Genomic DNA, 72,089 nt, shown 5'->3' with positions numbered 1-72,089 from the left:
GGAGTGGAAAGGTGACTGGAGTAAGCACCTAAAGTTAGTTGAGTTTGCCTACAATAACAGTTATAATTCGAGTATCGGCATGGCTCCATATGAGGCATTGTACGGGCGACCCTGTAGGTCCCCTGTTTGTTGGAGCGAGGTAGGTGATCAAACTGTTGAATCGCCTATAGTTTTGCAGTATTATATGGATCAAGTACATTTGATTCGTAAGAGGCTTTTGACAGCGTAGAGTCGTCAGAAGAGTTATGCAGATCCAAAGAGGCGAGAGGTTTCTTTCGAGGTTGGTAATCATGTGTTTGTCAGAGTATCGCCAACGAAGAAAATATTTTGGTTCGGCAAGAAAGGAAAATTGAGTCTGAGGTATGTAGGACCCTTTCTCATCCTCGAGAGGATAGGAGGCACCGCGTATAGATTGGCACTTCCCCTTCAGTTCTCCAACATCCATGATGTTTTTCACGTGTCGATGTTGAGAAAGTATGTGTTAGATCCCACTCATGTTATTCAGTATGAAGAAGTCGAGGTTCAGAGAGACCTCACGTTTAAGGAACGGTCGGTAGAGATAGTAGATCGACGAGAACAAGTGTTGCGACATAAGTCAATTCCACTTGTTAAAGTACGATGGCAGCACCACAGGCTGGAGGAGTGTTCTTTGGAGCTCGAGGCTGATATGAGAGCTAAATATCCACACTTGTTCGATACGTAATGTTAACTAAATTTCGAGGACGAATTTTTTTTAAGGGGGATTGGATGTAATATCCAAAAAATTTTAAGTTCTTTTTCTATAATATTGTGAAATTTCTTGAAATTCATGCCAATATAAAATCCTAATTTCTTTAAAAATGAATGTTTGAGTATATTCGAAGGATTAAGGGGTTTAATTATATTGAATTGTAGTAAATATAAACCCTACATGGTTTGGATATCTGAGAAAATCCTAAGTGATGCCTAATTGGAAATGTCTCTCTTAAAAAGAAAATGTTGAATTTTATTTAAGTAAAGATAATTAAATAATATAAATTAACAAAAGTAGGGTGTGAACATATACATATTAATATGCTTAATAAGTTGTAATTAGTGGATAATTAATGTCTTTACATTTTATATGATTTGTGGTTGTATAAAACAAAATGATTTTTTTATTGGAATTTTATTGTTATTTAATTATAGTTTAATAAAATAGATTTTTTGTTATAAATTAAACCCATTTTATTAGTTTAGTAGGAGCCAATAGGTTGGTCGTCCCATCCTATGTGGCATCTTACTTCAAAGTTATTTTGAAAATTAAAAGTCTAGTGATTTTTAAGTTTAGTTAAAACTTGAAAAAAATCAAGGTGGAGATCAAGGGCTCCAAAAGGAGTTTCATTAAAGTGATCAGGGGCTGGAATTAATTCCAGCCCATAACCAAATTTAAGAAGGGTTATAAAACCATCCCATAGCCCATGCCCCCCTCATTTGTGCTGGAAAAAAATTGAGAGCTTCTCTCTCCGCCAAAAACCCTCTTCTCTCTCTCCTCTCTTTCCCTTCCCTATTCTCTTCTTTTAGGGTTTCTTTTGGTTCTTGAGTGCAAGATCCAGACCTCAAGGGGTGTGGAGAGGAGATCTAAGGTCCTCGGTGGATCGAGCAAAAAGAGTCGTTCATCCATCAAGAAATACGTTTTTTCAACAAAAGGTAGGGTTTCTATGCTTTTCTTGTAAGAACGAAATTCTTGGCATGGATTTTGATGTTTTTTCATGAGTTTAGATCATGATCAAACCCTCCTAACCGTGGGTTTGACTCAGATCTAATGATCCATGGCAAAAACACGTTTTCCCCTAAAGAAAACCATTTTTGAAATCGGGTTTATCATAAAAATCAGTTTCTTAGAAATAGATTCATAAAATATATTTGTATTTGATTTATTCCATGATTTTTATGCAAATATTAGTTTGGATTGATAGATTATGAAGTGTTCCATATACTGTGACTATTTTACAATTTCCAGAATTTTATTTCATGCGTATTCCCTATTTCTTTTAATTTTTCTTGGGATTCGGGTGACTCGGTTTGATTCACCCAAATGCAAATCTCGGAATTCAAGATTTTCCACTTGACCTCCATTCAGTAAAATGGTCGTTTCTCCCTCGTCCAGAAGAGTTTTGACAAACGGATTGTCGAGTTGGAAATCTAGCTCTATTGTGCATCTACTGTAGAAATTTGGGCTCTATTCATGGAATGAGCACGTCTCTGTGACAGTCAAAACAAAAACTGATAGATCTTATTAAAACATGCATAACTCCCTCATATGGAGAAGTTTTTATGAACGATTTGAGGCTATGGATAGCTGACAACAATTCCTATATACTGTAAAAAATTTAGCTCTTTTCATAAAGCCAAAATTTTTTTGTAAGCACTGTACCAGTCGGAGAGAGTTATGAAATTGGAAAAATTAGGGCAAATTCATAAATCAAGGCTCAAAGGGTGCATAGTATATATGTTTTTTTTCAATTTCTTTATAGAATTAATATGCATTATGTAAATGATTATGCAGGTCTGATTTTATGCAATCTTATATGATTATGGCATGAATTGTAAATGGAAGGTTACACATTAAAGATTTAGGATCAAAAGGTCCAATGAATACAAGTTTATGTTTTAAATTCTAAAAATGTGTTGACTACATGTATGTCCATGATATCGTGATGATATGATTGTTTCATTCATATGGATGTTCATATATATTCTCCTTGTTGCATTGGCCATGTACATGCATATGCATTATGATGTGTGAAAAAGAATAAGATGTTTATGCTACACATGTGCTCAAATGTCTGTTACAAGTTTAATTATATGACTTTGTACAATGCTTTATAAGAATGCATCCATGACCATAAAGTGGTTTAAGTTTGATGTTGCATAAAAAGTATGATTGTAATCAAGTAATCATGTGACATTAAACTCAAGATACTTGCTTGGAGAGTAGCAGGTGATACAAAACTTTGTGGGGCAAGTTCTGTTACGGGCATGAAAGGTTGCTCCTCCCCTCCTACGATTTTAGGGGGAAAACCTCTGATTAGACAACAACGTAGAGGTTATAGTACTCATGAGGAAAAACTGATGCATCGGGTTGAAAGGTATTGGGAATCTCTCTCGTATTAACGTCCCTCACCCCGTCTTAGTGAATGGACCTGGCCAGGCTAAAGTCACCCCTGTATGTAAAACACGTCTTGTGTCATGGTCCTGATCTGAGAATGTTTGCCTGTGTCGTATCAGCAGGGCTAAGAAGTGATAACTTAAATGTTGTGTGCATTAATTTGGCATCGCATGCATCATCTAATTAAGAAAATGTAACTAAAGATAAGAAAATATGCATGCATTGAAAGAGCTTCTGCATATGGTAAGTCATGCATTTTAATGGTTCATGCATTTTGTATTTTGAATGTATGGATTTATGTTTTTCTGTTAAATATGAAAATTCTAAACATGCATGATTTGTTGTATGATTGTTTAAGTTAAATTAAATGTTAAACCATGAAATTTCTATTCAAATCCTTGTCTTGTTATTCTGTCTTACAAGTTTAGCATAATTACTCTATTGAGACATGTTGTCTGACCCTATATGGTTTAAAAAATTTCAGGTAATGAGTAGGTACTTACGTGCGAAGGCGGAAGGTTGCGACGGGGACTGAGCCTACCTTTTCTCTGCTGCATGAATTCTGAACTCTGATTTTACTTTAATTCAATTCATTGACAAATGTGATAAATTTTGGATATTATGGAACTTGATTTTATTTCATGCATGGTTAATTAGTTGTTAAAGTTTAAATTCCATAATTATATGGTTACAAGCATTCATCTGAAGTAGCACGCCGAGTTTTATGCCCAATGTGTTTTTCCGCTGTTAACTGCTAAAAGATTTAAATGTATTTAAAAAAAAAAATGCACCAATTTCGGGTTATAAAAATTGGGGTGTTACATGCCCTCCTTTCCACTCCCGATTGGCAGTCTGTTAGGCTGCTACTGTGCAGCCTGTAGTAGGCAAGTCCCTAGCATTGGGACAACTTCCCAGGCTGCAGCCTCTACCACAGCAGTTCAGCCATGGGCAGCCCCATTCTACAGCCCTGCGGGCTGCGAGTGTGTGATGCCTTAGCGCCCATTTTTCGGTCGTTATGGCAGCGGGTTGCTCGTGTCCTGTGGCAGCCCAATACTGCCCCATTTTCTCAGGTTTTGGCAATGTGTTTGGTGGCTTTCGTTTCACGCACGAGTGTGGCATGTGCGAGGCACTTTTGTTGGGTTTCACTTTTGCGCTTGTTACGTCACAAACCTACTTGTGGAATGCATGTTTCTCACAATTTTTGGCTACGTATTTTTTCAGACACCGTGGTTGTGGCATGTGGTCCCTCACATCAATACTAGCAAGTGTATGATTGAAGCATAATCGCCACTATTCAAATTTTCACAAAGAAAAGCATGCCAATGTAATTCTCGCAAATATATTATGCAAAGTTGACGCACATCACTCGCACATCATGACACATGCATGAGAATCTTTGTTAAAATATGTAAGTGTTGCGATTATGTGAACTGCCCTTGTATTTAATAATGCCAAATAAGATGCAAAAAGTCTTGTGATATAACGCGCAATTGCAAATGCTTAATTTATCGTAACTGCAAATAATATGCGAAAATGTGTAGTTGGCTTACGTATCGAACATCGTTGCCTACTTACACTTTGCACTTGCACATGATTGACACAAATGCGATATGAAATATATGTGACATGCATAGTTAATGTGAATTACATCTTAGCATGTGTGCGAAATTTATCGAAACATGTTTTGATTAAGTTAAAAATTTTACACACTTTGGCACATCATGTCACTGAACTAAAACGTGTTGAATCAAGTTAGTTTGTATATCAAGTGTCTTATTTTGTAAAAAAAGTTTCTATCATGCAATAGATGGTTAATGGAATTACGTACATTTATATTTGACACACGATGCACACATGACCCTTGGTTTGTCCCGAATGACAAAGGGGACATGGACATCATAGTAGGGTTATGACACTTATTTTGTGTAATTGGATGCTTGTTTGAAACTTCGTGGCGAGTTGTGTTGGGATTGGGCTCTTTTTTGTGAGAAAAGCACACTTGTGTTCATCGTGTCATAAACCCATAAATAATGAATGTGTGATGATCGCCTTCACAGGCGAAGAGCTCTTTTGAGGTTGTGTGAGGCTAGAGCACGTGAATGGGCAGGCTAGACCATGAGTGTTGTTCGTGTTGCTCTGCAGAAAACACAAGGCCAGATGGGCCTAACTACCTCAAAATGAGGAAAACTCTACTAATTGAAGCCCTAATAAGATAAACTGCCCTGTTACTGTGATCATGCAAAAATTTTTCTCTCATTCCTCTTTTCCTTTCTCTTCGCCTTTCTAGCCTCTATCCCCCTTTTTGAAGGGGAATAAAAAGACAGAAAGAAAAGAAGAGAGAATGAAAAAAGGAGAAAAGAGAGAGAAACTCTTTTGCAAGGTCTCGTTTGACCAAAATTTTGGAAAAATGTTTTCAAATCACTCGCCCCCGTTTTGAAAATCTGCGGGAAAAATGAAGAGACGGGATTCGCTCGTCGGTACGAGGTTCGACCGTTCCTGGCGCCTTTACCAGAAGTAATCAAACCAAGGATCGAATTTATGCCTTTTGCTTTGCTAAAATATCATCTAAGAATTTATCCTAAGTCTAAATGCACAAAGAGTCATGCTTGTGTGAATGCAAGGATGTATGCTCTTTTGAGAAAATGATTTGAAAATTTCTAAGTGTTTCTGAGATGAACTTAATAATGGAGTGAAGAAATGGTTTTGCAATTTGAATCTAACTTAGAACTTTGAGATAGATCTTGGGAAGATTTTTGGAGTTCTAAGCTTTGAAATAATCAGAGTTGGAGAAGTAAATCTTTGATTTTAATGAAGAAAAGGGGAATTTTTAAAGCTGAGATAGAAAAGGAAAAAATGAAGTTTCAAAGTCAAAGGTTTTGAATTTGAATTTTTAATCTGGAATGCTAGATGGATTTGGATCTGAAATATAAAAATGAAACTTGGATCCGAAGTCTGGAATCCAAGATGGAATTGGATTCGGGATCTAAAATCCTAAATAGAATTGGATCCGAGGTCTGGGATCCGAAAATGGAGTTGAATCCGAAATCTAAATCCTAAATTGAACTGGATCCGAAGTCTGGGATCCGAGATGGGGTTGGATCCAGAATCAGAAATTTTTAAATGAAATTTGGATCCGAAGTCTGAGATCCAAGATTGAGTTGGATTTGAAATCTGGAATCCTAAATGGAATTTGGATTTAAAATCTGGACCCCTAATTGGAATTGGATCTGAATTCAGAGATCCAAGGTGAGATTGATTTTTTTTTAAGATTCGAATTCAAATATGGAATTGGGTTCTAATTTTAGAATCCAAGGGGAAATTTTGGATCTTTTGAAGATCCGAAATGGGACTTTTGAAGAGGGATCTATGTTTTGAAAACCCAAATTTAAAATTTAGGAAAAACTGAAATTTTGAGATTTAAAATCAATCGCAAAACTTTGATTTTGAATTGAAAATCAAGACTCAATCTTTAGATATAACCCTTGAAGATGAAGAATAATTTTGATTTTTGAAGTTTAGAATTTAGAAGATGAATCAGGAATTTCAAAGTTTAAATTGAACTTTGAATTTTGATTTGAATTTGGAAATGGAATATTAAATAAAAATGAATCTGAAATTTCAAAGTCAAATTGGACTTTGAAATTGAATTTTGAATAGAAGAATGAATTTGAAATAGAAATTGAAGATTTGATATTCAAGATCACTTGGAGTTTTGAAAAGGAATTTTGAAAATATGATGCAATTCTATCCTAAATGATGAATGAATTTAAAGAGTTTGAAATTGGATTTGAAAAGCATATTTCATTCCTTAAGTGAATTAAAATAAGATTGAAGATATAATACATCCCTGACTATGGTCATTGAATATATTATATAATAATCATATTTGAATTCAGATGAAGAATAAAATACATTTCAGTGCTTTTATAGAGTTTAAAATGAAATTAGCTCTCAATATACCTTGACTATGGCCATTGATATATATTTTGAGTTACTTTTAGGTTAAGATCTAATAAAAGAAGAAAACATTTAAAAATATGATGATTTTTGAGGAGGGATCCAGTGTGGATCCGGTGTTATTTCATAAAAGATGAAAACCATAAGTTTTGTTCACATCTTGACTATGGCCATTGATGTAAATCGTCAACTTAGGATTTAATCACCTCTTATTAGAATGGTGCACGTGCCATTTGTGTTTCCATCCATGAACTTTATGAAATAAAAGGTAAAATGAGAGGAAACAAGCAATTTCTAAGACATATACATGTTTATACATTCTAAATCTAATGCTTGAAATTAAACTTCTCATTAATACCTAACTATTACAACTTGAATTTACAAGATGTTTCTAATCCAAGAGGGAGGAATTTAACACTCTAGTCTCTCCTGCAAAACAGAATTATCACGGAGCAAGATTTCAAAAATATGAAAGATGATAGAAGATATTAAATCGAATCTAAGATGTTATGCTCATATGGAAAATATATATGGAGATGCCCTCATTCAAATGAGAATGTGATACTTACCTCAACCGAGGGAACATGTTGTGGAAGTCGCCAACATAACGATAATGCATGATGTGCAAGAAATGTGAGGAAGATGTATGATATGCAAGTGGTTGTGAAGGTAAGTTAGGTTGGAGAATATGTTAATGATGCAGAAAAACACAGCACAAGCCTGTGAGGGAGGTGGAGTGCCTAGTTGCAGGGTAGTAAAGGGGTGAGCTGAATGCAGGTTGACTATAAGCATAGGCGATTGCAGCTACCGGAATATATAAAGGCAATGAGAACAGAGATACCAGGGGGTGCAGATGCTGCCATGTGATGCCTAATGGCAGGTAATAGATAATAGTAATTGCAGCAAAAGCAAAGTGGAATGGGCGTTGGGGGTGATAAAAGCAGGGTGCAAGAAATGATGATATGTAATAGGTGGCTGGAACTGGAATGTTGAAATGGCATGTGATGAAGGGTACACAGAACCTCAATAGATTGAGCTCACAGACTTAGCAAAGTGTTGGATCTACACACTGCTGGGCCTATACAGGCCTAGCCGAATGTAATGGACACAGTTGTGGGTTTATATTAACCTCCAGAGGGGATAACAAGTCGTAGGGATGGTGACAATATGGGGTTGTGAAAACAGAAAAATGAGGTGTAATATGGTGGAGGTGACAAATGTGAGAGGGTGTGAAGCTCAAGGTGTTATATACAAGTGAAGTGATGATAGAAGCTGGCAATTATGAACGTTGTATTGCAGATGCAACAGGGTAGTTGAGTGATAACTTGCAGGAAATGTTGTTGGAGTATGCACACAGGGTGTGTGCATACTATGGGAGGCTGATGAATTTTATAACAGCGAAGCATAAGGCATGAAGGGATGAGATGGTGTTGAAGTAATAGGAATGAGATCTGATATGCTCTACATGATGAGTATCCAGAGGTGAGTGCATAAATGTCAATATGATGACTATGCTGTGTGATGAATGTGAGTAATGGCATACTATGAGTGCAATGACAACAGGAAGCTGTGGTATAAACATACAGTGAACAGATGATGGTATGATCTTAAAGAGATATATAACAACTGGACATAAGCACTGCTACAGTGGAGTTTACAGGAAACAGTTATGAATGACTACAATGGGTGATGTACATACCATTGTTTAAAAAGATAGAGAAAGAAAAAGTGCACAGATGGTATGAAAGTGTTGATGTCATTAAGAGCCAATTGGGGTTTAATTCACGAAGTGATCAATTAGCAGATGCATCAACAAAATGCATAGGTGGTGAGTGCATCCGCAGGGATGCTTCATGATCCTACAGTCACAAATCGTCATTTTTTTTTTCGACTGATGCTTTTCCAACCAAATCATATTCTGATGTAATGCAACCAATGACACTCAGAATTCCAATCCAAATTGAAGTTTTGTTTTTCACTAAAAATTTAGTGATGCCGAAGCCACCAAAGTGTGCCAACAAATCGTCATCTGAAATATCTTCCAAAGTTTTTGACAATTAGCTCCATGGACCCTCGATGAAGATGTTCCATTGTGCAAGCCGCGTCCACCATTATGCCAAGCCTCTGAAGTGGTTCTAGAAACCTGTAGCAATGATCGTAACAAGTTTTTTTTTTTATCTGTTTCTACCCCATATTCTACATTCGGTATGGGATGTCTTCTATGCTCTTTGCTCCAATCGGATATCCACGACCGTTACTGTGGCCTGAATAAGGTTTGATATGAACTCATTCTGTGGCCCTTTATCAATATTTCTTCAACATCCAGTGAAACCATAATGTGACGTGAAACAAAGAAAGTCCATAGCTGCTTGCCATAACAATTTCTTAAGCAAGCTTTTAGAGAGGGTATTCTAAGAAGCAATGGAATACTAGCAAACAGAAGTATAACACTTAAGACTTCTGAGAAAAGGAAAACTCTTCAAAGAGAAAAATACCCTGCCCAAAAACCATCATTCAGAAATATGTGATCTATACCCCTTATCACCTCCCAATAAACGAAATATCTCATAACAGCATGGGATCCAAATTTCTCTAAAATCTGGGAAACATATTTTATGATGCAATGAAGAAGATCAATCTCAGGCTCAAACAAACTTACTGGACCTACTCTGCTAGCTTTATCAGCCGATGCAAGGCTGATAACAGGTTGTGAGTATAACCCCTGCTGGACCCACTAAATACAAAGGAGAAGTCGGGCCAAAACAGGAATTCAAAAGATTAAATTCACACAACCCATAAATTGACCTATTTAATGGTTGAATGCTATATTGATGATATTGAATGCTATGCAGGGAATCCAATCAAGAAATGTTATGGGATGCAACAGACAAAATCAGAGGTGCAAATTAAGGGGTGCCAAACAATATATGGTATCGATGTAAATGACAATCATGAATGATGACAATCATGATGATCGAGATACAGCAAATGTAAAAATGGGAGGGAGTGACATTTACTGCAGATGGTAAATCTAAAACATGACAAAACAAACTGCAGAGAATAATGTTGAACACCTGAACATAATAAAATGTAAATGATGTCGTTAAAACTGAAGGCATTCGTCAATCAAATGTGGTATATACCACAACTTTCACAAAATTGCAGGAAGGGTGTATGAATTGTGCTCAATATGCAGTGCGAGAATTGTAATCACACAGAACCTGCGAGCTTACCATTCTGTTTTGATATGGGTACTTACTAAGTCCCCATTCAGACTTATATTACCCGATCTATCATTTATATAAAACAAAAATTGAACCGGACAATGAAATGCAGCAATACAATATGGTAAAAGAAAGAAACATGATATAACAAATGAACTATTAGAAAGGAATGCAACCGACGCTACTACAATCAGCGTTTACTAAATAAAGAAGTGATCAGGAGAGTCTCAGACATGAAACAATATGAAAATGATCACCCGTTCAATGGACGGGATGGGCAACATGACCAAAATCAATGGCTGAGACTATACATTTCTGTTATGACAGTGCACAACACGCATTTAGGGTGGAATCGTATGGACATTATCCAAGGGCATATTGATCGCCCAGATGGACAACCCATTTGAATCACCCTTCTGAAGAAGCATGATCCCAGCAGGTAGAAATTGCAGAAGAGATTCATAACTCCAACTCGTAAATGAGCTAAGTACATTTTCAGAAATTATGAACTGCAAAAATGGATTACGTAGTAAAAGAGAAAAAAAAAGGAATCTAATGGAAAATTTACCATTACAGAAGTAAGATTTTGGAATCTGAGGATTCCATTTGATATTGCACAATGCGCGTGAATCAATAATTGCTATATGCAAAACTGATATCGCGGTAGTGCTCTATTGGGGCGATCAAACAAGAAAGAAAAAAAAAATCAGGAATAGTAAAGAGGGAAGGAATTGAGAGGCGACTCACCGGATAATTGTAGAGATCTGGAAGGAGGAAATCGATTTCCCCTTTGAAGAAAAAAAGAACCGTTGGTTTCCCTTAACTTGCAGAGATTTTAGAAGAAGGGGGAATGGTGCTCCTGCTGTAAGGTCTTTCTCAGAATCGCAATGGAGGAGAAGAAGAGAATGATCCTGAAGATGGGGGGGTCGGAGATCTTTCCGTGGAACTAGAGAAGGAGCTCATTGGTCCCTCTTGCTTGCAGGAACTTTGGAGGAGGGGTTCAGGCTCAAAGAGGGAAGAAACCAGGGGAGCAGGCCGACGACTATAGCCAAAGCGGATGGAAGAGGCCGGGTAAAGGGGTAATGCTTGATGGATCTTTGGAGAATGATCGATGATCCTCCTCTCCTCCTGTGCATGTTCTTATAGAAAAACAGAAGAAGGCTCGAGAAGGGCAAGACAGTTGAGGATCAATGGGTGAGAGAGAGGCAGATGATCAAAGGGTCGAGCCCTTTGGGAAGGATCGAGAAGAGGCCGTTGCGTGACTTGCAATGGGGGTCCCTTTTGTTTTAGAAAAATTTCAAAACGACTGTTATTTTTAGAAAAAGTTTTTCTAAAGGGGGTTTTCAAGCAAAAAGAGACTCTTAAAGGAGATTTCTAAAACTTATTGTTTTCGTATTTTTTTTTCTTATACATTTTTTTCGCTCTTTTTCTTTGCATTTCCTATTTTTTTTAGTGTTTTTGAAATAAAAATTTCTAAAACTAAGGGATTTTTAAACTAAATTTACAAATATTTACAAAAGAAGGGTTTTCTGAGAATTCTGGGTTATTTTTGGAAAAATTTCTTCAGAAAACAGGTTCGGATCCAGGTTTTGAGAAAATATTCGAGTTTTTAACCCCGAACCAAGAGATACAGATCATCGAATCCAAACAGACACTGGATCGACTGTCTGAGCCTTTCAGAAATTCTTTTTGGTATATTTTGCAAATTTAATTTTGAAAATTGGATAATAAGGCTTCATCTTGGATTTTAGCAATGGATCCTGATCTAAAATTGAGTCAGGCATAAAAATTGATTTGACTCCAACAAATCTGAGGAATAAACTGGATTTTTGTTTTAAATTGACTTAATTTTGTCAGAAAATGAGGATCAGGGATAAAAGGGGAAATATTTACTAGATTTTGAAAAATTTGGGGTTGCCCCTTTTTGCTACTAAGCCGGTTGAAAGCTGAGCTTAGTGGCAAAGAAACACTCCAAATTTGAAAAATGACCCAGTCAGCAGCTCTGAACTGGGTGTGGAAGAATTATTTTGAAAAACATGGCTTCTCAGGCTTAAAACCTTATCCTGAATGGTTCTGGGGGGACGAAATCCTCGAAAATGATATGACTGAATAATAGAAATGAGGAAATCGCGATGGGATTTTGGGTAAAGGTCCCAAAATGGTAGAAAATCAGAATTTTGATCAAGTCTCATGGGTGAGACAAAATCAACTTTTGGAATGACTCAGGTTTAGCCCTTAACCTGGATGGGACGAAGATAGATCAAGATAATTTGGATGAGGAAAGGAATATAAGCGGACCTCGATGGGACATTTTTTAGAGAAACGCCTCATGAGATGAAGCTCAAGCATGATCCTTTCTAGATGGATGTACAAAGCATGGATTCCTTTGTGGGAAAACCATGATGGGAATGGGAGGATTGACTTGTCGAAACGAGGCTCAGGTTTGACCCCAACCTGAATGGAAAAATACCTCGTGGAGTGAGGTTCAGGCTTAACCCTTAACCTGAAAGGGACGACCATACGGAATCCTCGGATGAAGAAACTGTGATGGGACAGAAAGAAATACATTGCCAAAGCTAGATTCAGGTTTTTACCCTTGTCCTGAGTGGAGGAATTGCACGAAGTCCTCAAATGAAGAAACCGTGGTGGGACTAGAAAGGATATCTAGTTGAAGCGAGACTCAGGTTTAACCCTAACCTGAATGGAAAGTACCTCATGGAGCGAGGCTCAGGTTTAACCCTTAACCTGAAAGGGACGACCATATGGAATCCTCAAATGAAGAAACCATAATGGGACCTTCGGATTTTGGACGAACAAATCCGGGAGGGGTTTGCGAGAAGAGAAAAACAAGGGGTTCCCTAAAACTTGGAAAAGGGATGATCTAGGGCATCTCATTGCTAAGACTAAATCAGCTTTTAAAAAAAGACGACCTCTCGCAGAAAGTTTGGGGGACACCTCGAGGAGCGAGGTAACAGGTTTAATCCTTAGTCTGAATGTATAGAGAATCCTTTAGAAGCGAGGAAACTGTGATGGAACCTCTAGACTTTGCACAACAAGTCCAAGAGGGGTTTGCAAAAGGATGAAAATGGGGGTCCCCAAAGCTTGAAAAGGGGTTGATCTTGGGCGCCTCATTGCTGAGACTGAAACCATGAAAAGGGGAAAGGACTTTTCAGTCCTAATGAGGGATGACGTCAGGATACGTCAAAACGAACATCAAGTTCTTACTTCATGTTGGGATAACGAGAAAATATTGCCAATAAGATGCCAAAAATTTGTAATTGACTCAGAGTGATTGAATTATGCATATATATATATGTGAAAATATCACCTCTTTCCACCTAGAGTATTAACTCTAATTGGGCTAACTCTGTAGAATCAAGAATAAAATTCAATATTTGTTTGTTGTTGATTTTTTTCAAGGAAGATATCAATTTTCTTGATATGAAAAGAGAGGAAACATTCTTAGCTTCATAAAAGCAATTGAGTGAAAAGATATTGATAAAAGAATTTCACATAGATAAAGATGATTCCTGACAGTTTCAGGCAGTTTGATATCCTGGGTTTTTCCCATTATGATCCTTTTGCACTCTTTTGAATCATAGAGATTTCTTGAGCTTTTACATCATCCTTCATTTTGGAGATGTCCTGACTTTTCTCTCTTTTTTGGGGAAGGGTACGTCACAAACTCCTTCATCTTAGAGATGCTCCAATCCTTCTTTTTCTTTCTCAAGAATTATGCTTGGTGACATTGGTTCATTGGTCAAAATCTTTGAGTGATAGCAGAAATCAAATATCCTTTAGGGTTTGTCGGGAGGTTCATCGCAGTCGCCTTCATCTTGACGGTGATCTGAACATTCTCTGGAAGGATCCATCACAATCTCTTTCATCTCGGAGATGATCCAAATCTTCTTTGGCCTCGGGGGTCTAGCTCGCATATTCGTCTTCATCTCGACGATAATTGAGAGATCCCTTTTGCAGATATTTGATTGCAGCTTAAATGACTGAGGATATATGGATTGGGTAGGTCCTTTTTACTACGCAGGATATTTCCACTGTCTTACTGCTAGAAGAATGATCTTTAAGAATGTGTCATAGTTGTGATCAATATAAATTCACTTATGGCTCTTCAGCATCATCGAATTTTCCTTTGCTGGTCATATCAGAGATTTTTTTTTCATCTTCTTGGTTGACCAACAGAAAAAGTTTGAATTTAGTTCTTATTTCGCAAAAGTCTTTCTCTTTTGGAAATAATACTTAAAGGTAGTTTGAGGAAATTCTTTATGTGATGAAAGCTTTGAGTTCAACAATGACTTTTTATAGCAAATTGGCAAAATATTCTTGAAATCCTTGATGAATGTAATTACTTGATATCGAATTGACACGTCTGTGACAAAATTATCATCTCTTTTTCCCCAAAAAGAGAGACTCAGGCTTAGCCCTTACCTGAATGGGAAGTTGGAAATACTCCTCTCTTCCCCAAAGAGGAGGTGTTTGCAAAACGAAACTTTCGAAGAGAAATTAAGTTTTCGTCAAAACTCCCTATCTCTTATGGAAAGGCGGCCGAAAAAAACAAAGTTGAGAAAGTATCACAGAGGAACGAGTCCATCACACTCTCCCTAGAAGAGGGTCTTCTATGAAGGGGTTGGCCAAAGATGAGAAAAACGGGGGCCACAAAAAGAAACGAGCTTCCGTCGAAGCTCTCTCTGAAAAAAGGGTTCTTTTGTGTAAAGTTAGTTGTTGTTTTGCAAACTGTTCGTGAAGAAAAAAAGTTCCTTCAAACTCTCCCTGGGAGAGGGTTCTTGCGAACGAAAGATGGTTGCATACGAAAGGAACGAGCTCCCTCGAACTCTCCTTGAGGAGGGTCCTTTGCAAGAGAAAAAGATTGATTTTTGAGAAATCGGTAACCCGAAGGTTGAAATTGAGATTTAAAGCTTAAATTGTGATGAACAATTAGTACAAATACTGAACCTGGAGGACTAACTTGATCAGTCGGCCAAACACTAGCACGAGCGCTAGATGTACCAGCACTGGATTTGAAGTTGTACCAGTACGAGCACTAGTTTTTGAAAAACACACCAGTACGAGCACTGGATTTTGAAAATGCCCCAGTACGAGCGCTGGGTTTCGAAAATGCACACCAGTACGAGCACTGGGTTTTTGAAATTGCACACCAGTACGAGCACTAGGTTTCTAAAATGCCCCAGTACAAGCGCTGGGTTTCCGAAACTGCACACCAGTACGAGCACTGGGTTTTCGAAATTGCACATCAGTACGAGCACTGGGTTTCTAAAATGCCCCAGTACGAGCACTGGGTTTCTAAAATGCCCCAGTACGAGCGCTGGGTTTTCGAAAGTGCACACCAGTACGAGCACTGGGTTTCGAAAATACACACCAGTACGAGCACTAGGTTTTTTTAAAAACACACCAGTACGAGCACTGGTATTTGAAAATGTACACCAGTACGAGCACTGAGAAGAGACCGACATTCTAAGATACTTGAGAAATTAAGCGAGAATGATTGTCGGTGTTTCAGGATTATCCCTTATCCTGAAGGGAAAACAACATAAAAAGGGAAATCCCGAGTCGGAACCCGGATCTTCAAAATAATAATAAAAATGGAAAACCTGAGTTTTGAAAAACTCGAATCTTCAAATGAACAATCGGTTCCAACACGAGCGTTGAATCCAATAGGAAGTTTGAGTCGGAACTCGAAACTTCAAACGACATAAAAAGGAAAAACCCGAGTCAGAACCCGGATCTTCAAATTAATAATAAAAATGGAAAACCCGAGTTTTGAAAAACTCGAATCTTCAAAGGAATGATCGGTTCTAACACAAGTGTTGAATCGGATAGAAAGTTCGAGTCGAAACTCGAAACTTCAAACGACATAAAAAGGGAAAACCCGAGTCGGAACCCAGATCTTCAAAATAATAATAAAAATGAAAAACCCGAGTTTTGGAAAAAAACTCGAATCTTCAAAGGAACGATTGGTTCCAACACGAGCGTTGAATCTGATAGGAAGTCTGAGTCGAAACTCCGAAAAAAAGAATATATACAAAAAGAGAAAACCCGAGTTGGAACCCAGTTTTTCAAAACAAAAGAATGAATAAGAAAATTGAGTTTGAGAACTCGAATTCTTGACGTAACAATTGGTCCAATGCGAACATCGGATCCAAAAGGAAGCCCAAGTCGGAACTCACAACTCCGGAAATAAAAATATATACAAAAGGGAAAACCCAAGTCGAAACCCGATTTTTCAAAAGTAAAAGAATGAATGAGAAAATCGAGTTTTGAGAACTCGAATTTTCAAAGGAACGATCGGTTCCAACACGATCGTTGAATCCGATAGGAAGTCCGAGTCGGAACTCGTAACTCCGAAAATAAGAAATATATACAAAAGGGGAAAACCCGAGTCGGAACTCGGTTTTTCAAAACAAAAAAATGAATGAGAAAATCGAGTTTGAGAACTCGAATTCTCAACGTAACAATTGGTCCAATGCAAACATTGGATTCAAAAGGAAGCCCGAGTCGAAACTCACAACTCCAGAAATAAAAATAAATACAAAAGGGAAAACCCGAGTCAGAACCTGGTTTTTCAAAAGTAAAAGAATGAATGAGAAAATCGAGTTTTGAGAACTCAAATTTTCAAAGGAACGATCGGTTCCAACACGAGCATTGAATCCGATAGGAAGTTCGAGTCGAAACTCGTAACTCCGAAAATAAGAAATATATACAAAATGGGAAAACCCGAGTCAGAATCCGGTTTTTCAAAACAAAAAAATGAATCAGAAAATCGAGTTTGAGAACTCGAATTCTCGACGTAACAATTGGTCCAATGCGAACATTGAATCCAAAAGGAAGCCCGAGTCGAAACTCGCAACTCCGGAAATAAAAATATATACAAAAGGGAAAACCCGAGTCAGAACCCGGTTTTTCAAAAGTAAAAGAATGAATGAGAAAATCGAGTTTTGAGAACTTGAATTTTCAAAGGAACGATCGGTTCCAACACGAGCGTTGAATCCGATAGGAAGTCCGAGTCGGAACTCGTAACTCCGAAAATAAGAAATATATACAAAAGGAGAAAACCCGAGTCGGAACTCGGTTTTTCAAAATAAAAGAATGAATGAGAAAATCGAGTCTGAGAACTCGAATTCTCGACGTAACAATTGGTCCAATGCGAACATCGGAACCAAAAGGAAGCCTGAGTCGGAACTCGCAACTCCGGAAATAAGAATATATACAAAAGGGAAAACCCGAGCCGGAACTCAGTTTTTCAAATTAAAAGAATGAATGAGAAAATTGAGTCTGAGAACTCGAATTCTCGACGTAACAATTGGTCCAATGCGAACATCGGAACCAAAAGGAAGCTCGAGTCGGAACTCGCAACTCCGGAAATAAAAATATATGAGACCCGAGTCGGAACCCGGACATTTTAAAAAGAAAAAAAACAAAAAGAAAACAAAAACCTGAGTCAGAACTCAGATGGGAAGGAAATGTTTCTAACCCGAGAGTCGGATTCTAGAAGGATTGACAAAAAGCATGAATAGATTCCGACGATCATGAAGATGAGAGACTTATTCAAGATCCTCGACCCAAGATGGCCCAAGATTTGAATTTTATTTATGATGGTTTCCAGGATTATCCCTTATCCTGAAGAGAATTTGACAAAATTTGAAAAAGATTGGTAGAGATTGATAAATGATAAAGAATTGATAAAATGAAAGAATCAATAAAGTTAGTGAAATTAACAATAAAAAAGGATTGGTAGAAATTTGAGGGAAATTTGATGATAAAGATTTTAGGATTATCCCTTGCTCTGAAAAGAAAAAGGACCTCGCAGGGCGATGTTCAGGTTTATCCCTTAACCTGAAAGGAGAAAAAAGAGAATAAAATTTATAAAAATGGAGAAGAATTAAAGAAATTTATTGAGAATTTATTTTGGAAAAGAATTCTCGTAGGTAGCATTGTTGCTCCCATGAGGGGTCTCAGGATTATCCCTTATCCTGAAGGGGAAACACCTCGAAGGATGAGGGTCAGGTTTATCTCCTAACCTGAGAGGATAGACAAAAAAAAGAATACCTCATTGAAAAGAGGCATCAGGTTTATCCCTTAACCTGAAAGGGTTATAAAGATTGATAAAATTTAGTAAAATAAAAACTTGATAAAACATGACAAAATTGATAAAATTGATAATAAATTGATGAAAAATTGATTAAATTTGAAAAATAAAATGAATGTAATTAATGAGAAAATCAAGATTAACTTAAAAATTGATAAGGCTTTTAGAAAAGAGTTTGTCTGATCCTGCCTGCATATGAAGGAAGACAAGTATAGATCAAAAATAAAATGCCCCAATATCATGGAGAAGAATGTGAGGATTTGATGGAAGATCATTGCTTTATTGCAAAAAGTTCTTTGAAGAGTACAAAGGATAGAATGGACATTGTTATCATCGCAAAATTTTTACTTTTTGTGAGTCAAACTGACCTTTGAAAAAGATTTTCAAAATAACTCGCCTCCGTTTTTAAAATGCGGGATAATTCCGAAGAATGGGACTCGCCTGTCGGTACGAGGTTCAACCGTTCCTGACGCCTTTACCAGGGGTAATTGAACCAAGGATCAGTTGTGTGCTTAGCTTTGCTCAACTTGTCTAAATCATATTCTATTTCCTAAATGCACAAAGAATCAGGCATGTGCTATGAATTTCTGAAAATGCATATTTGAAAACATGATGTTTGTTTTGAATATTGGAAAATATTTGGAAAATAAACTCTTTGAAAATCGTGAATCATGTTGAGATATTGTATTTGAGAAAGTGAAAATCGATTTCTTAAGAAATATAAGGATTTTGTGAAAATAGATTTTGAGAAATGTGAAATAGCTTTGGAAAACTTGATTTCTTTGAATTCAAAGTTTTGAAATTGAAAATATAACTTAGAAAATCGAATTTGGAACTTGGGAAATACTTTGAAATATCCTTTGAAAACTCAATGTTTTGAGAAAATCGATTTTTGAATAAGACTTAGAATTTTTTTTGAGAAAATTGATTTTATGATTTGGAATTTGAACTTGCAAATTGAATGAAATGAATGAATATAGATTTGAAAGACTTGATTTTGAGGAATTGAGAAAATCCTTTTTGTATTTTTGAGAAATGCAGTGCATTTTGAAGTTAGCCTAAGAGTGTAGGCTGAATGTGGCTAATACAAAAATTACAAATCTGGGTATCATTCGTATTCTGACTATGGCCATAAATACAAACTCCACAAAGTTTGTCAACTCCATAAGAGCTAGTGCACGTGCCATTCGTGTAGACCATAGTGAATTTATGAAAATGTGCATGAATGATACATTCATTAGACATTTAATATTTGTAGAATTAAACTATATGCAATGCAATCCTAATCTATGCAGGAATTTAAATTCTTATTCCAAAGTTTACATTTAATTTACATCACTAATTGAATTGAAAATACAGAAATTAAAGTCTTCAATGTACCTGCAAAACTAGAAAACTTGGTTAGTGAATATATGTTGGCTTTTCTAGGTTTATCCAATAACATCTAGAAATTACTGGATTTTGCTAGATATAAGCCTTTTCCGTGATTCCCTTAAATAAAAATGATAAAATATGAAATCAAATTGAATAAATAACAAGGATGATATATGAAATTTCGAAATTGAGGTCAAAATGACCAAAATACTCCTAATAACAAGACTATGGCCTTGAAATTAGGGTTTTCAGAAAGATATTTGGTAAAAATGCAAGTTTTGAAATTTAAATGAAAATAAACTAAGCTAAATATGATATGACATGCTAAAAAATATGAAAACTAGGGTTAGGGATTTTGAAATTGAGGTCAAATGACCAAATTACCCCTAATAACAAGACTGGTTTTGAAATTAGGGTTTTTCAGAAAATATTTTGGTAAAACTTAGGTTTTATGCACTAAATGAAGTCAAATAAGCATCAAATTTAACCTAAAGCATCCTAATATGATTATGAACATGATTAAACCCTAAAAATACATGATTATGCACGAAAATCCAAGAATATCACAAAAACTGTGATTTTGGCAATATTTCAGGATTCTTCGGGTACCCTGTTTTGCAATTTGCTTAATTCAGCCATCAATCGGATTACAAACTTCATCAAATTTGGTACCTAAACTTGTTATAACCCTAATGTCGGATTGTAATTATAAAAATAATTTTTTGACATTGAATTAATCCGAAAATTGCATTAAGTCCTTAAAATATACTATTTTTTACCTAGTTCACCAGTCGGTCTCAGTTTAGGACCCGAATCAGGAGTCAATCCTCCATTGAAATCTCTGAATTTTTACAGAGGAAAATTAGACAAAAAACAGAACTTTTACTTTTTACAGATCTGAAAAAACAGTTCAGATCAGGGAGATCCCTTTCCGACAATTCGGACTTGAATATTGCAAACCAAACATGAGTTAAAACAGACACTGCAGATTAAAAATTCTGGAATAAATATCAGTACTATTCCAAAATATTTGAGATTTTAGCAGTGAACCGAGATTATAAAAATAACAATACTCACCTTTTACAGATCATGAATCGGATCTGTGGTTTGGGATTTATGAATAACACAAGTCTGATTAGGGTTTTGGTAATCCCTAACGAGTTTTAAATTGAAAATCAGATTCTCTGACAGAGGAAAAATATTAAATAGTAATAAAAAAATCTCAAAATTTTACAATAGCTAGATCTAATCAATGTGAATCCATGGCACTTTACAGATCTTAAATTGGACATTGGATGAGAAAACTCACACCATTGCAAGTTACCTTTTTTATTTTAACAACGATTTTCAAGTTTTAAAAACCCGACTTGATGTCTGATTTTTCTGACAGGGTTCCCGAAGTCCAAAATCTCTGATTTTTTTACAGTAATTCAATCACGTATGCATGCATCACATATAAAACAATCAGAAATAAACAGCAGGTATTTCAATCCGAAATAACATTATCTTTACTGTTTTAAGCTTAAAACACACAGAAATCTAAGAAACTTAAGAAATCATGCATTATCTAATGAAAAATGATAAAATAAACCATAAAACAGTAAATAAAAATTATTTCTATGCTGAAAAACGTGAAATAAACATGAATAAACAGAGAAATAAATAAAAATTCGGGAATCAATGGCTAAAATTTAATATTACCTTTAAAAGCATGGATTTAACCCATCAAAAGGGTAAATCGCATGATTTATTGGTTAATAATGTAAAAGAACATGCTAAAATTGATTCTAATGGATTAAAATCCCTGTAAAACACACAAAACAGTGTTATATCACCTTCTTAGACCATTCTTTATGGTTCTTGAGGTGGAACCATGGTTGAATCTTCATAATGAGGGGTGTCCAAGGCTAAATCTAAGTTTAAAGCATTGAAATCATTAAATAAAATAAGAAAAAGAGAAGAAATTAATACCTTGGAGTTGCAGCAATGGAGGAAGGGCTGGAGAGGAGAGAGAAGCTCCAAGATTTGGTAGAGAGTGAATAATGAAAATCGTCCCCCTCTTTTTTTTCTATTTATAAAAATTTTTTAGGTTTAAAACAAGTGTTTTAAAAATTTTGGACTCTCTAAGGGGGGGCGATTTTTTGGTGAAGTTACTTTCCTACCCCTAGCCTAATTTATCTAAATAATCCCTAATTAACCCCTAGTCTATCCTAGAAAACCCTCAAATGTGATGCCACTTGGCATTTTTCACATTTGGGTTTTTAAAACACCTTTAAAAACCTTTAAAAACACTAGTTTTAAAAACTAACTTTCAAAAGGAGTTTTCAAAATGGTTTTTGACTCCTCTAAACCTATAACACTAACCAAGACACTGACTAACCCTAGTCTAGCCCTGACTTACTCGAATATGGCACCACTCCGAGTGGGCCCAACTTGAGTTTTTCAAAAAAGATGATTTTAAAGCTTGAAATTGAAAGCATTTTCAAAAGATTTTTGAAAGAAAATTTGAAATTGAACATTTTGAAATAGCATAGGGTTCTAACTGGGTCAGAACTCCTCTGGATATGGTGCCAACTGAGTGGGCCCACATCGAATTTTGAAAATTTTGGAATAAACACTGAAAATCACTTTAAAAATGGGTTAAAATCAATAGCTGAAATTCAAGATTTTTGAAAATAGGGTCTCAAGCGAACTGGAACTCCGAGGTAGAGTCCTGAACTCTTAGGACTCTGAGATTTTGAAATTTAAAAAGCCAAATGAAATAGTCTTTGAAAGATTTCATCAAAAATTGGTAAAACAAGTTGGAAAATACAGTCAGGGTTAGACTCCTAACTCGACCGAACTCTAAAATAGAGTCCTGAACTAACTGGACTCTGTAAAATGACCTAAATTTCGAAAACAAACGGAAAGGATTGAAAATGGAAGTAAAACAGACTTTAGAACAAACTCCTGACTGGACTAAGACTCTGGGACAGAGTCCTGATCGGACTAAAACTCTAGATTTCTGAGAAATTTGATAAACAAAGGAATTCAGAAGTGACACCACCTAAATGGGTCTCATCTGAGAATTGAAATCAATTGAGATTTGAATTTGAAGTGAATCCAGATTGTTTTCTGAGAAAACATTTCGAAATACAAGGTCCTGGGGTTGGAAAATGACAGAATATTGAATAAAACCCAGGTTTTAAAATTGATTTTTTGAAAGAAGAGCTCTAAAACTCAAATCTGGATTGAATATTTTGAAAACAGGAGTGCTGGATCTCAAAAATGAGATGTAATGACATGCAATGCTATGCAATGCAATGAAATGATATGCTGAATTCATGCAATGAGAAGCAATGACACATGAAAGGGATGAATACTGAATGAGGAGGAAAATTTGGGGTGTTTACAGATGCCCCTCTTTGCTGCTAAGCCGGTTAGAGGCCGAGCTTAGTGGCAAAGAAAAACACACCAAATTCAGACTATAAAAATGCCCCAGTTAGATAAATTTAATTGGGTACGAAAGAATTAGTTCAAATGATGGTGGTAGATATAGCATAAAGAATAAAGAAGAAGATTCACCTCATCGAAATGAGGCTCAGGCTTAGCCCTTAACCTGGATGGGACGACAAATGAGATACCTCATCAGAATGAGGCTCAGGTTTTACCCCTTGACCTGATCGGGGATGATACCTCGTGGAAAAACGAGGTTCAGGCTTAACCCTTAACCTGAAAGGGGACGATACATCGTGGAAACACGAGGTTCAGGCTTAACCCTTAACCTGAAAGGGGACGATACCTCGTGGAAAAATGAGGCTTAGGCTTAACCCTTAACCTGAAATGGGATGATACCTCATGGAAAAACAAGGCTCAGGCTTAACCCTTAACCTAAAAGGGGACGATACCTCGTGGAAAAACGAGGCTTAGGCTTAACCCTTAACCTGAAAGGGGACGATACCTCATGGAAAAACGAGGCTCAGGCTTAACCCTTAACCTGAAAGGGGACGATACCTCATGGAAAAATGAGGCTCAGGCTTAACCCTTAACCTGAAAGGGGATGATAAACGGAATCCTCAAATGAAGAAACCATGATGGGACCTTCGAATTTTGCACAATAAATCCGAGAGGGGTTTGCAAAAGGAAGAAAGGGGGTTTCCCTAAAGCTTGAAAAGGGATTGATCTTGGGCGTCTCATTGCTGAGACTGTATGGATTTTAAGACAGATGACCTTTTGCAAAAAAATTCAGGTTTAACCCTTACCCTGAACGGGGGCTGTCTATGGTGGGACAGTGGGGAACACAGGGAAGTGTGCTAATCTAAGAGCCCAGGCGCTCAAACTAAAACAAGAAGGGAAGGATCTTGGATGACTCCCATCATCCGATTCTAAAAGGGATAACAACAACGCCTGGATACATCAAAATAGACATTAAGCTCTCACTTCATGTCGGGATAACTTGAAAAGATTGCCAATAAGCTAAAAATTGTGGTTAATTAAAAAATGATAAGCATATATATGAAAAATATTCTCTCTTGTCTACCTGAAGTATTACCTCCGACTGGGCTTAACTCCGTAAAATCAAGATTCGAATTCAAATATCATTGCCTTTGACTTTCTCTCAAGGAAGCTATCAATTTCCTTGATATGGGCGGAAAAGAATATATTCTTGATATTGCGAGAACTATTGGTGAAAGGATATTGATAAAAGAATTTCACAAAATTAAAGAAGATTCTTGATAGATTCGGCAGTCTGATATCCTGGGATTCTTTTCTCATGATGATCTTTCTGCACTCTCTTTTTGACAGAATTGGAGCTCTCTTGGATTTTTTGGGAATTACATCATCCTTCATTTTGGAGATGTCCTGCCTTTTTTCTCTTTTGGGGAAGGGTACGTTACAAAATCCTTCATCTCAGAGATGTTCTGATCCTTCTTTTCTCTCAGGGATTATCTTGACGATTGTTGGCTCATTGGTTGGGAATCTCTTGATGATATCATAAATTAAATATCTTTTAGGGTTTGTCGGTAGGTCCATCACACTTGCCTTCATCTCGACAGTGATCTGGACTTTCCTTGGAAGGATCCGTCACAAACTCTGTCATCTTGGAGATGATCCAAATCTTCTTTGGCCTCGGGGGTTGACTCGCATAATTCGTCTTCATCTTGACGACAATTGAGAGATCCCTTTTGCAGATAGTTAATTGCGGCTTAGGTGATTGAGGAGATATGAAGGTTGAGTGGATTTTTCTGACTCACTCAGGATATTTCGATTGCTTATTTTCCAAGAATGATCTTTAAAAATATGCCATTGACTGCGATCAATATCAATCACTTCTGGCTTTGCAACAACATTGAATTTTCTTTGTTGGCCATATCGCAGATTTATTCTTCATCCTCTTGGTTGGCCAATAGAAAGATTTTGAACTTTGAATCCTTTTTGGTGAAAGCTTTGTCCTTTCGGAAGTAATACTGAAGGTATTTCGAGGTATAATTTTATGCAATAAAGATTTTGAGATCAACAACTATTTTTCATGACAAATTGGCAAAATATTCTTGGAATCCTTGGTGAAAGAAATCACTTGAGATCTAAATGACACATCTGTGGCTAGATTCTCCTCTCCTTTCCCCAAAGGAGAGACTCAGGCTTGACCCTTACCTGAACGGGTAATAAAAAGATACTCCTCTCTTCCCTGAAGAGGAGGCGTTTGCAAAACAAACTTTCAAAGAGAAATTAAGCTTTCGTCAAAACTCCCTATTTCTAGACTTCTCTTATAGAAAGGAGGCCACTAACAAAGATTGGAAGGATATCATAGAGGAGTGAGTCCATCACACTCTCCCTGAAAAAAGGGTCCTCGATGACGGGGGTGGCCTAACAAAAGACATTTAAGATTACAAGGAGGATGAGTTTCCGTCGAAACTCTCCCTGGAAAAAGGGTTTCTTGCGTGACAATAAAGATTATTTTGCAAACTGTTCGTGAAGCACGAGTCCCTTCAAACCCTCCCTAGAAAAAGGGGTTCAACGAACGAACAATAAAGACATGCGAAAAGAAACGAGCTCCCTCGAACTCTCCCTGAAAAAAGGGTTCCTCGCAAGAGAAGTACTTGACGATTGATTTTGATAGATTTTGATAACTCAAAGAACTGCTTGATAACACGAATGACTAGAGGTCTGACAAAATTGGCAACCCGAATGTCAAATTAACAGAATGGAACGACCCAAGGGTCTGATACAGATTGTTTGGTTCGCAGGTTTGAAGATTAACATTGAGTCTGAACCCCAATATGAGATTTATGTTGTGACCAGTATGAAGACCAAACTTTGATAGAAATACCAATATGAGCACTGAATTTTAAAGGATTACCAGTACGAACCTTGGATTTTTGAAGGATACCAGTACGAGCACTGGATTTTTTTTTAAAAGACTACCAGTACGAGTACTAGATTTTGAAAGATTACCAGTACGAGCACTGAATTTTAAAAGACTACCAATACGAGCACTGGATTTTAAAAGGTTACCAGTACGAGCACTAGATTGTGAAAGATCATCAATACAAATACAAGATTTGGTAAAGCAATCAAGACAATGTTGGATTTCATAAAAGAACCAATTTGAAAATTGGATTTAACCGGACCAGTGGAAAACTGGGTTCGGTTGGAAGCTTTGAATCGGAATTCAAATTTTCAAGGAAAGACTAGATGAATTAGATTTTGAAAGAGAATTCAAGTCAGAACTCGGATCTTCTAGACCAATTGCCAAATTTGCAGGAAAGTTTGAGTAGAAGTTCGAACTTTTAAAGGAAAGCTAAGCAAATTGGATTTGGAAGAAAATTCAAGTCGAAACTCTAATTTTCTAGACCAACTCTGAAGGAAAAGAAAACTCGGGTCGGAACCCGAATCTTCGAAGGAAAACTAAATCCATTGTGGAAGAAAAAGAAATTCGAGTCGGAACTCGAATTCCAGAGGAAAACTAGATTAACTAGAAGGAAAGAAGATTCGAGTCGGAACTCAAATCTCGAAGAAAAACTAAACCGGTTAGAAAGAAAGGAAATTTGAGTCGGAACTCAGATCCCGGAGGAAAACTAGATCAACTAGAAGGAAAGAAGATTCGAGTCAGAACTCAAATCCTGAAGGAAAACTAAACCGGTTAGAAGGAAAGGAAATTCGAGTCGGAACTCGGATCTCGGAGGAAAACTAGATCAACTAGAAGGAAAGAAGATTCGAGTCGGAACTCAAATCCCAAAGGAAAACTAGATCAATGTGGACACTGAATCTTAAAGTGTACCAGTGCAAACACCGGATTTCGAAAATGTACCAATACAAGCATTATGTTTTGAAAAATTATCAGTACGAATACTGGGTTTTGGAAGATTACTAGTACGAGCGCTGGATTTTGGAAGATTACCAGTACGAGCATTGGATTTTGGAAGATTACTAGTACGAGCGCTAGATTTTGGAAGATTACCAGTATGAGAACTGGATTTTTGAAGATTACCAGTACGAGCACTGGATTTTGAATGGTTACCAGTACGAGCACTGGGTTTTGGGAATTTATCAGCACGAACACTGGATTTTTTGAAAAATTACCAACATGAACACTGGGTTTTTTTTTTGAAAAATTACCAGCACGAACACTGGATTTTGAAGAATTACTAATTGATTTTGATAGAAGATTTTCAGTCTTCACCCGCACGACGACTTGGACAACTGTCGGGGCCTCAGGATTTATCCCTTATCCTGAATGGGTAACTCAATGCAAATTGATGCAGATGAATGCATGCAAATGCAAATGAATGTAAATGGGTGCATATGTGTGCAAAATGAGAGATTTGTTTGATCCTGCCTACACACAGGTTGTTTTGAATAAAAGGCAACTTTATAACAAGAATGCCCCAGTATATTCTGGGGAAGAGAGATATTTCGATAAAAGAATAATTGATCATTTATTGAAGGGAATTTTTGAAGAATACAAAAGATAGAATAGAGATTTTCTAGGTATAGAATTTCTTCAAATGTCGAGCATTAATGGGGTCGGATAGTTCTACCCCGTCTGCATTAATCAGACGATATGAATTACGGGGCAACGCTTCTTTCACCACGTAGGGACCTTCCCAGTTTGGTGACCATTTGCCACGTGTACGATGCTTGAGATGAGTCGTTGATCTAAGGACCAAGTCATTAACTTGGAATCTCCTTTCGATGATTGACTTGGCATATTGCCTTGCTATCCTCTGACGATAAGACTGAGCGTGCTCTGCTGCTTTGAGTCTTTTCTCATCGAGTAAATCCAACTGTACCAATCTCTGTTGCTGATACTGATCGAGTGGTAGCTCTAAAAGAGATGCGAACTTAAGGGCGGGCTTCTGAACATGAAGAGGTAACACCACCTCAGTCCCATAAACAAGTTCTGAAGGAGTTGCATTGGTTGGGGTTCGAATGGTAGTTCGATATGCCCAAAGTGCATCATGGATTTTCTCGTGCCAATCACGACCCGTCTCAACGGTTCTTTCCAAGATGCGAATCAAACTCTTGTTGGTTGCTTCTGCCTGACCATTTCCTTGTGGATAATAAGGAGCTGAAAAATGATGATGAATTCTAAATTTTGAACAAAAGATCTTCATTCTCTCATTCTTGAAATGAGTACCATTATCTGACACGATGTCGTGAGGTATACCGAAATGACAAAGAATGTTCTTATGAATGAACGAGACTACATGTTGACCTTCCACTATACGCAGAGTGATGACTTCAACCCATTTGGTGAAATACTCTATTGCGGCAAGGAAATATTTATGACCATTGGAAGCTGAAGGAGTGATGGGTCCTACGACGTTGAAGGCCCACATAGAAAATGGCCATGGAGACACGACTGATTGCAAGTACGTGGCTGGCGCATGAATGAAAGGTGCGTGCATCTGACACTGAACGCACTTCTTCACAAAACGATAGCAGTCCTGCTGCATGGTTCTTCAATAGTATCCTGCCCGAATGATTTGTTTAACAAGGGTTTGGTAGCCAGCATGACCACCGCAAATACCTTCATGCGCTTCTCGCACGATTTATTTGGCTTCTTCTTCGTCTAAGCACCTGAAATACTCAGAACTGAACCCACGACGATAAAGAACATTGGCAAGGATAAAATAGCGGGCAGACATATGCTGGATTGCTTTTTGCTCCTTCTTTGACAGTTCTGGTGGAAGCTCACCAGTTTCAATAAAGTTTTTAGTATCTTGGTACCAAGGCTTTTTTTTCTATTCCGCCTGGTTGACTTGCATTACCGGAACGAAGGCATGTTGGTCAAGTCTACCGATTTCAAAAGAGCGACAGGACTCTCCATTTCTGAAAGACATAATGGAGCCCAAGCTGACCAAACCATCAGCTATTTGATTAAACTCTCTTTTGATATGGAAAAGTTGAAATTCATCGAAATTGTTGATAAGGGCTAAAACGATCTTTTGGTAAGGGAGCAGCTTCTGATCTTTTACTTGCCATTCAGCTTTGACTTGGCTGACTACGAGCAATGAATCGCCGAAAGCGTGTACCCTCTTAACATTGAAGTCTTGCAAAATTCTCATACCTTGTATTAAAGCTTCATACTCAGCCATATTATGGGTACATTGAAAATCCAGTTTCAGAGAAAAGGGGATCATCTCTTTCTCTGGTGTGATCAGCAAGATTCCGATCCCTATGCCGGCCATGTTCTTGGATCCATCGAAAAATAGATTCCAAACTGGAGATTGTTGGGCATTACAGATCCGTTCATCGGGAAAACTATCCTCGATTTTAACATCTTCTGCCAAAGGAAAATCTGCCAATTGGTCCGCCATTGCTTGACCTTTGATAGATTGCTGAGAAACATACCCCAGATCATACTGCATTAACAGGCTTGCCACTTAGCAATTCGTCCACTGAGAAATGGTTGTTCGAGAATATACTTGAGAGGATTAAGTTTTGAGAGAATCTTGACTTCTGATGCTAACAGGTAATGTTTCAACTTCTAACACATCCATACCAATGCTAGGCATGTCTTCTCTATCTGAGAATATTTCTTCTCGTAATCAATGAAAGTCTTGCTTACATAATAGATGGCATGTTCAATCAAACTGCCTTCCTCATACTGTGCCAAGAATCCGCCACAAGCGGCTTGGTTAACTAAAACATATAGCAAAAGAGGCTTTCCCAATTCTGGTGGCTTCAGAACGGGCGGATTAAGAAGATATTTCTTGATACGTTTAAACGATTGCTGACACTCTAGTCCCTATTCAAATTTCACTTCTTTTTTGAGTAGGTGATTGAAAGGTTCACATCTCATGGCAAGGTTGGATATGAATCTCCGAATTGATTGCATACGTCCCTGAAGACTACGCAATTCCTTAAGAGTAGTTGGAGGTGGCATGTCAATGATGGCCTTTGCTTTAGCGGGATCCATTTCTATCCCCTTTTGCTGACCAAGAAGCCTAGCAATTTGCCTGATTCAACCCCGAAGACACATTTCTAAGGATTGAGTCTCATTTTGTAAAGAATGAGTCGCTTGAAGACTTGACTTAAAGAATCAATATGATCTTCTCCTTCTTTGGATTTGACCAGGATGTCATCAACGTATGCATCCATAGTCTTGTGCATCTGATCATGGAAAATGACAGCCATTGCACGCTGATAGGTTGCCCCAGCATTCTTGAGCCCAAACGGCATAACTGTATAACAGAAAGTGCCCCATGGCGTAGTGAAGGATGTTTTGGATTGGTCACGAGCGGCCAACTTGATCTGATTATATCCATAGTATCCGTCCATGAAGGAGAACATGGCATGCCCAGCCGTGCTATCAACTAGAAGATCAATATTTGGGAGTGGATAGTCATCCTTCGGAGTAGCTTTATTAAGATCGCGAAAGTCAATACAAATTCGCACTTTGCCATTTTTCTTGGGAACTGCAACGATATTCGCCAACCAGTCCGGATAATCTATTGCTCGAATGAATCCTGCTTTAAGCAAGTCCTCAAGTCCTTCCTTGACCTATTGCTCGATTTGAGGATCCATTTTTCTTAACTTCTGCTTAACAGGTTTCGCATCAGGCTTCAGAACGAGTCGATGTTCCACCAATTTAGGATCTAAACCTGGCATATCTTCATAAGTCCATGCGAATACTTCTTGGTACTGCTTAAGAAAGTCGATGAGCCTTTCCTTCTCATCTGTACTTAGGCTGGTGCCGATCTTGAGAATTTTCGGACTATCTTCTGAACCAATATTGATGTCCTCAGTCGAATCCTGGACTAGGGTCGATGGTTCATCTTGTTTCTGAATCGCTGCAAATTCTGGCAACTCTGGAAGCGACGAATCAAATTCTGCCATTTCTTCTGACTGCTTTGTGACCTTACTGTCCTCTGCTCTTACCCAGACCCGATGTATCTTTGCCGGTTTCGATAGGATTGAAGGATTGATGACTAATCTTTTTATCGGTTGAGAAGACATTCTGAAATTTTGAAAAAGAATAGCTTTTAGAAAAAGTTCATTTACTATGACATAAATTGCATGAGAATAAAAAAGATAAGAACAATGAATTTTGAAGACAAATTGCAGAGGAATAAGAGAAGGATGACATCCAGACAGACGAGAAAATTGATAACTTTATTGAAGACTTGAAATGAAATAAAGACATTTAAAATGAACTGAAATGGGACATTGTCCCTGCAAACTGCAGAAATCAAATGAATGAAATAGAAAAGACAGATGGTAGAAAATTTTTAATGGATCCCTTTAATGAAGACAGTATTTTTGTGAGATCTTTTGCCCATGAATCTCAATCCTGTCCTGCGCGGATGATGATCAGGGACCACTGGCTCTAGTCGGCCATCTCCGTTCTTGCCCAATCCTTTGAAAGGCTGATAACCATGCTCCAGTAACAGGTCAAACCCTTTCTTGGTTCTAACAAACTGCGGGAAAAGAGGATGGTCCTTGAAAGTACTGTAATCGAGACGACCTCCGATCTTAAAGAAATGTGGTCCTTGCCATTGGACCATCGCTGTGTGGTTTGTCTCTGATGTTGCTTCTAACTTTAGCATTTCAAGGCTTTCACTGAGAACAACCTCTTCACTTTCCCTAATGCTGGGGATATCAGCAGTATAAGTTGGCCTAGGGATCATAGGCTGAGGTAGCCTCTCTTCAGGATCTTCCCCCAAAATAGTAGTTATCATGCCACCTTTAGACCATTTGATGCACTGATGCAGAGTGGATGGTACGGCGTTGGCATTATGAATCCATGTTCTTCCTAGCAGAAGATTATATGTTGGCGGCACGTTAACGACATGGAAAAGCACTGTATGAACAGAGTAGTTGATAAATATTTCCAAGAAGATCTTTCCCTTTGTTGTCTGTCCATGATTATCGAACCCATAAATGGTGATCGGATCCAGTGTATACTATTCTTCTTTTATACCCAGAGCCTTGGCAGTCATTTCAAGACAAATGTTGAGGCTACTGCCTCCATCTACAAGCACGTGGGGTACAGTCATTCCACGGGTTCGCACTACAATGTACAGGGCATTGTTATGAAATGTGTGAGGTTTTGGCAGATCCTCATCTGAGAAGGTTATGGGAGCATTGGTCATGGCTTGATTAACGATCTGAGCCATGTCTTCAGGTGTGGTGCCTGGCTTGACCTTGATTTTTTGCAGTAAATCGTCCAGGACTTGCTGATGCTTAGGAGAGGCACGTGCCAACTCAAGGATAGGGATATTATAGAGGGCAGTGATTGGTCTTTGCACTGTATCGACTTTTTCTTCTGATGTTCTCCCTTTTTCCGAAGTAGATTTGACAAAGCTCTTGGGTAACCACGACATTCTTTTGGCTACCTCTGGAGATACTCCAGCAGGCTCTCTCAAAACTTTCAGCTTACTGAATGCTGAAACGAGGTCCATCTTTTGAGAACTGGACTGGGCCTTATGCAACACTAATACCTGATGTTGTACCTTGATATCGCTGCTAGGGCATGGCTGGATATGATCTTGTGGCTGAAAGGGATGATCAGATATCATTGTTGTTGAGTGCTGCAAGAAAGGCTGATTTAGAATTCCCATTTTCTCATCTTCAGCCCCTTCTACCAACAGATTTTTGTCAATATAATCTTGCATGATGTTTTTTAGAATGAAACAGTTCTCGGTATCATGTCCCACAGTTCGGTGGAACTTGCAAAGTCTGTCCTTCATTTTTCCCATAACCACTGGCGGGTCAGCTACCCTTGGAAGCTTAATCATATCACTGTCGAGCATATATTCTAATACTGACTTGAGGGACTGGTCTAGAGGAGTAAACTTGCGGTTATAACTCCATCCTTCCCGCTTCGACTTTTCCTGTGGTCTTGATCTCTGTTCGAGGGTCTGCTGTGGCTGCCTATCATATTGAATAATTGACTTGTCTTTCTGATCACTTTTGTTGGGATTTGACCCTCCTGAAGCATAACTGTGATTTTTCCCATTTCTTTTGTTCTAATTCTTGCTGTTACTGGCAGAGTAGGTAAAATGGGTTTTCTTCTTTGATTCTTGTTGACTGTTATTCTTTGTAAACATAAAAACTTCATAAGATCCGTTCTCCATACTCAACTCGAGCCATTCGGCTCGTTCTGTCAGTTCTATGAAGCTCTTTGATGGAGATGTAGAAATCAGTCCCCTCAGGGATTGCGAGAAGTTGCTCAGGATCAAAGATAGTGCGTGTCTTTCTGCTATTGGCTCACGCATCTTATTGCAAGCGGATCTCTATCTATGAATGAAATCTCTAGCCTTCTCATTTTCCTTCTGCCTCAGACTGCAGAGATGACTGAGAGTCGGGAGTGCTTCAGCATTGAATAGAAAATGCTCAATAAATAAATTAACCACTTTGTCGAACTCTTTCAGTTCTATCGGATTAATGTGCTCTGAGTACCACTTTGCTGCGACACCTTCCAAACTGCGAGGAAAGCAGAGAAATAAGGCACGATTGTTCCTCTTGAACCTGGAACATTCTGCGAAGAATAGGGCGAGATGTGCTTTTGGATCACCTGAACCGTCAAACTTGATAAATTTCTTGGGGAGATTATCAAGATCATCATCCCCATCCAGTCCATCATAGAAGTCTTCACTTGTAAAGACTCTTTTGCCCTTGTCACGAGCTTGAAGATCCTTAACCATCTTCATCACATCTATGAGTTGTGACTGCGTAGGGTCGTCAACAGACTGATTCTTGGATTTGTAGGCCGACCCCTACCCCTGAGTCGACCTTTTGAATTATTGCTTGTTTTCATACTCTTTGTCAGTATCATCTGCTGATTCTGGCTCATCAGACATTTCCTCATGACGATTCTGCTTTTTACTGATTTTCACATTCCTGGCCGTGTGGCCCCTATCCTTCTGTTTGATCTGAGTCTGTTCAGCATTGGCTTCAGCTTGCTCTGCCAGCATCTTGGTCATCATTTTCTTGAACATGACGTACATCTGGGGATCCACGTCATCCTCTACTTGTTGACCCTAACTACGGGGCGAGTCCATTTCCTCTTCTGACGCGACTGAGTACGCGATGCCTTCAACTGATGTGGTTTTCTTTCCGGACCTTGTATGAACCATCGAATATCACAAAATGTTCTCTTGAATGTCACTGGTGCTCTCTCTGGAATATTGCTAACGCTCTCTGCAAGGCAGAGCTGATGGTTAGGCTTTTGAAGGAAATTTGGTTTGGAGGAAGATATTTGTTGAGAATTTTGGTAGACAATTAAAAGAATATCCCATTACTAGGGATTGAGTCGTCGCTGGAGTTACGACAATTGCGCTGCTATTCTTTGCAAAATAAACAACTGAAAATATACCTTGTTACCTAGGCGAGGTCGTCAAACCAAGGAGAAATGAAGATTAAAGGAATTTTATTGAAAATATGATTTTAATAATACACTTGACAAAGGGGAGAGGGAGAGACAATTTTTCACCACTCCTGATAATCAAAGAACATTCGAGGACCAGGAAAAATAGTAAGAGTAACAAAGGAATCCCAGCCATGTCTGGCAGAATGGTATGCTCCAGACCACTAATCTGATGTGAGATCGAATTCTGGCAAAATCCCTGATAATAGACGAGTTTCTATGCACTTCTGTCTCTGAGAGAACTGCCTGACACAGCGCTCTGGATGGTAATATGCACAGAAGAATAGACCAAGTAGCCTGAATTGCTTGCCATATGCATAAGTATATCTGGGAGGTGACTCCTGACGATCAAAGTAGTCTCATACGACCTCTTCCTCCAGAAGGTTATCGATCAAGAATCGGTATCGAGCAACTGGAAGAAGCTTTTCACCTTTATATCTGAATGAACTGGCTCGGGCTAGCACATGCCGGAGGAACCAATATTGTAATACGTAGGTGCACCCTTCGACTAGAATGGATTCTCCGAGTGTGAAACGGGTCAACCCCCGGTACAGAAAGGCGAGTGCGGCTATGGCTATGGAGAGGCGGCTGGTCTGTCGACTTCCCCACCTTCGCAGAAGCTGAACTATCCTGATATCCATGTAATTTCGTTCGTCTGGAAAAAGGGCTAATCCCACAGTGCATAAGACCATCGCATGTTGGATTCTCTCTCGAGCTGTTTGAGATAAGGAACTGACTTCCACAAATGCCCCATACTGTCTGTAGATTTCGAGCAGGTCCACATATTCATTTCCATTCTCCTCGATCAAAGGGCAAGACTTGCGTCCTGTCATGCGGGCTAAAGCATCCTTAGGGTCCAGACCCTTGAAATTAATCAGAAACTGCTTCTCCAATGGATCTCTAGGTTGACCGGCTGGCTCGGGCAATTCCATGATTTCTGAAAATTCATCTATCAGTACTGTCATCTCGCCCCATGGGAACCAGAAAGTAGAAGTGCTCGGATTCCACCATTCTGCTAGTGCATGGATCAAATTGTCGTTGATTGTCTGCTTTCCCACTGCGGACGCCAGTTCCAATCCAAAATCGTCCAAATGGTTCGAAAACATACGATAGAAGTTCTTGAGCCATGAATAGTACCACCGGGGAATGAAGGATCCGGTGCTGAGGACTCGATTGTTCAGGAAGACTTTGTCGCACCTCGTAGGAGATGTGACCCTCAGGGAAGACTGAATCAAGCTAACTGGATGCCATCGGACTGGAAAACATGAAAAATTGGAGTAAGACTCAGGAGAATACAAGAAATTTGAGAAAAATGCAGGCAGGATAAAAATAAAGCAGGAAATTCGAGATCCAGAAGAAAGGAAAGATGGGAAATCACCTGGAGTTTTGAGGAAAATGGAGGAATTTTATGAAAATCGTCCAGGGTTTAATGAAATATACGGAAGTACTTTATAAAATGAAGTATTTTGAAAATCGTTCAGGGTTTAAAACATGGACAGTACATGGACATGGATTGAGGATTTTTGGAAAAATCGTCCAGTATTTTTTTTTTTAGAGAATTGGGAAAATATGGAAAATAAAAAGGAAATGACTATAACACATTCTGCACAAACAAGTATGCACATACATCATTCCCTAAAAGTTGACTATAAATGCAAAAGTTTTGAAATAGTTGTAGGACCTTAATCCTAACTCTAAGGTTCAGATCAACTGTATCTAATCTAGTTATGCCTATATACTCGAGCCAAGGCCCGATGTACGTGGCATAAAATCAAATTCTCCGGTTCTAGGTTCAAGTTTTCCAACATCCTTGAGCACCTGTCGATATACGTTGGACTATGGCCCTTGGTACGTGGCAGGGGGTTTTCACCCAAATAAGTGGCCCAGTTATGAGGCTCTGTCCCGAACTATGGTTCTGGAAGAGAGCCCAGCAATGTGAAGACCGGGACAATATAGGTATGGTGGTTTTTGAAAATATGATCACATGCAATCAAATCAGAAGGCTCTAAGTCCTAAAGAGATAGAAATTTTGAAATATTTGAAGAAACAAACATTGTTTTCAATCAAACCTAGATTGAGGAGGGTTGTATTAGACCTAAGTCTATGTGAGCATGAATAATTTTCTCGTCAATATGGTCCTACCAAACCATAATTAGTCTACACGCAGTCCATGTCAGCTGGGTTCAAATCTAGGTTCCTAGGTTCACATGATAATAGAAAGTAAAAGCTGACATTCCATGAAACACGATTTTGACAATTTGAACTAAGTTAAGCACACAATTGATCAGGCGAAGACAGGTCCCATCTCGGTCGCCAAACCTGTTATCATCGCAAAATTTTTACTTTTTGCGAGTCAAACTGACCTTTGAAAAAGATTTTGAAAATAACTCGCCTCCGTTTTTAAAATGCGGGATAATTCCGAAGAATAGGACTCGCCTGTCGGTACGAGGTTCAACCGTTCCTGGCGCCTTTACCAGGGGTAATTGAACCAAGGATCAATTGTGTGCTTAACTTTGCTCAACTTGTCTAAATCATATTCTATTTCCTAAATGCACAAAGAATCAGGCATGTGCTATGAATTTCTGAAAATGCATATTTGAAAACATGATGTTTGCTTTGAATATTGGAAAATATTTGGAAAATAAACTCTTTGAAAATCGTGAATCATGTTGAGATATTGTATTTGAGAAAGTGAAAATCGATTTCTTAAGAAATATAAGGATTTTGTGAAAATCGGTTTTGAGAAATGTGAAATAGCTTTGGAAAACTTGATTTCTTTGAATTCAAAGTTTTGAAATTGAAAATATAACTTAGAAAATCGAATTTGGAACTTGGGAAATACTTTGAAATATCCTTTGAAAACTCAATGTTTTGAGAAAATCGATTTTTGAATAAGACTTAGAAATTTTTTTGAGAAAATTGATTTTATGATTTGGAATTTGAACTTGCAAATTGAATTAAATGAATGAATATAGATTTGAAAGACTTGATTTTGAGGAATTGAGAAAATCCTTTTTGTATTTTTGAGAAATGCAGTGCATTTTGAAGTTAGCCTAAGAGTGTAGGCTGAATGTGGCTAATACGAAGATTACAAATCTGGGTATCATTCGTATTCTGACTATGGCCATAAATACAAATTCCACCAAGTTTGTCAACTCCATAAGAGCTAGTGCACGTGCCATTCGTGTAGACCATAGTGAATTTATGAAAATGTGCATGAATGATACATTCATTAGACATTTAACATTTGCAGAATTAAACTATATGCAATGCAATCCTAATCTATGCAGCAATTTAAATTCTTATTCCAAAGTTTATATTTAATTTACATCACTAATTGAATTGAAAATACAGAAATTAAAGTCTTCAATGTACCTGCAAAACTAGAAAACTTGGTTAGTGAATATATGTTGGCTTTTCTAGGTTTATCCAGTAACATCTAGAAATTACTGGATTTTGCTAGATATAAGCCTTTTCCGTGATTCCCTTAAATAAAAATGATAAAATATGAAATCAAATTGAATAAATAACAAGGATGATATATGAAATTTCCAAATTGAGGTCAAAATGACCAAAATACCCCTAATAACAAGACTATGGCCTTGAAATTAGGGTTTTCAGAAAGATATTTGGTAAAAATGCAAGTTTTGAAATTTAAATGAAAATAAACTAAGCTAAATATGATATGACATGCTAAAAAATATGAAAACTAGGATTAGGGATTTCGAAATTGAGGTCAAATGACCAAATTACCCCTAATAACAAGACTATGGCCTTGAAATTAGGGTTTTTCAGAAAATATTTTGGTAAAACTTAGGTTTTATGCACTAAATGAAGTCAAATAAGCATCAAATTAAACCTAAAGCATCCTAATATGATTATGAACATGATTAAACCCTAAAAATACATGCTTATGCACAAAAATCCAAGAATATCACAAAAACTGTGATTTTGGCAATATTTCAGGATTCTTCGGGTACCCTGTTTTGCAATTTGCTTAATTCAGCCATCAATCGGATTCCAAACTTCATCAAATTTGGTACCTGAACTTGTTATAACCCTAATGTCGGATTGTAATTATAAAAATAATTTTTTGACATTGAATTAATCCGAAAATTGCATTAAGTCCTTAAAATATACTATTTTTGACCTAGTTCACCAACCGGTCTCAGTCTAGGACCCGAATCAGGAGTCAATCCTCCATGGAAATCTCTGAATTTTTACAGAGAAAAATTAGACAGAAAACAGAACTTTTACTTTTTACAGATCTGAAAAAGCAGTTCGGATCAGGGAGATCCCTTTCCGACAATTCGGACTTGAATATTGCAAACCAAACATGAGTTAAAACAGACACTGCAGATTTAAAATTCTGGAATAAATATCAGTACTATTCTAAAATATCTGAGATTTTAGTAGTGAACCGAGATTATAAAAATAACAATACTCACCTTTTACAGATCATGAATCAGATCTGTGGTTTGGGATTTATGAATAACACAAGTCTGATTAGGGTTTTGGTAATCCCTAACGAGTTTTAAATTGAAAATCCGATTCTCTGACAGACGAAAAATATTAAAAAGTAATAAAAAAATCCCAAAATTTTACAGTAGCTAGATCTAATCAATGTGAATCCATGACACTTTACAGATCTTAAATTGTACATCGGATGAGAAAACTCGCACCATTGCAAGTTACCTTCTTGATTTTAACAACGATTTTCAAGTTTTAAGAACCCGACTTGATGTCTGATTTTTCTGACAGAGTTCCCGAAGTCCAAAATCTCTGATTTTTTTACAGTAATTCAATCACGTATACATGCATCACATATAAAAAAATCAAAAATAAACATCAGGTATTTCAATCCTAAATAACATTATCTTCATTGTTTTAAACTTAAAACACACAGAAATCTAAGAAACTTAAGAAATCATGCATTATCTAATGAAAAACGATAAAATAAACCATAAAACAGTAAATAAAAAATATTTCTATGCTGGAAAACGTGAAATAAACATAAATAAACAGAGAAATAAATAAAAATTTGGGAATTAATGGCTGGAATTTAATATTACCTTTAAAAGCATGGATTTAACCCATTAAAAGGGTAAATCGCATGATTTATTGGTTAATAATGTAAAAGAACATGCTAAAATTGATTCTAATGGATTAAAATCCCTGTAAAACATACAAAACAGTGTTAGATCACCTTCTTGGACCGTTCTTGATGGTTCTTGAGGTGGAACCATGGTTGAATCTTCATATTGAGGGGCATCCAAGGCTAAATCTAAGTTTAAAGCATTGAAATCATTAAATAAAATAAGAAAAAGAGAAGAAATTAATACCTTGGAGTTGCAGCAATGGAGGAAGGGCTGGAGAGGAGAGAGAAGCTCCAAGATTTGGTAGAGAGTGAATAATGAAAATCGTCCCCCTCTTTCTTTTCTATTTATAAAAATTTTTTAGGTTTAAAACCAAGTGTTTTAAAAATTTTGGGCTCTCTAAGGGCGGGCGATTTTTTGGTGAAGTTACTTTCCTACCCCTAGCCTAATTTATCTAAATAATCCCTAATTAACCCCTAGCCTATCCTAAAAAACCCTCAAATGTGATTCCACTTGGCATTTTTCACATTTTGGGTTTTTAAAACACCTTTAAAAACCTTTAAAAACACTAGTTTTAAAAACTAATTTTCAAAAGGAGTTTTCAAAATGGTTTTTGACTCCTCTAAACCTCTAACACTAACCAAGACACTGACTAACCCTAGTCTAGCCCTGACTTACTCGAATATGGCACCACTCTAAGTGGGCCCTACTTGAGTTTTTCAAAAAAGATGATTTTAAAGCTTGAAATTGAAAGCATTTTCAAAAGATTTTTGAAAGAAAATTTGAAATTGAAATTTTTGAAATAGCATAGGGTTCTAACTGGGTCAGAACTCCTCTGGATATGGTGCCAACTGAGTGGGCCCACATCAAATTTTGAAAATTTTGGAATAAACACTGAAAATCACTTTAAAAATGGGTTAAAATCAATAGCTGAAATTCAAGATTTTTGAAAATAGGGTCTCAAGCGAACTGGAACTCCGAGGTAGAGTCCTGAACTCTTAGGACTCTGAGGTTTTGAAATTTAAAAAGCCAAATGAAATAGTCTTTGAAAGATTTCATCAAAAATTGGTAAAACAAGTTGAAAAATACAGTCAGGGTTAGACTCCTAACTCGACCGAACTCTAAAATAGAGTCCTGAACTAACTGGACTCTGTAAAATGACCTAAATTTCGAAAACAAACGGAAAGGATTGAAAATGGAAGTAAAACAGACTTTAGAACAAACTCCTGACTGGACTAAGACTCTGGGACAGAGTCCTGATCGGACTAAAACTCTAGATTTCTGAGAAATTTGATAAACAAAGGAATTCAGAAGCGACACCACCTAAATGGGTCTCATCTGAGAATTGAAATCAGTTGAGATTTGAATTTGAAGTGAATTCAGATTGTTTTCTGAGAAAACATTTCGAAATACAAGGTCCTGGGGTTAGAAAATGACAGAATATTGAATAAAACCCAGGTTTTAAAATTGATTTTTTGAAAGAATAGCTCTAAAACTCAAATCTGGATTGAATATTTTGAAAACAGGAGTGCTGGATCTCGAAAATGAGATGTAATGACATGCAATGCTATGCAATGCAATGAAATGAAATGATATGCTGAATTCATGCAATGAGAAGCAATGACACATGAAAGGGATGAATACTGAATAAGGAGAAAAATTTGGGGTGTTTACAAACATTTAAGTGTTATCGTCGCAAAATTTTTCCCCGTCTTCCCTTCCTTGCGGAAGAGAGAGGGAAATGCTTTCGCAATTCAAACTTGACCGGATTTTGGAAATTGTTTTGAAATACTCGCCTCCGTTTTGAAAATTGCGGGAAAATCCATGGGATGGGGCTCGACCTGTCGGTACGACGTTCGACCGTTCCTGCCGCCTTTAACAGGGGTAATCGAACCAAGGACCAAAATTGTGTTTGACTTAGTGAAATTACCGAAATCGTGTTCTATCCTAAATGCACAGAGAATTCAGGCATGTGCTATGAGATTTGGTAAAATATGGGTTAGAAAACTATGATGTATGCTTAGAAAACATTTGGAGTTGAAAAGCATTTCTCAGGAAAATATGGAAATCAATCTCTCAGAAAAACTCAGACGAAGAAGGTTTGAAATCTCGAGAAAGTTTATAAAGAGTTGGAAAATATTGAAGAAGTGAGAATCTCGAGAAAATCTTGAGAAAGTTTATAAGCTTTGAAAAATCATGAAGAAATGGAAATCTCAGGAAAATTTTGAGAAAGTTTAGAAAGATTTGTAAAACCATGAAGAAATGAGAATCTCAGGAAAATTTTGAGTAAGTTTAGAAAGACTTTGAAAACCATGAAGAAATGAGAATCTCAGGAAAACTGAAGGAATTCTTGAGAAAAGATGAACATTTGAAAAGGAAAGCACTTGTTGAGAAAATGCAGACTTTGAGAATTTTCTTAAGAAAAGGATAGGAAATTTATAGGAAAAATTCATTAGAGAAGGAAATTTAGAACTTAAGAAATTGAATTCCTGAGAATCTTGTCTTTGAAATGTCTGCAAATCAACTTTTTATTCTTAAGAAAGATGAGAAACTCCTTTTGAAAAGAATCTTAAGAAAATAACATTTCCAAGGAAAATCATAGGAAAACTTTGATTTGGAAAATCCAACTCCGAATATCATCATAGTTTCTTGAGAAATCGATTCCATGAAGTGAAAATCTTTTGAGAAAATCATGAGAAAAACAAATGATGCAGTTGATGTGAATGAATGAATGCACTTTTGAAAAGATTTCTGAAAATTTTATTGGAAAAATGTGGATTAAGCCAAAGTAAATCCTTCATATATTCTGACTGTGGCCATGAATATATTCAGGGTTTATTTGAGTTAATTCACAATATTTTGAAAACATTGGAAATATGAGGTGCATTTTCAAGATAGCCTAAGAGTGTAGGCTCAATGTGACTGGTAGAGAGATGATGGATCTGGGTCTCGTCCATATTCCGACTAGGGCCGTAAATATGGACTCCATCGAGTTCATCAACTCTCTAAGAGTTGGTACACGTGCCATTCGTGTTCATCCACGGTGAATTTTGAAAATTTGAGATATATGCATCATAGAATCAGGATATTACTGAAATCAAACTATATGAGATGCGGCCTAATCTAAGCAGTAAAAGTAAATCTTATTCCAAGGTTTACATTGGATTGTTACATTGCATAACATAAAAAGAAAATTGAAATGGAGCCAAGGAATCTGCATCTTCTAGATTTTCCTGCAAAATGAGAGTTAGTACAAAATAACCAAGGAAATGGACATATATACTATATACAACAAAGATATATATGTAGATATAGAAGTATTTGAATTTATGCTAAATGATATATGGTAATGAAGATATATTTGCAAAAAAGTAAAAGAAAAGGAAAAATATATGTGATATCCAATGCACATGAAGGTATATATATATATAAGTATATATATATGTATATATATATACATATATACATATATACGTATACATATGGGTAGATATACATACATATCAATATATATATATATACTTATAATAAGAGAATATACATATAAATGAAAATTCCATATAATGGGTAAAATCATAAAATACAGGTATAGACAGTTTCTGTAGGTGATTTCACACAACTATACTTCTCAAATTATAATGCAGTTTCCAGTAAAAATGGGTATAGAGCTTCCCTATATATCCATAATGAAGCACGCCAAAGATGGTTGGGAGATCACGATTGGATATAGAGATATCCGTTCATGAATATGGCCAAATATCAAGACTGCACACTTGCAGCAGAAAATGAATGTGCTGGAAATGGGTTGTGGAAGCATCATGGACTATTTCCAGGATATCATGAAAAGGATATGAAAAGCTTGGTAAAAAGGTGAAAATGTCGTGGAAAATGATGAAACAATATGTATAATTGGTGCTGCAAATGGGGTGATATTATAACAATATAGCAAACAAGAATTTAGCACTAAGCTAAGCAAAATCTCATAAAACCAAGGGTGATGTTCCAGCCATAGCTTCATAAAACAGAGATTTTAACAGCAAGCTAGACAAAATCTCATAAATCAAATGATGGTGTTCCAACATAACTTCATAAAACAGGAATTTGAACATCAAGCTCATAAATCAAATGATGAAGTTCCAGCCATAACTTCATAACACAAGAATTTTGAACATCAAGCTCATAAATCAAATGATGATATTCCAGCCCATAGCTTCATAAAACAGAAATTGTAGCATCAAATGATGAAGTTCCAGCCATAACTTCATAAAACAAGAATTTTACCATCAATCTAAACAAAATTTCATAAATCAAATGATGAAGTTCCAGCCATAACTTCATAAAACAGAATTTTTACCATCAAGCTAAGCAAAATTTCATAAATCAAATGATGATGTTCCAACATATCTTCATAAAACAAGAATTTGAACATCAAGCTCATAAATCAAATGATAATGTATTTACAAGAGTAAGAGAAAAGAAAAATACATGTAATAGCAAATACTCATGAAGGGATATATATATATATATATAACTATATATATACATATATATATCCATATATACATATACACGTATACATATAGATAGATATACAATAGATATATATATACATATAATGAGAAGACATATATGTTTGATGGAAATTCCACATAATGGGTAAAACCAGATAATACAGGTATATACATTTTCTGTAGGCAATTTTACACAGTCATATTTCCCAAATTACAACATATTTTTCAACAAATTCGGGTATGGAGCTTCCCTATATATCAACAATGAAGCATGCAAAAGATGGTTTATAGACAATGAATGGATATAAAAATATCCATCCATGCACATGGCCGATTATCAAGACTGCACATCTGCAGAAAAGTGAATGGGTAAATGCATAACATGCAAAATGTGCAGGAAATATGTTGCAGTCACCCTTGATCCTTCTTCATGTTGCCTCAATATCCATTGGTACAGTTTCTCATGGGAAGATGAATATTTAACAAACATAAGCACAAAGATAAATGAAAATAATAACCGAACAACAACCACATAATAGTGATGTCTCCCCATCGCAGAAATCAACTGACTTAAAAAGCATTTGTTGCATTCCTCAGCTATTGTTCCACTCGCATGGGAAGATGAAGCCTCTTGCCATGAGACAATGTTCTTCTCTACATATGTTCTTCAGTGAAAAAGAATCAGATTTCTTTGTTTACTCGATAACATGTACTCCAGCATGCCTAGTTTGTTGAAAACATAGGCCTGTAAATAAATTTTGCTTCCTGAAACTGACACAGAGTCCTTTATTGATGGGTAAAAAAAAAACTACAGGAACTACGAATAAATAATAATAATAATAAAAAAAAAAACAGACACCATATAGACCTCCTATCTTTTTCTACATAATACAGATTGGTGATGGCAACCAAAGCATCAACTGCATACAGATAAACCAGGCTACATAATCCAGTTTTGCTAGTATTTAGCTCTAGGGCCCTCGACTTTGATCCTTGAACAACTTAAGCTAAGTCGTCTAAGGCTACGCAACACACAAGATTACCATTGATTCCCTTTAAACATACACTCTGAACATAGCAATCAAAATCTAAAATTCAGTTTATAGAAGAGACCCCAATTAAACAAATGATAGTACAGCCATCTCCATTGGCTTCTATCATCAACACACAAAAGGCTTAGAAGAAACCAATCAACATTCTGGAACTCCAAACTACACAGCTCGAGATAAACATAAATCGGGAATTTAAAATGCCCACAATCTACAAACAATAAATCTAGCACAAAACCCAAAAGAATAATAACAAATCCAGACAAACAAGCAAAACAACGTATAATCTCTTCAATAAAAAAAAAATGCACAATATTTCTGTACCAAATGATTGGTAGATAGCAGTAAAAGAGTGATTCTTTGTTGCTGGGCTAAATGAAAATGGAGAAAGGAATCGGCTGGATCTCCTGTAACCAGCGATGAAGAGGCCTGATCCTCTTCTATTGGGCTGAAGGGAATAAACAACTGTTGGAGGGCCTGCGGCTGAAGTGAGGATGGCAATCGTCTGGGGTTCCTGTTGGCTGGAGAAGATGGGAAGCAACAGTTAGGCTGGAGGTCCTGTTGGTGTGGATGGATTGAAGAACAGGGGCAAACGTTGGCTGGGGCTGAAGAATCGAAGTTGGGGATGTAGGAATCGTTGAAATGTCTGCTGGTTGGGCTGAAGGCTGAAGGAAGATCTGGACGGCAACTGGCTGGGCTGAAGAAGATGCAAACTCCTCCCCCTTCAATGGACAAAGGCGCTGGTGATGAAGGCCCTGCCAAACCCAAAACGCCTCCAATTCCTCTCGGCTCCTCCTCCCTTGCCCAAAACTCAAAGAGCAATTTTCCTCCCCTTTCCTTCGTGAGTGCCTCCCTTTTTAAAACTTTCCTTTCCTCCTCAAAAGAAACGCATCCCCTTCCCCCTTAATGAGGTTCCGTTAAATTTTTTTTTGAAAATTTTGTTGGAAATTTTGCAAAGGCGTGAAACCGATGCCTCATTATTTTGAAAACTTGTTGTTTTTAAAAGAGGCGCCTCTTTGGTTTTTCCAAAACCTTGTTTCATTTCCTAAGTTTAGATAGAAATCAAATTTATTATTTTTTTTATTTTTTTTTGGAAGTTCGGCTGTGCCATTTAAGGCTGCCTCCTTCTTAAAACAAAAATTATTTAAACAAATCAAAAAAATAAAATAAAAAAAATAAATATTGAAATAAATGAGAGGCTTTTATGGAAATGCCATCTCAATCCACTTTTAAAATCCTTTTGAAGATAAAGCTTTATTTTGTTTTGTAAAATTTTTTTATTTTCAAATAGGGTGCCACATGTATGTGGGCCCACTAAAAAAATAAATAAATAAATAAGAATTTTAAAAAGAAAATTTTGCAAATTGGTATGACCTCCGAGTGGGTCCCACTTGAGAATAAGATACTTACCTGGGAATCCGAGTATGGTGCTAGTTCAAAGGCGGGTCCTGCTCCATTTATTTGAAAATATGAGATAAGACATTATTTATTTTCAAGAATTTGGAAAAATTGGGTTTTCAGGGCAAAAAAATATGGATAAATGTAATAACAAAATTTGTAAAGAGATTTAAAATCTTTTGCAAAAAGTCTTGAGATAACGTCTTTAAAATCAATTTCCAGATTGTTTTCCTGAGAAAATTTTTTGTAATTCACAGTCCTGGGGGTAAAATGGGAAAATTTGGTAATTTTGAATACCTAGGGTTTTAAAAATCGGTTTTGAAAAGTTTAAAAATCAAATCTGGATTGACAATTTTGAAAATCAGGAGTTCTGGATCTCAAACTGACATGCTATGCAATGAAATGATGCAAAGTGTTCATGCAATGCGATGCAAAGACATGTTTCAGTGAAATGTCACTCTGAGCTCGAACTTGGAAATTCTAACTTTTTGTCCAGAAAAAGGATTTTGAAATTTTGCAATTTAAGATGTCTCTGAACCTAAATATAAAAATTTTGAGGCTCAAGAGTGAAATTTAGGACTTTCTGCCAGGTTCAATCTTTAAAAATGACTATTTTGCCCTTCATTGCTTCTGGAGAACTGAAATGTGCCGATTAAGGGCAATGTTAAGAAGGTGAGTGAAAATTTGGGGTGTTTACAGATGCCCCTCTTTGCTACTAAGACGGCTTATGGTCGAGCTTAGTGGCAAAGAAAACACACCAAATTTGGGCTATATAAAAATGCCCCAGTTAGAAGGATCTGCCTGGGTATGAAGAAAATTAGCCCGAGGAAGATGGTAGATATGAAATGGAGAAATGAAGAGGAAAGACTCACTCTGTGAGAGTGAAATTCAGGTTTATGCCCTTAACCTGGATGGGACAGGAAATGCTCCGTATGGATCGAAGCTCGGGCTTTGACCCTTAACCTGATCGGGCTGAAAATGGAATACCTCATTGAAGGAGGCTCAGGTTTATACCCTTATCCTGATTGGGTGGAAAATGAATTGGTATGATGGAACCTTCGGATTTTGCACAATAAATCCAACAGGGGTTTTGCAAAAGGAAGGAAAATGGGGTCCCTAAAGCTTGAAAAGGGGTTGATCTTGGACGTCTCATTGCTGAGACTAAAATCAGCTTTTGAAATTGCCTCTTGCGGGAAATGATTGTTGGTTCGACCTCGAACCGAAATGGGATTGTCTATGGTGGGACAGTGGGGACACAGGGAAGTGTGCAAATCTGAGAGTTTATGCTCTCAAAGAAGGGAAGGAATCAAGTCCTTAAGAGGGATGTAAAATTGGTGTCATGATGTATCAAGGACGGATATCAAGCTCTCACTTCATGTCAGGATAACTAGAAAATATTGTCAAAATATTGAGAATTCTGTTGTTGATTCAAAGTTTTTGAAGATGTTGCACATTATTGCAAAGATATTTCTTACTTTCTACCCAAAGCATTACCTCCAAACAAGGTTCACTTCGTAGAATCGAGACTTGCAATCCTAATTGTTTGCAATTGACCTTCTTCAAGGAAACTATTAATTTCCTTGATATGAACAAGAAAGAGAATTTGATATTATGAAAGCAGTTGATGAAAGAGTATTGATAATAGAATTTCACAAATTCAAAGAAATTCTTGGTAGATTTGGCAGTTTGATATCCTGGGAGCTTCTCTCATGATAATCTTGCTGCACTTATTTGGCTCTTTTGGGTTTTTGCTACAGTCTCCTACATTTTGGAGATGTTCTGACTTTTTCTCTCTTTCTTTTTCCTCTCTTGCTCTCTTTTGGGAAGGTACGTCACAAGCTCCTTCAACTTGGAGATGTTTTGATCCTTCTTAGACGATGGGTTTGGAGATCTTTGGATGATAGCTGAAATTAAATATCTTTTAGGGATTGTCGAGAGGTTCATCGCATCTGCCTTCATCTCGACAATGCTTTGGACTTTCCCTGGAAGGATCTGTCACAAACTCCGTCATCTTGGAGATGTTTCGAATCTTCTTTGGCCCCGGGGGTCTACTCGCTTAGTTCGCCTTCATCTTGACGACAAGTGAGAGATCCCTTTTGCGGATGTTTAATGGCAGCTTAGGTGATTCTGAGGAGACAAGGTTTTGATGAATGCTCTTTTTTCCTAGAGCTCAGGATATTTTCACTGCCTCGTCTTTGCAAGAGTAGCCTTTAAAGATGTTCCATTGACTGCGATCAGTATCGATCATCTACGGCTTTTCAATAACATTGAATCTTCTTTTCTGGCCATATCGAGGATTTATCCTTCATCCTTTTAGTTGGCCAATAGAAAGAATTTGAATTCTGAATCTCTTTTCACAAAAGCTTCACTCTTTTGGAAGTAATGTTAAAGGTAAATAGAGATTTGTGCAATAAAGATTCTGAAATCAACAAATAATTTGACAAATTGACAAAATTTTCTTGAAATCTTGGTGAAAGAGAGCATTTGAGGTCCGGCTCAACACATCTGTGACGAAAATTCTCCTCTCTTTTTCCCCAAAAAGAGAGACTCAGGCTTAGCCCTTACCTGAATGGGAAATGGGAAATACTCCTCTCTTCCCTGAAGAGAAGGTGTTTGCAAAACGAACTTTCGAAGAGAAATTAAGCTTTCGTCAAAGCTTCCTAATATTAGGCTTCTCTTATGGAAAGGGGCCGATAATAGTGAGGTCAGAAAATTTGAGTCATGAAAGGAACGAGTCCATCACACTCTCCCTGACAAGAGGGTCCTTCATGACGGAAATGGCCTAGTATGAAATTTACAAGAAAAGCGAGTCTCCGTCGAGCCTCTCCCTTTAAAAGGGTTCCTTGGGTGAAATTGGGAATTGTTTTGCAAACGGTTCACGAAGACACGAGTCCCTTCAAAACTCTCCCTGAAAAGGGGCTAAGTGAACAAATTGGATAGCATGCGAAAGAACGAGCTCCCTCGAACTCTCCCTAAACGGGTCTCTCGCAAGAGAAAATGATTGAAATTGGATATTGAAATTGATTGACGCAAAGGTCGAAATTGGAAAATTGATTGTTTGGAAATTGGATGACCCGGAGGTCAAAATTGGATAATTGAATGACCTAACGATCGAAATTGGTAATTGATAGACCAAAAGGTCGAAATTGTGTGACCCGAAGGTCGGAATTGAGAATTGAGTGACCCGAAGATCGAAAATTAGAAATTAAATGACCTGGAGGTCAAAATTGAGAATTGAGAATTGAGAATTGGAATTAAAATTGGAAATTGGGTGACCCAGGGGTCGGAATTGGAGAATTGCATGATCCAAAGATTGAAATTGGAAATTAGTGGGCAAAATATCAAATTTGAGCAATTGACAGACCCTGAGGATCGAAATGACTTGTATCAAGAAAGGAGAATGATGAATTATTGTCAGAGCTCGAATAAAATATAGAGATCACGAGTCGGAACCTGGATCAACAAAAGAAAATGAAGTGCTTGAATTAGAGTTTGGATAAGACAAAGAGATCTCGAGTCGGAACTCGAATCAACAGAGAAAATGAAGAGCTCGAATCTGAGCTCGAATAAAATAATGAGATCATGAGTCGGAACTCAGATCAACAAAGGAAAATGAAGAGCTCAAATCGGAGCTCAAACAAGATAATGAGATCACGAATCAGAACTCGGATCAACAAAGGGAAATGAAGAGTTCAAATCAGAGCTCGAATGAAGAGATCTCGAGTCGGAACTCGGATCAACAGAAAAAAATGATTTGAATAAAAACCCGAGTCGGAACTCGGTTTTTTTCGAAAAGTTGGGATTTTGAAAATGTACCAGTTTAAACACTGGATTTTGAAATAATACCAGTTCGAGCATTAGGTTTTGGTTCAGTATTGGTGATTACTTTCCCATTTTGAATCATTAGGAATTATGATGGGACTGTTTGTTGAAATTCTAATACTGATTGGATTGTTGTTAATGCAATTGAATCCAAATGAATCTGAATTGATGCACATGAATGCACAAGTGTGTAAAATGAGGAATTTGTTTATCCTGCCTGCATACAGAACAAAATTTTAAAAATGCCCCAGTGTAACTGGGAAAGAAAGTTAGATCATTATTTGAAGGAAACGGGAAGATTACAAGAGGAGACTAAATGTTTCAAGTGTAGAACTTTTTCAAGTGTCGAGCATTAATGGGATCTGGCAATTCTACCCCATCGGCATTGATGAGCCGATATGAGTTGCGGGGTAATGCTTCTTTGACAACATATGGGCCTTCCCAATTTGGTGACCATTTGCCGCCTGGACGATGCTTGAGATAAGCGGTGGATCGAAGTACTAAATCATTGACTTTGAATCTTCTTTCGATGACAGACTTCGCATATTGCCTGGCTACTCTCTGGCGATAAGATTGAGCATGTTCTGCTGCTTTTAGCCTTCTCTCATCGAGCAAGTCTAATTGTACGAGTCGCTGCTGCTGGTATTGATCAAGAGGTAATTGCAGAAGCGATGCGAATTTCAAAGAGGGCTTTTAAACATGTAGCGGCAATACTACTTCTGTTCCATATACCAATTCTGATGGAGTAGCATTCGTTGGGGTGCAAATAGTGGTCCGGTAGGCCCATAGTGCATCGTGGATCTTCTCATGCCAATCACGATCTGTTTCCACAGTTCGCTCTAAGATACGAATTAAGATCTTGTTGGTGGCCTCTGCCTGACCATTCCCTTGAGGATAATATGGGGCAGAGAAATGATGATAAATCTTGAACTTTAAGCAGAATGTCTTCATTCTTTCATTCTTGAAATGACTGCCATTATCTGATACAATGTCATGCGGGATGCCGAAACGACAAAGGATGCTCTTGTGAATAAAAGAGACCACGTGTCGGCCTTCTACTGTGCACAGAGTGATAGCTTCTACCCACTTGGTGAAATATTCTGTTGCGGCAATGAAGTATTTATGGCCATTTAAAGCTGAAGGAGTGATGGGACCTACGACATCGAAGGCCCACATGGAGAACGGCCATGGAGAAACAACAGACTGTAAATAAGTTGCCAAAGCATAAATAGAAGGTGCGTGTATCTGGCATTGCACACACTTCTTCACATAATGATAACAGTCTTGTTGCATAGTCTTCCACTAGTACCCTACTCTTATGATTTGCTTGACAAGGGTTTGGTAGCCGACGTGGCCACCACAAATGCCTTCGTGTGCTTCTCGCACGACTTCTTTGGCTTCTTCTTCATCTAAACATCTGGAGTACTCTGAGCTGAATCCACGACGATAGAGGACATTGGCCAAAATGAAATATCGAGTGGACATACGCTGGATTGCTCGCTGCTCTTTTTTTGAGAGTTTTGGAGGAAATTCGTCGGTTTCTATGAAAGTTTTGATGTTGTAATACCAAGGTTTCTTCCTTTGCTCAGCCTGGTTTATATGTTCTGTTGGAAGGAAAGCAGGTTGGTCAAGTCTGCCAATTTCAAAAGAGCGACAAGATTCTCCATTTCTGAATGCCATAATGGAGCCTAAACTGGCTAGGCTATCGGCCACTTGATTAAAATCTCTCTTGATGTGGAATAACTGAAATTCTTCAAATTTGCTGACAAGAGCTGAAACAATTTTCTGATAGGGGAATAACTTCTGATCTTTCACTTGCCATTCGGCTCGAACTTGATTGACAACGAGTAATGAGTCACCGTAAGCGTGCACTCTCTTGACATTGAAGTCTAGTAGAATTTTTAGGCCTTGAATCAGGGCTTCATACTCAGCCATATTATGGGTACATTGAAAATCTAACTTGAGAGAAAATGGAATCATTTCTTTCTCTAGAGTGATTAATAAGATCCCAATGCCTATTCCAGCCATGTTCTTGGAACCATCGAAAAATAAATTCCATACTGGAGATTGCTGGATATTGCAAATTTGCTCATCAGGGAAGTCATCTTCGGCTTTCACCTCTTCTGCTAGAGGAAAATCTGCCAATTGATCTGCAATTGCTTGACCTTTGATTGATTGCTGCGAGACATATTCTAAGTCATACTGCATCAGTAAGACTTGCCATTTTGCGACTCGTCCGCTGAGGAAAGGCTGCTCTAAAATATACTTGAGAGGATTGAGTTTAGACAAAATTTTGACTTCTGATGCTAACAGGTAGTGTCTTAGCTTCTGACACCTCCATACCAGAGCTAGGCAGGTCTTCTCTATATGAGAGTATTTCTTTTCATAGTCTATGAAAGTCTTACTCACATAATAGATGGCGTGCTCTATCAAGCTGCCTTCTTTGTATTGCGCCAAGAATCCGCCGCATGCGACTTGATTGACTGAGATATATAATAAAAGAGGTTTTCCCAATTCTGGCGGCTTCAGGATTGGAGGATTGAGAAGATACTTCTTGATTCTATCGAACGATTGCTGACACTCTGGTCCCCATTCGAACTTCACTCCTTTTCTGAGCAGGTGATTGAAAGGTTCGCATCTCATTGCCAAATTGGAAATAAAACGCCAGATTGATTGCATACGTCCTTGAAGGCTACGCAATTCTTTGAGATTTTTCGGGGGTGGCATATCAATGATAGCCTTTGCTTTGGCTGGGTCAACTTCAATTCCCTTTTTGCTGACCAGAAAACCCAACAGTTTGCCTGATTCGACTCCAAAGACACACTTTTGCGGGTTAAGCCTTAACTTGTAAAGAATGAGTCTCTTAAAGACTTGGTCAAGCACTTCGAGGTGATCTTCTCCCTCTTTAGATTTCACAAGGATATCGTCAACATATACATCCATGATTTTGCGCATCTGATCGTGAAAGATAACGGCCATTGCTCGTTGATATGTTGCTCCGGCATTCTTGAGCCCAAAAGGCATAACTGTATAGCAGAAAGTGCCCCAAGGCGTAGTGAAGGAAGTTTTGGATTGGTTGCGGGCGGCCAACTTAATCTGATTGTAGCCGAAATATCCATCCATGAAAGAGAACATAGCATGTCCTGCCGTGCTATCGACTAGAAGATCGATGCTTGGAAGTGGATAGTCATCCTTCGGAGTTGCCTTGTTGAGGTTTCTGAAGTCTATGCAAATTCTCACTTTGCCACTTTTCTTTGGGACAACGACGATATTGGCTAACCAATCCGGGTAGTCAATAGCTCGGATAAATCCTGCTTTGAGCAAATCTTCAAGTCCTTCTTTGACCTGCTATTCTATTCTTGGATCCATTTTTCTCAGCTTCTGCTTAACTGGTTTAGCATCTGGCTTCAAGACGAGACGGTGTTCGACTAATTTTGGGTCTAAGCCCGGCATATCTTCATATGTCCATGCGAACACTTCCTCATGTTGTTTGAGAAAATTTGTAAGTCTTTCCTTCTCTTCTGGATTCAAACTGGTTCCGATCTGGAGGATTTTGGGATTTTCCTCTGAACCGATATTGACATCTTCAGTCGGATCTTGTACTAGAGGAGATGGTTCATCTTGCTTCTGAACAGCGGCGAACTCTGGTAATTCCTGAAGAGACAGATCAAATTCTGCATAATCATCTAACTGTTCTGCAACCTTGCTATCTCCTGTGCTTGCTTTGACTCGGTGAATTGTTGCCGATTTCTGGAAAGCCTTGGGATTGATAACGAGTTTCTTGATTGCTCGGGAAGACATTTCTGAAATTTTGGATAAGAAATGGGATTCAGGAAAAATCGTCCATCATACAACAAACCATCATTTAAAAAGAATTATGCATAAAATGACATTGAGTTATAAAATGAGGATGTAGAGACAAAAGAGGCAGATGGCATCCAGATAGACAAAGAAAATTGACATTTTATTGATTTGAATTGATAAAAGACATTGAGACATTTATTTTGAAAGGAATAGAAAGGAAATGCAACAACGATTCTCAATGTGCCCCTTTAACAAAAACAGTCTTCTTTGGTGAGCTCCTGCCAGAAAACCCTAATCCTGCCCTGTGGGGACGATGTTTTTGGATTATTGGCTCGACATGACCATCTTCATTTTTGCCTAGTCCTTTAAAGGGTTGATAACCATGCTTCAGAAGTAAATCAAATCCCTTTCTTACTTTCATGAATTGTGGAAACAATGGATGATCTTTGACAGTGTCATAGCTGACACGACCTCCAATCTTGAAGAACTTGGGACCTTTCCATCGGGTCATGGCTACAGTGTGCAGGGATGATTCTGATGTTGCCTGGAGTATCTCCTGATTTTCTTTGAGACTGATTTCTTCATTCTCTCTGATGCTAGGAATATCTGCAGTGAATGATGGTCGAGGGATCATAGGCTGTGGGAGCCTTTCTTCCGGGTCCTCTCTGAGCACTGTTGTAATCATTCCACCTTTGGACCATTTTACGCATTGATGCAAGGTGGAAGGCACTGCGTTTGCATTATGAATCCACGTCCTTCCGAGCAACAGATTATAGGTAGGTGGCACATTGACCACATGAAAAAACACTGAATGCACAGAATAGTTGATGAACACTTCCAGGAATATCTTGCCTTTAGCTGTTTGACCATGGTTGTCAAATCCGTAGATAGTGATAGGGTCTGGAATGTATTCTTCTTCCTTAATGCCTAGTGCCTTTGCGGTCATTTCAGGACATATATTGAGGCTGCTGCCTCCATCTACTAGCACATGGGGTACTGTCATTCCCCTTACCCGAACGACGATGTAAAGAGCATTATTGTGAAAGGAATGAGGCTTTGGAAGGTCCTCATCCGAGAAAGTAATCGGCGCATTAGTCATGGCTGAATTCACAATTTGTGCCATGTCTTTAGGAGTGGTACTGGGCTTAACTTTGATCTTTCTGAGCAGATCATCCAGTACTTGCTGATGCTTGCAGGAACTTTTGGCCAAGTCAAGAATGGAAACATTGGATAGAGCGGTCAGAGGCTTCTGACTTGAATTCTCCGGCTTGGGCTTGATGATTTGATTGAGAAAATCAGGAAGTCCCTTTGACTTGGGGACTGACTTTACAGGTGCTTCAGAAATTTTCATCTTGCCCAATGCTGAGATTAGATCCATCTTCTTAGAATCAGGAGTTGCTTGTCGTAGTACTGACACCTGGTGCTGAACCTTGAGATCTTGTGTAGAACACGGCTTGATGTGTTCGTGAGGCAGGAATGGTTGTGCGGACACCACCGCCGTGGTGTGCGAAGGAAAAGGCTGCTTAAGAATGTCCATTTTTTCTTCTTCTTCTTCTACCAATAAATTCTTGTCAATAAGATCCTGCACAATATTCTTGAGAACGAAACAGTTCTCAGTGCTGTGTCCCACTGTTCTGTGAAACTTGCAGATTGATCCTTCCATTTCCCCATAGGCACTGGGGGATCAGCCAACCTCAGTAACTTGACCATTTCCTTCGACAACATATACTCGAGCACATCTTTGAGTGATTGATCGAGAGGAGTGAATTTTCGGTCATAACTCCATCCTTCATGTTTAACTTTTTCACGCAATTTCGGCCCTTGGTCTTGCTGAGAAGGCTTGCTGAATTGAGGAGCAGGCTTCATTTTCTGATCTCCTTTATTATTGGAATTGCCTGCGCCGTAGCAATAATCTTTCTTCTGCCCTTTGTACTGATTTCGGCTATTGTTGTTGTTGTTGTTGGCAGAGAAGGTGAAGTCAGCTTTCTTCTTCTACTCACCTTGGGGATTACTCTTGGAAAAAGTGAAGCCTTCATAGACTCCATTCTCTACGCTCAGCTCGAGCCATTCTGCTCGCTCAGTTAATTCAATGAAGGTCCTGGACGGTGCAGTAGAGATTAATCCTCTTAATGGTTGAGAAAAGTTGTTGAGGATCAATGACAAAGCGTGCCTTTCAGATATGGGATCTCTCATTTTGTTGCAGGCTGACCTCCATCTGTGAATGAAATCTCGTGCTTTTTCATTCTCATTCTGCCTCAGACTGCATAGATGACTTAATGTTGGGAGCGCTTCTGTGTTGAACAAAAAGCGTTCAATAAATAAATTCACCACTTTATCGAACTCCTTCAGCTCGATGGGATTGATATGCTCAGCATACCATTTAGCTGCAACTCCTTCCAAGCTGCGAGGGAAACACAGGAATAATGCTCTGTTATCTCTCTTGAATCTTGAACACTCTGCGAAGAAAGTGGCGAGATGGGCTTTCGGATCGCCAGAACCATCAAACTTGATGAATTTTCGGGGAAGGTTTTCGAGATCGTCATCCCCTTCGAGGCCGTCATAGAAGTCCTCACTGGTGAAGACTTTCTTGCCCTTGTTGCGGGCTTGGAGATCCTTAACAACTCGGGCCATTTCTCTGAATTGTGACTGCAGAGATTCTTCTGTGACTTGATTCTTTGTTTTGCGGCTCCTCCTTTGTTCTCGCCCACGTTTCTGAAATGCCGGAGGCACCTCATATTCTTTCTCAGTGTCTTCAGTTGATTCGGATTCATCTGAGATTTCTTCTGGCTGAATCTGCTTTTTGGGAGCCTTCTTATTCTTGTGCTCGTGGAACTTTTCTCTGAATTGATTTTTTTCTGCACTAGTCCCAGCCTGTTCACTCATCATTTTATTCATCATCTTTCGGAACATGGCATACATTTGCGGGTCTATGCCATCATCCTCTTGTTGTTGATCTTGATTCACGGGATGATCCATTTCTCCTTCTGAGGCTGAGGAGTGTTGAGGTGATGTGGTTCTTTTTCCTGACCTCGTTCAAACCATCAAATTCTGCGGATGCTCTCAGATTTGCTGCGGATGCTCTCTGCAGGGCAAAGACCTGATTAGATTATGAAGGAATTGGCTTTTGGAAGAAATATTTATTGAAAATATGGTAGACAATTTGAAGAAGATGTCCCATTACTAGGGACTAAGTCGTCGCGAGAATCACGACAATTGTGTTGTCAATATGAGAAACAATCAACAAAATATGCCTTGTTACCTAGGCGAGGTCGTCAAACCACAATAGAAAAAGAGAGAATTTTATTAAAATGAGAAAACATGATTTTATTGATCTTGACAAAGAGGTGGAGGACAAACAATTTGCCACCATTCACGATAATCAGCAGACACTCTAGGACCAGGAAAGATTTTAAGAGAGACAAAGGAATCCCAGCCGTAGCGGGCAGAATGATATGCCCCGGACCATTGTGCGGAAGTGAGCCATAACTCCTGATAACAATCGGGCTTCGATGTACTGCTGTCTCTGGGAGAACAGACGAACACATCTCTCTGGTTGGTAGTAAGTGCAGAAGAATGGTCCCAGTAACTTGAACCTCTTGCCATAAGCATATGTGTATCTAGGAGGAGATAGTTGCCGATCAAAATAGTCCCAGACTACGTCATCTTCTTGAATGTTATTGATCATAGACCGATATTGTGCCACTGGAAGAAGTTCTTGACCATTGTATCTGAAAGAGCTTGCTCGGGCTGGAACATGCTGGAAAAACCAGGATTGAAGTGCGTAGATGCAACCTTCAACTAAGATGGATTCTCCAAGTGAGAATCGGGTCAAACCACGATATAGGAAGGCGAGCACTGCCATGGCTATGGAGAGACGATTGGTTTGTCGACTTCCCCATCTTCTCATAAGCTGGATTATTCTGATGTCCATGTAGTTTTGTCCATCTGGGAAGAGGGATAATCCTACAGTGCACAGGACCATTGTATTCTGAATCCTTTCTTTAGCTGTCCTGGACAGCGAACTGACTTCAACGAAGGTCCCATACTGACGATACAACTCGAGCAAGTCGACATATTCATTCCCCTCCAACTGGATCAAGGGCCAGGATCGGCGGCCTGTCATACGAGCTAATGAATCTCGGGGGTCCAAACCCTTGACATTGATCAGGAATTGATGTTCTAATGGATCGCTTGGCAGACCGGCTGGCTCTGGCAATCCCATGATCTCTGAAAATTCATCCATTAAAACGGTCATTTCTCCCCACGGGAACCAGAATGTACATGTCCGAGGATTCCATCGCTCCGCCATTGCGTGGATCAAGTTGCCGTTGATGGTCTGCTTCCCAACTGCTGACGCCAATTCTAATCCGCACTCGCTCAAATGGTCCGGGAACATTCGGGAAAAGCTTTTTAGCCAGGAATAATACCACCGGAGAATGAAAGTTCCGGTGCTAAGGGCTCGATGTTCAGGACGACCTTGTCGCACCTCGAAGGAGATGTGACCTTCAGGAAAGATAGGATCGACTTGACTGGATGCCATCGAACTGAAAACAGAGAAAGACTCAGAATGAGACTTAGAGAAATGTGGGAAATTTTTGAAAAATTTTGCAAGCAGGATATAAAATGCAGCTGGAAATTCGAGACCCAGTAGAACGAAAGAAGGAAAAGTCACCTGGAGTTTTGAAAGAAATGAGATATTTGAGAAAATTATCCAGGATTTGAGAAAATAAAGGGAAAAAGACAAAAAATATGGGTATTTGAAAATATTTTTGGGAAAATGTAAGAAAATAGAGGTAACATACAAACAATCACATCCTGCACAAACATTCATGCACATACAGCACTCCCTAAAAGGCTGACTCTAGATGCATTATTTTGAAAACAGCTGTAGGACCCTAATCCTAACTCTAGGTTCAGATCATCTTTGTCCAATCCAGTTATGTCGATATACCCGAATCGAAATTCGAGGTACGTGGCATATAATTTCAACTCCAGTTCTAAGGTAAGGTTTTCCAACATCCTTGAGCGCCTACCGATATACTTCGGACTGTGGCCCGCGGTACGTGGTAGGGGGGTGTTAACCCAAATAGTTGGCCCAGTTGTGAGGCTCTGTCCCGAACTAGGGTTCTGGAAGAGAGCCCAGCAACGTGAAGACCGGGTAATGATAGGTAATGGAGATTTTGAAAAATGATCACATGCAAGAAATAGATGGCTCTAAATCCTAGAGAGATAGACTTTTGAAAATCTTTGAAGAAGCATACATTGTTTGCATTCAGATCCTAAATTGAGGAGAGTTGTATTTAGACCTAAGTCTATGTGAGCATGAAAATATCTCCTCAATATAGTCCTACCAAACCATGCCTAAGCTATATGCAGTAAATGTCAGCTAGGTCAGAATCTAGGCTCCTAGGCTCACATGATATTGAAAGTAAAAGCTGACATTTTGTGAACATAATTTCGATAATTGAACTAAGTCAAGCACAATTTAAGTCAGACACGGACAGGTCCCATCTCGGTCGCCAAACCTGTTATCGTCGCAAAAATTTTTCCCGTCTTCCCTTCCTTGCGGAAGAGAGAGGGAAATGCTTTCGCAATTCAAACTTGATTGGATTTTGGAAATTGTTTTGAAATACTCGCCTCCGTTTTGAAAATTGCGGGAAAATCCATGGGATGGGGCTCGACCTGTCGGTACGAGGTTCGACCGTTCCTACCGCCTTTAACAGGGGTAATCGAACCAAGGACCAAAATTGTGTTTGACTTAGTGAAATTACCGAAATCGTGTTCTATCCTAAATGCACAGAGAATTCAGGCATGTGCTATGAGATTTGGTAAAATATGGGTTGGAAAACTATGATGTATGCTTAGAAAACATTTGGAGTTGAAAAGCATTTCTCAGGAAAATATGGAAATCAATCTCTCAAAAAAACTCAGACGAAGAAGGTTTGAAATCTCTAGAAAGTTTATAAAGAGTTGAAAAATATTGAAGAAGTGAGAATCTCGAGAAAATCTTGAGAAAGTTTATAAGCTTTGAAAAATCATGAAGAAATGGAAATCTCAGGAAAATTTTGAGAAAGTTTAGAAAGATTTGTAAAACCATGAAGAAATGAGAATCTCAGGAAAATTTTGAGAAAGTTTAGAAAGACTTAGAAAACCATGAAGAAATGAGAATCTCAGGAAAACTGAAGGAATTCTTCAGAAAAGATGAACATTTGAAAAGGAAAGCACTTGTTGAGAAAATGCAGACTTTGAGAATTTTCTTAAGAAAAGGATAGGAAATTTATAGGAAAAATTCATTGGAGAAGGAAATTTAGAACTTAAGAAATTGAATTCCTGAGAATCTTGTCTTTGAAATGTCTGCAAATCAGCTTTTTATTCTTAAGAAAGATGAGAAATTCCTTTTGAAAAGAATCTTAAGAAAATAACATTTCCAAGGAAAATCATAGAAAAACTTTGATTTGGAAAATCCAACTCCGAATATCATCATAGTTTCTTGAGAAATCAATTCCATGAAGTGAAAATCTTTTGAGAAAATCATGAGAAAAACAAATGATGCAGTTGATGTGAATGAATGAATGCACTTTTGAAAAGATTTCTGAAAATTTTATTGGAAAAATGTGGATTAAGCCAAAATAAATCCTTCATATATTCTGACTATGGCCATGAATATATTCAGGGTTTATTTGAGTTAATTCATAATATTTTGAAAACATTGGAAATATGAGGTGCATTTTCAAGATAGCCTAAGAGTGTAGGCTCAATGTGACTGGTAGAGAGATGATGGATCTGGGTCTCGTCCATATTCCGACTAGGGCCGTAAATATGGACTCCACCGAGTTCATCAACTCTCTAAGAGTTGGTGCACGTGCCATTCGTGTTCATCTACGGTGAATTTTGAAAATTTAAGATATATGCATCATAGAATCAGGATATTACTGAAATCAAACTATATGAGATGCGCCCTAATCTAAGCAGTAAAAGTAAATCTTATTCCAAGGTTTACATTGGATTGTTACATTGCATAACATAAAAAGAAAATTGAAATGGAGCCAAGGAATCTGCATCTTCTAGATTTTCCTGCAAAATGAGAGTTAGTACAAAATAACCAAGGAAATGGACATATATACTATATACAACAAAGATATATATGTAGATATAGAAGTATTTGAATTTATGCTAAATGATATATAGTAATGAAGATATATTTGCAAAAAAGTAAAAGAAAAGGAAAAATATATGTGATATCCAATGCACATGAAGGTATATATATATATATATATATATAAGTATATATATATATATATATATGTATATATATATATATATACATATATATATACATATATACGTATACATATGGGTAGATATACATACATATCAATATATATATACTTATAATAAGAGAATATACATATAAATGAAAATTCCATATAATGGGTAAAATCATAAAATACAGGTATAGACAGTTTCTGTAGGTGATTTCACACAACCATACTTCTCAAATTATAATGCAGTTTCCAGTAAAAATGGGTATAGAGCTTCCCTATATATCCATAATGAAGCACGCCAAAGATGGTTGGGAGATCACGATTGGATATAGAGATATCCCGTTCATGAATATGGCCAAATATCAAGACTGCACACTTGCAGCAGAAAATGAATATGTGCAGGAAATGGGTTGTGGAAGCATCATGGACTATTTCCAGGATATCATGAAAAGGATATGAAAAGCTTGGTGAAAAGGTGAAAATGTCGTGGAAAATGATGAAACAATATGTATAATTGGTGCTGCAAATGGGGTGATATTATAACAATATAGCAAACAAGAATTTAGCACTAAGCTAAGCAAAATCTCATAAAACCAAGGGTGATGTTCCAGCCATAGCTTCATAAAACAGAGATTTTAACAGCAAGCTAGACAAAATCTCATAAATCAAATGATGGTGTTCCAACATAACTTCATAAAACAGGAATTTGAACATCAAGCTCATAAATCAAATGATGAAGTTCCAGCCATAACTTCATAACACAAGAATTTTGAACATCAAGCTCATAAATCAAATGATGATATTCCAGCCCATAGCTTCATAAAACAGAAATTGTAGCATCAAATGATGAAGTTCCAGCCATAACTTCATAAAACAAGAATTTTACCATCAATCTAAACAAAATTTCATAAATCAAATGATGAAGTTCCAGCCATAACTTCATAAAACAGAATTTTTACCATCAAGCTAAGCAAAATTTCATAAATCAAATGATGATGTTCCAACATATCTTCATAAAACAAGAATTTGAACATCAAGCTCATAAATCAAATGATAATGTATTTACAAGAGTAAGAGAAAAGAAAAATACATGTAATAGCAAATACTCATGAAGGGATATATATATATATAACTATATATATACATATATATATCCATATATACATATACACGTATACATATAGATAGATATACAATAGATATATATATACATATAATGAGAAGACATATATGTTTGATGGAAATTCCACATAATGGGTAAAACCAGAAAATACAGGTATATACATTTTCTGTAGGCAATTTTACACAGTCATATTTCCCAAATTACAACATATTTTTCAACAAATTCGGGTATGGAGCTTCCCTATATATCAACAATGAAGCATGCAAAAGATGGTTTATAGACAATGAATGGATATAAAAATATCCATCCGTGCACATGGCCGATTATCAAGACTGCACATCTGCAGAAAAGTGAATGGGTAAATGCATAACATGCAAAATGTGCAGGAAATATGTTGCAGTCACCCTTGATCCTTCTTCATGTTGCCTCAATATCCATTGGTACAGTTTCTCATGGGAAGATGAATATTTAACAAACATAAGCACAAAGATAAATGAAAATAATAACCGAACAACAACCACATAATAGTGATGTCTCCCCATCGCAGAAATCAACTGACTTAAAAAGCATTTGTTGCATTCCTCAGCTATTGTTCCACTCGCATGGGAAGATGAAGCCTCTTGCCATGAGACAATGTTCTTCTCTACATATGTTCTTCAGTGAAAAAGAATCAGATTTCTTTGTTTACTCGATAACATGTACTCCAGCATGCCTAGTTTGTTGAAAACATAGGCCTGTAAATAAATTTTGCTTCCTGAAACTGACACAGAGTCCTTTATTGATGTGTAAAAAAAAAACTACAGGAACTACGAATAAATAATAATAATAATAAAAAAAAAAACAGACACCATATAGACCTCCTATCTTTTTCTACATAATACAGATTGGTGATGGCAACCAAGGCATCAACTGCATACAGATAAACCAGGCTACATAATCCAGTTTTGCTAGTATTTAGCTCTAGGGCCCTCGACTTTGATCCTTGAACAACTTAAGCTAAGTCGTCTAAGGCTACGCAACACACAAGATTACCATTGATTCCCTTTAAACATACACTCTGAACATAGCAATCAAAATCTAAAATTCAGTTTATAGAAGAGACCCCAATTAAACAAATGATAGTACAGCCATCTCCATTGGCTTCTATCATCAGCACACAAAAGGCTTAGAAGAAACCAATCAACATTCTGGAACTCCAAACTACACAGCTCGAGATAAACATAAATCAGGAATTTAAAATGCCCACAATCTACAAACAATAAATCTAGCACAAAACCCAAAAGAATAATAACAAATCCAGACAAACAAGCAAAACAACGTATAATCTCTTCAATAAAAAAAAAACGCAGAATATTTCTGTACCAAATGATTGGTAGATAGCAGTAAAAGAGTGATTCTTTGTTGTTGGGCTAAATGAAAATGGAGAAAGGAATCGGTTGGATCTCCTGTAACCAGCGATGAAGAGGCCTGATCCTCTTCTATTGGGCTGAAGGGAATGAACAGTTGTTGGAGGTCCTGCGGCTGAAGTGAGGATGGCAATCGGCTGAGGTTCCTGTTGACTGGAGAAGATGGAAAGCAGCAGTTAGGCTGGAGGTCCTGTTGGTGTGGATGGATTGAAGAACAGGGGCAAACGTTGGCTGGGGCTGAAGAATCGAAGTTGGGGATGTAGGAATCGTTGAAATGTCTGCTGGTTGGGCTGAAGGCTGAAGGAAGATCTGGACGGCAACTGGCTGGGCTGAAGAAGATGCAGACTCCTCCCCCTTCAATGGACAAAGGCGCTGGTGATGAAGGCCCTGCCAAACCCAAAACGCCTCCAATTCCTCTCGGCTCCTCCTCCCTTGCCCAAAACTCAAAGAGAAATTTTCCTCCCCTTTCCTTCGTGAGTGCCTCCCTTTTTAAAACTTTCCTTTCCTCCTCAAAAGAAACGCATCCCCTTCCCCCTTAATGAGGTTCCGTTCAAATTTTTTTTGAAAATTTTGTTAAAAATTTTGCAAAGGCATGAAACTGATGCCTCATTATTTTGAAAACTTGCTATTTTTAAAAGAGGCGCCTCTTTGGTTTTTCCAAAACCTTGTTTCATTTCCTAAGTTTAGATAGAAATCAAATTTATTATTATTTTTATTTTTTTTTGGAAGTTCGGCTGTGCCATTTAAGGCTGCCTCCTTCTTAAAACAAAAATTATTTAAACAAATCAAAAAAATAAAATAAAAAAAATGAATATTGAAATAAATGAGATGCTTTTATGGAAATGCCATCTCAATCCACTTTTAAAATCCTTTTGAAGATAAAGCTTTATTTTGTTTTGTAAAATCTTTTTATTTTCAAATAGGGTGCCACATGTATGTGGGCCCACTAAAAAAATAAATAAATAAATAAGAATTTTAAAAAGAAAATTTTACAAATTGGTATGACCTCCGAGTGGGTCCCACTTGAGAATAAGATACTTACCTGGGAATCCGAATATGGTGCTAGTTCAAAGGCGGGTCCTGCTCCATTTATTTGAAAATACGAGATAAAACATTATTTATTTTCAAGAATTTGGAAAAATTGGGTTTTCAGGGCAAAAAAATATGGATAAATGTAAAAACAAAATTTGTAAAGAGATTTAAAATCTTTTGCAAAAAGTCTTGAGATAAAGTCTTTAAAATCAATATCCAAATATCCAGATTGTTTTCTTGAGAATTTTTTTTGTAATTCACAGTCCTGGGGGTAAAATGGGAAAATTTGGTAATTTTGAATACCTAGGGTTTTAAAAATCGGTTTTGAAAAGTTTAAAAATCAAATCTGGATTGACAATTTTGAAAATCAGGAGTTCTGGATATCAAACTGACATGCTATGCAATGAAATGATGCAAAGTGTTCATGCAATGCGATGCAAAGACATGTTTCAATGAAATGTCACTCTGAGCTCGGACTTGGAAATTCTAACTTTTTGTCCAGAAAGAGGATTTTGAAATTTTGCAATTTAAAGATGTCTCTGAACCTAAATATAGAAATTTTGAGGCTCAAGAGTGAAATTTAGGACTTTCTGCCAGGTTCAATCTTTAAAAATGACTATTTTGCCCTTCATTGCTTCTGGAGAACTGAAATGTGCCGATTAAGGGCAATGTCAAGAAGGTGAGTGAAAAATTGGGGTGTTTACATTAAGCATAAAACTTCTTCAGATGTAGAGCATTGATAGGATCTGGTAGTTCCACCCCATCTGCATTGATCAAACGATAGGAATTGTGAGCCAGCGCTTCCTTAACCACATAAGGGCCTTCCCAATTGGGTGACCACTTGCCCCGTGGTCGCTGCTTGAGATGAGTCGTCGATCTGAGTACCAAATCGTTAACTCAGAATTTTCTCTCAATGACGGATTTTGCGTAGTGCTGAGCTATCCTTTGACGATAAGCTCGAGCATGCTCCGCTGCCTTGAGTCTTCTCTCGTCTAGTAGATCTAACTGTACCAACCTCTGTTGCTGATATTGATCAAGTGGAAGTTCGAGGAGCGATGCGAACTTGAGTGCGGGCTTCTGAACGTGAAGAGGTAATACTACTTTAGTTCCATAAATAAGCTTCAAAGGAGTAGCGTTGGTTGGGGTCTGAATGGTGGTTCGGTAGGCCCAGAGCGCATCGTGCATTTTCTCGTGCCAATCATGTCCCGTCTCCACCATTCTTTCCAGAATGCGGATCAAAATCTTGTTGGTGGCCTCTGCCTGACCATTCCCTTGAAGATAATAAGGAGTTGAGAAGTAGTGATGAATCCTAAACTTCGAGCAGAAGGTCTTCATCCTCTCATTCTTGAAATGGCTGTCATTGTCAGACACAATATCATGCGGCACACCGAAACGACAAAGGAGGTTTTTATGAATAAAAGAAACCACGTGCTGGCCCTCCACCGTTCGCAGAGTTACAACCTCGACCCATTTGGTGAAGTATTCTGTAGCTGCGAGAAAGTATTTGTAGCCATTAGAAGCTGAAGGAGTGATCGGACCTACCACGTCGAAGGCCCACATTGAAAAAGGCCAAGGAGAAACCATGGATTGCAAATATGCAGCTGGCGCATGAATGGAATGTGCATGCATTTGATATTTGACGCACTTCCTTACAAATTGATGGCAATCCTGTTGCATGGTTTTCCAGTAATACCCCGCTCGGATAATCTGCTTGACGAGTGTTTGGTAGCCGACATGGCCACCACAAATTCCCTTGTGTGCCTCTCGGACAACTTCCATGGCTTTATTCTTATCTAAACATCTGGCGTACTCAGAACTGAACCCACGACAATAGAGAGTATTGGCAAGGATGAAATAACGGGCTGACATGCACTGAATCGCACGTTGCTCCTTTCTCGGCATTTTCGATGGGAATTCACCGGTTTCAATAAAATCTTTGATATCTTGATACCAAGGCTTCTCTTTCTGAGTGGCTTGGTTTACTCGCTCAGCTGGAATATAGGCAGGTTGATCAAGTCTGTCAATCTCGAAGAAACGGTAGGATTCACTGTCTTTAAAAGATAAAATGGAACCCAGACAGGCTAGGCCATCTGCTATGTGATTGTATTCTCTCTTGACATGATTTAGCTGAAATTCTTCAAAGTTGCCTATGAGAGCCAAGGCGATCTTCTGATAGTGGATCAACTTTAAATCTTTGACTTGCCACTCAGCGTTGACTTGGCTAACAACAAGCAATGAGTCGTCGAAGGCATGTACTCTCTTGAAATTGAAATCCTGCAGAATCTTGAGGCCTTGTATTAGAGCTTCGTACTCGACCTTATTATGAGTACATTGAAAGTTGAGCTTGAGAGAATAAGGGATCATTTCCTTTTCGGGAGTGATCAACAAGATCCCAATCCCTATACCAGACATGTTTCTGGCTCCATCAAAGAAAAAGGTCCAAACTGGGGACTCCTGAACATTGCAGATGCGATCATCAGGAAAATCGTCTTCCGCCTTGATCTCTTTTGTCAACGGAAAATCTTCCAACTGATCTACGATGGACTGGCTTTTGACTGACTTCTGAGATACATACTCCAAGTCATACTGCATCAGGAGAACTTGCCATTTTGCAATCCGTCCAGTAAGAAAAGGCTGCTCAAGGATGCACTTGAGAGGATTGAGTCATGACAAAATTTGGATTTCTGAGGCCAAGAGATAATGTCTCAGCTTCTGACACATCCATACTAAGGCTAGACATGTCTTTTTCATCTGAGAATATCTCTTCTCGTAGTCGATGAAAGTCTTGCTTATGTAGTAGATGGCATGCTCTATCCTGCTGTCTTCCTTATACTGCGCAAGAAATCTGCCACAAGCATTCTGATTGATAGAAATATATAGGAGAAGTGGTTTTCCCAGTTCTGGTGGCTTCAGAACCGGTGGATTGAGGAGATATTGCTTGATGCGCTTAAACGAGAGCTGACATTCTGGTCCCCACTCAAATTTTACTTATTTTCTCAATAAGTGATTGAAGGGCTCGCATCTCATGACCAAATTGGAGATGAAGCGTCGAATTGACTGAATGCGACCTTGAAGGCTTCGTAGTTCTTTTAGATTGGTGGGAGGCGACATATCAATGATTGTCTTTGCCTTGGCAGGATCCACCTCTATCCTTTCTTGCTGATCATAAATCCAAGCAGCTTGCCTAACTCTACCTCAAAGACGCACTTCTACGGATTGAGTCTCAACTTGTACAGAATGAGTCTTTCAAAGACTTGGCTGAGAGCATCGAGATGATCCTCTCCTTCTTTGGATTTGACCAGGATGTCATCTACAAAGGCATCCATGTTCTTGTGCATCTGGTCATGAAAAATAACCGCCATTGCCCTCTGATAGGTTGCCCCAGCATTTTTGAGTCCAAACGGCATGACTGTGTAGCAAAACGTACCCCAAGGCGTGGTAAAAAAAGTTTTTGACTGGTCACGATCAGCCAGTTTGATCAGATTGTAGCCTGAGTATCCATCCATAAAGGAAAACATGGCGTGGCCCGCCGTGCTATCGATCAAAAGATCGATGTTGGGGAGTGGATAATCATCTTTTGGGGTGGCCTTGCTTAGATCCCTGAAATCAATGCAGATTCGAACTATGTCATTCTTTTTGGGAACTGCCACAATGTTCGCCAACCAGTCTGGGTAATCAATAGTCTGGATGAATCCTGCCTTTAACAACTCCTCAAGTCCTTCTTTAACTTGTGGTGCTACGCGTGGATCCATTTTTTTGAGTTTCTGCTTGATTGGCTTGCAATCTGGCTTCAGCACGAGACGATGCTCGACCAGCTTGGGATCTAAGTCTCGCATATCCTCATAAGTCCAAACAAAGACTTCTTGGTGCCGTTTGAGGAAATGGATGAGCCTTTCCTTCTCATCTGAACTTAAGCTAGAACTAATTTTGAGGATTTTTGGGTCATCTTGTGAACCGATATTGACATCCTCTGTCGGATCTTGAACCAACGGTGATGGTTCGTCCTGCTTCTGAATACTGACAAATTCTGGCAATTCTTGAATCACTGAATCAAACTCTGCTAATTCTTCGATCTGCTCTGTTACCTTGCTGACCTCTGCCTTTGCCTTGCAGATTCTGGCCGGTTTGGATTTATTTTGAGAAAAATTTGAATTGATAACGAGCCTTTTGAGAAATTTAGGAGCCATGATTCTGGCAATCCTGAAAAGTGCAAAGAAGGTTTTTGAGAAAAAGGTAAGATATTCAAAAATAGCCTTTTGTACAGAAACAAAGAATGATGACATAGAAAAAGATATAAGCAAAGAATCGTGTACGCCAAGATGAGAAGAGGAAACAAAATTTTCATTGATTGAATAACTTTGATATTTACAGATGATTGTTGATGAAGAAAGGAAAAACTGGGGTGGACTTGCCCCTACAAGACGACATAAGGAGAACATGAAAAGAAAACAGAAAGCAAAGGCATTGTCTTCATTCTGCTCTTTTGATGAAGGTGGTTTTTCTGCCTGATGACTGACCGATGAAACCCAAGCTTGTACCATCAATAAGTCGAACGGGGATGATTGGCTCTATCATGCCGTCCTCATTTTTACCAAGGCCTCTAAAGGGCTGATAGTCATGCTTTATCAGTAAATCAAATCCCTTCTTGGTTTTTGAGAACTGAGGGAAAAGAGGATGATCCTTGAAAGAAGTGCAACTGAGGCGCCCACCTAGTTTGAAGAAACGAGGTCCCTACCACTGTACCACTGCGGTGACATTCTCTGTTGGCTGGACTTCTTTTAGCTTGAGCATATCCAGGCTTTCACTAAGATTAATCTCATCGACCTCCCGAATGCTTGGGATGTCGGCAGTGAAAGTGGGACAAGGAATCATCGGTTGCGGGAGTCTTTCCTCTGGATCTTCTCCCAAGACTGTGGTAATCATGCCTCCTTTCAACCATTTTATGCATTGGTGAAGGGTTGAAGGAGCGACATTGGCATTATAAATCCAGGTACGTCCCAACAGAAGGTTGTACGTGGTTGGCACATTCACCACGTGAAACAGAACGGTATGTACTGAATAGTTGATAAAAAATTTAAGGAAGATTTTCCCCCTGGCTGTTTGCCCATGGTTATCAAAACCGTAGATCGTTATCGGATCTGGGGTATATTCTTCTTCTTTCAGGCCCAAGGCCCTAGCTGTCATCTCTGAACAAATATTGAGGTTGTTGCCTCCGTCAACAAGCACGTGAGGGACTGTCATGCCCCTGGTCTGCACCACTATATAAAAAGCATTGTTGTGAAATGAATGAGGTTTTGGCAAATCCTCATCTGAAAATGTTATTGGTGCATTTGTCATAGCCTGGTTGACTATCTGAGTCATATTATGCGGAGTCGTGCTAGGTTTGACCTTGATCTTTCTTAGCAGATCTTCTCGCACTTGCTGATGTTTAGGTGAAGCATGGGTTAAGTCCAAGATAGAGATGTTTGATAATGCCGTGATCAGTTTCTGAACTGATCCCGAAGTCTCACCCTTCTTTGAAGCTGCTTTGATAAAGCGCTTCAGAATCCTGGGGATTGGCTTGGCAATTTCTGTCGTCATCTTCGCTGGCTCCTTAATTGGTTTCTTGCTGCTAGAAAATGAAGTGATGTCCACCCTCTTGGTGGAAGACTGTGCTTGACGTAGGACTAGGACCTGATGTTGATCCTGTATATCCTGGCTGGAATATGGCTGGATGTTGTTCTGGAGAAAGACTGCCTTCTCTGAAGCCACTAAAGCTGAATGTTTTGGGAAAGGCTTGGACAAAATCTCGGGTTGTTGTTCATCCTCGTCCTCGATCAACAAATTCTTGTCGATGCAATCTTGGATGATGTTTTTGAGGACAAAACAATGTTCCATGTCATGTCCAACAGTCTGGTGAAACTTGCAGAATTTATCTGTTCACTTACCCATGGTAACTGGAGGGTCCGCCACTTTGGGGAGTTTGATCATCCCTTTTGATAGCATATATTCCAGGATGTCTTCCCGGGATTGCTCCAAAGCAGTGAATTCCCGATCATAACTCCATCTTTCATGCTTTGGTTTCTCTTGTTGTTTTGCTTCTGGCTGCTGTACTGGCTGGACTGGCTGTGGCTTAACAAATTTCCCTTTCTGGGTTGCAGAGTTCGTTCTTTCGGCCCTGGAGTGTCCTGAATTCTTGTTGCGATTTTTCTTGCTCTTCTTGCTGCCAGAATTGCTGCTGCTGCCTGAAAAGTCTGTAGAATAGGCAACGTGTGCTTTCTTCTTCTACTCAGGGTTCCCTCTAATGAAAGGGTAACCTTCATATAGGTCGTTGTTTAGCCCTGTCTCGAGCCATTCAGCTCTCTCGATCAGTTTAATGAATGACTTTGCTGGAGATGTAGATATTAGATTCCTCAGAGGCTGAGCAAAGTTGTTCAGGATGATTTGCAACGCATGTTCCTCTGGGATGGGAACCTTCATTTTGTTACAGGTTCTCCTCCACCTGTGGATGAATTCGCCAGCCCTTTCATTCTCATTCTGTTTAAGATTGTACAGATGGTTGAGAGTTGGTGACGCTTCAACATTGAACATGAAGCGCTCGATGAAAAGATTCACGACTTTATCGAACTCTCGTAGTTTGATAGGGTTAATGTGATCTGCGTATCACCTGGTTGCGGTACCTTCTAGGCTGCGGGGAAAGCAGATGAACAGAGCTCTATTATCTTTCCTGAAATGACTGCATTCCGCGTAGAATATGGCCAAATGAGCCTTGGGATTGCCTGTTCCATCAAACTTGAGAAATTTTTGAGGGAGATTCTCCAGATTGTCATCCTCGTCTAGGTCGTTATAGAAATCTTTGCCAGAATAGGTCTCCTTGCCTTTGCTCTTGGCCTGGATATCCTTAATTGCCCGAGTCATTTCTCTCATTTGCTCGTGCAATGGA

The sequence above is a fragment of the Nuphar pumila genome, chromosome 16 (genome assembly GCF_984573655.1).
Source record: "Nuphar pumila chromosome 16, dmNupPumi1.hap1.1, whole genome shotgun sequence".
In the NCBI taxonomy this organism is placed as follows: Eukaryota; Viridiplantae; Streptophyta; class Magnoliopsida; order Nymphaeales; family Nymphaeaceae; genus Nuphar; species Nuphar pumila.
The sequence above is the reverse complement of the archived record's forward strand: the minus strand, read 5'-3'. Positions refer to the sequence as shown.